This window comes from Chiloscyllium plagiosum, unplaced genomic scaffold, assembly GCF_037043375.1.
Source record: "Chiloscyllium plagiosum isolate Xiang-an unplaced genomic scaffold, Cpla_swu_hap1 HiC_scaffold_12, whole genome shotgun sequence".
NCBI lineage: Eukaryota > Metazoa > Chordata > Chondrichthyes > Orectolobiformes > Hemiscylliidae > Chiloscyllium > Chiloscyllium plagiosum.
The window spans coordinates 76,723,279-76,795,245 of record NW_028270150.1 but is presented as its reverse complement, the minus strand read 5'-3'; the positions used below and the strand labels follow the sequence as shown (position 1 = coordinate 76,795,245).

At 40.9% G+C, this 71,967-nt stretch overlaps 1 long non-coding RNA gene across 1 annotated transcript; it reads right to left on the bottom strand.

Annotated features, from left to right (window-relative positions):
* Window positions 1-21,549: 21,549 nt before the first annotated feature.
* On the bottom strand, window positions 21,550-27,980 carry LOC148148551 (uncharacterized). The gene is made up of 2 exons (XR_015758912.1): window positions 27,156-27,980; window positions 21,550-24,198 (listed from the first exon to the last, which is right to left on the bottom strand). It is a non-coding gene; the product is annotated as an uncharacterized LOC148148551 (long non-coding RNA).
* Window positions 27,981-71,967: the final 43,987 nt, after the last annotated feature.

The window sequence follows — 71,967 nt, the reverse complement described above, 5'->3', positions numbered from 1 at the left end:
TTTTCTCAGCAGTAGAGGTGATGTGCTCAATCCAACACATCAATAAGACAGGGGAAAAATCCACCCTTAGAAACTGTGGGTTGTGAGAAGATAAGCAGAGCAGATGTTTCAGTCCTGGTCTCACAGGACAAGTCAACAAACTGTTAAATGAAACTAATTGCAAATGACCTGGCCTTGTTCAGGCCTAATTTATTCTCCCTGCCATTAGGTAACAGTCCAGAGCCCGGACTTGCCATTATTTAAAAGATGTGTTGATGTCATCAAGCAAAATGCCTCAGCTCAAGGTGCCACTTAAACAACAATGCAGATGTTACTTCCAGATAGTATGCTGGTCAGCAAAAATAAGCTTTAAACACAGTCAATAACCATATAATGACAACATCAATCTAACCGTGGATTTTGACCTTCCCCACATGACATAGTTCAAGACTAGTGGTTTCAGATGTAGTTTGATCAAATATGCTTTTGTGACTCTCGGTTGCCATTGTGACAGAGAAGTTGATTTTACGTCACATACCAACAAGTATGTTCTGGCAGTAAGTGTGATCTGGTTTCCAATACACAATGTCCTTCACTCAATTACTGAATGGCTGAATGCTTGGGTTAACATGTCTGACTCAAGATCATGTGTAAACACAATTGCAGTAGAATTTTTTTCAGATCCCAGTAGGATGGAGTACTCATAAGCTGCAAAATAAGGAAGTAGTCATAAAATGGGAGGGGAAATATTCCTGTCCGATGTTACATTAATAACTGGTTTCGAACATGCAAATAGAAAATTGAGATAGATATTACAAGTGATCACACAACAGGATATGATTTTCACATTTGTCCTATAATGGATGGCTGGTATCACCATGCAATCAGTGCTAAATTTATGGTATACCAGCACATTATTCCAAGTAAGTTCTCTGTGGTAATGCAGAACTAAAGAGAATGTCTGGTACTGACTCTATTTTAACAATCAAAGGCAATACCACATTTATGGGGCTGCAACAAATTATGTACAGTGTTTATTCACTGACTCACATGAATTCAATGCAATCGATCACCAGTTTATTCCCCAGCAACCAGCACGATCAGTGCTATGTTGACAGATTCAAGTGCTTAGAGCTAAACCTCCAAGGTAGAAAATTCACATAACTGGCCCAATTTCCTGCTGGAACTTCAGTTTAAGATCAATGGAAACCTCGGAACAAAGGCACAAATCACCGCTTGTGCTTTTATATCCAGATTTTTTTTATAATCTTCCTTTAAAGCAATGTTGGAAGATCTCAATACCTGCTTCCTTTGATCTCCTTTTTATTGTTGTACACTTAGAAGAAAACAGGCTTGTTCTTGCAGGCATCTATATTGAATGTCCCAAATTGTGGAGAAAATGAAAGCACCCACACAAAAGGATAAGTATAATCCTATCAGACTGATTTCTGTAGTGTAATCAGAGTCCAAGATTTGTAATGAGAGTTATTGATCACTTTTGTACAGAAATTGATTCAGAATTGTGCACTAAATATAAAACATCTGATTCATCTTTGTGAAATTCATAGGAGTATAAAAGAATATTGAAGACTTAGAACTATACACTGCTGCCTGCTCAAAATTGTGATTATCCATACTGCTCCCTATGGTGTCTCCTGCTTCTGACACTTATTACCCATCCATTAGTCTGCAGCTATCATATTCATTGTCTCTATAAGACATTCTTTAGTTCCCCCATAACTTTTCTGTTTATCACTCAAACTCTCCATTCTTTGTAATATCAGCTTCCCCTACAGCTCTAGCATTGGCTCTATTTTCCAAATATAGAACTCTTGATTCATTGTCTTGTCCAAATATTATTCCACCTTTAACTTCTCTCCTTTTTCTTCAAACTCTTCAAGTGTGTTAATATGACTTGGCATTGCACCCGCATCTTCCATCAGTACTGCTTCGCAAATGGTTTCAGACCATTTTTCAATGGCTCAAAAACTGCCTTGATTCTGTATATTCTGACACCTTCATCTATAGCTGTTGCTTCGCCTTCTTTTTGACTTCCCTGCAGCCCTGAACATACTGTATATACCAGTGTAAAAGTCAAATTTTTTAGACTATTCTTTAAGTTTAAACTTATGGGTCAACTATGACATGGATACGACTGTTGAGGGGCTGAAATTCATGCTACAGTCCAAAATACTGTATCATTATCAGAAACCCAAATGATCTCTGAACGATTAAAGAAAAGAAACATAATGAATTACAGCAATACGATTGTACTCCATGAAGGTGCTACATGGGAACTGAGTTCAGCTGAGCTTCACACAAAGGGACATTGTCACCTGACTCTGACCTAATGTATCTTGAACTTTTGCAACTTAAATTGGTGTGAATTGGACATCAAAACACATATTAGCATGAAAAAGAAATGCATTTCCTTATTATAACATTTACATACAGGGTAACACTTTGACTTACAAATGTTGAGCTGTTATCTGTGAAGAACTAAGGTCAACTTTTACAAGAGATGTATGGCAAATTCCAGATATTTTGGCCAAAATAGAGGGTCGTCTTTTACATGAGGTCAACGTCTACTTGAGTATATACAGTAGTTATTCATTTCATCCCAATACACGACTCTTCCTATCCATCCTAAAGGTAATGCCTTACCCTCTATGTGTTTTTACTGTCCCCGTAGCAGTCATCCCTTGCAATTGATTTTTTCAACTATATTCACACAGCATATATATACATCTGGCATTAGTGCAAGCTTGCTCTGTGACTCTTCCTATTCAATATCTTATCAGTGCTGTCCACAAGTGTGGGGTCAATGGCTTTTACAGCATTGTATCTGCAGAATCTTCAAGGCCCACCGGTTTCTGTTCGACGCAACTAACTCTTTGACATCAAGTGTGAATCAATACAGCTTCCCACAGGTATTTTGAAACAATTTGGTTTGTCCATATCAAAAACATTCACATTAATTCCACTCCATCATTTCCAGGACAAAATAGTCTAATTGGCTTATCACCAGCTCCAAACAGAGAAACTCCAGTTCCATACCTCAAAACAGATTAGAGTGCAAATAGCAAGTCTTGCTTATTACTCATACCTGTTCTCATTGAATTCCAATGGACTGAAATCAGTGCATTGAGAGAGGTCAAAGTGCTTGTTGGTAAACTGCTCCATTTCTAAGAGAATCTTCCCTTTGCAAGCTCTTCTTTTCTTTATCCTCGATTGTACTTTTCACTTGTGCATCTTAGTCCAATGTATATTCTCCCTTCACTCTACTGTTGGTGACAGCCATTTCACATATCACACCCTGTTGTCTAGAATTTAAAACGTGGATATAGTACCTAGTGAAAGAATTAAAAATTTAATTCAACAGTAAAGTGTTGAGAAACCAATATGGCTCATTACTTGATAGTGGTGCCCTTCATTACTTAAAGTTGCTTTAATTTTGATAAAAAGCATGCATTTGACATGTTGTAATAAAACAAGATGTTTCTTATATTAAAAAATAAAGAAGAATCAGAATCAATTTTTAATTTGTGCATTCTCTTGAGGCACCTTGCCTCGTTACCAGTGCTAGATTAGTGCTGCTCATTGTTGTCATTAATAGGGGCACTTGAACTTGTGCAAATATTCATAAATGACACTAATTAGACTCATGGATTACATGCTACATAAGTTTAATTATTTTTGTAAATTATAAAGCTTTCATGCAACTTGCAGAAATTTGTCAATGGCAAGCAACTGACAGTGGAGTTTATTGAACAAGAAGGGCTGCATATCTCATCACACAGCAATTGCACCTGAAACCTTCCATTATTGACTGTGTACCATTTAAACATCAAAATGCAGTATTAAATATCATAAATGGAATGGTAAGTTAATTTAAAATTACATTTTAGCCATGATTAGTAAAAAGTCACGACTTCCACTTTCAAGTTATTCATCCACCAACTAACCTTCAACAATTTTGCAATTTCTCATACTGCATAGAGGAAAAACATTGAAAACAATTTGGCTTTTGCGCTACTTTTCCAATCACATCTCTGGATTCATATTTCTCTTTTGTGTCATAACCCAGGATCACAAGAGTGTACACAATTAATTTGAACTACTCATCTCAAATCTTGTACACAAAGCAGCAAAAAAAAATCACTGAAATATGTAAATCAAATGGATGCAGAAAACCTGGTGATAATAAACCTCTAACGGCAGAAAACCAAGCTCGCACCACCAGAAATTCCACTAAGGAGTGAGGAGGTGAATGAATCATTTCAGTCTAAGTATTTTCTGAAATAACTTGGGCACCATTTTATTTTCTCTACCAAGCTCAGCTCTAATGACTGCTATCCAGAACAAAAAAGACTTTCTCCAAGCTTCTTTAATAAACAAAATAACTTGTAGGACAAAGGGTGCAAATTCAGAAGATTCACTCAGTTTGCTCAATTTTTTGTTGACTATATTAAGTTGCAGCCAGTCACAAAATGATGGAAGATTTTCAGATTCAGATGGGAAACAACTAAGAACTCTAATATGTGAAACTTTATCAGATATTACAAATACTTTTATTAAAAAGGTGAGCTTTTAGCTGGTTTTGTTTAAGGCTTCTCTTTTAATCATAGAGAGAGTTGCTTTCAATTCTAATCTTCTTCAAAGCCACATATCTAGGTCTGAAAACTTCAAAAATTAACTTAAGTTCAGACCTGTTTCTCACCAATGATCAGCACAGACCTTGGGTTTTCCAACTGAGCCATTAAATCCATTCACTCTCTTAAAAGTCTTAATTAGATTATTTCTCCTAAAACTATTAGCTTTTTCTGTAATTGGCAAGTAATGCATTCTTGATCCAATAAGTTAGAAGGTTAAAAAGAATTATCATTATGCAATTAAACCACTAAGAGTCATAGAGTCATACAGAACAGAAATAGACCATTCGGTCCAACTCGTCCATGCCAACCAGATATCCTAAAATGATTTAGTTCCATTTGCCAGCATTTGGCCCATATCCCTCTAAATTCTTTCTATTCATATACCCATCCAAATGTCTTTTAAATGTTGTAATTGTACCGGCATCCACCACTTCCTCTGGCAGCTCATTCCATACAGACACCACCTTCTGAATGAAAACATTGCCCCTTAGGTCCCTTTTATATCTTACCCTTCTCACCTTAAACCTATGCCCTCTAATTTTCCCAGGGTAGCAGAGTCCTTGTCTATTCACCCTATCCATGCCACTCATGATTTTATAAACCTCTATGATGTCACTCCTCAGCCTCCGACACTCCAAGGAAAAAAAGCCCCAGTCTGTTCAACCTCTCCCTATAGCTCAAATCCTCCAATCCTAGCAACATCCTTATAAATCTTTTCTGAACCTTCAGTTTAATAAACTCTTTCCTATAGCAGGGAGAGGAGAATTGAAGGCAGTGTTCCAAAAGTGGTCTAATCAATATCCTGTACAGTTGCAACATGACATTCCAACTCTGATACTCAGTGCATTGACCAATGAAGTCGAGCATGCCAAAAGCCTTCTTCACTACCCTATCAACCAGCAACTCCACTTTCAAGGGACTATGCATGTGTAGTGGACCCTACCATTAACTGCAACAGTCATGCCTTGATTTGTCTTATCAAAATGCAACACCTCATATTTATCAATATTAATCTCCATCTATCACTCTTTGGCCCATCGGCCCATCTGATCAAGATCCTGTTGTACTCTGAGGTAACCTTCTTTACTGTCCACTGCACCTCCAATTTTGATGTCATCTGCAAACTTGATAACAATACTTCTCATATTCACATACAAATCATTTATATAAATGACGGAAAGCAGTGGACCCAGCACTGATCCTTGCAACGCACCACTGGTTACAGGCTTCCAGTCTGAAAAACAACCCTCTACCACACTCTGTCTCCTACCTTCAAGCCAAATTTGATTCCAAATGACTAGTTCTCCCTGTGTTCCATATGATCTCACCTTGCTAACCAGTCCATTATATGGAACCATATCGAATACCTTGCTGAAGTCCATACAGACAGTGTTTACCATTCTACACTCATCAATCATCTTCGTCACTTCTTCAAAAAGCTCAATCAAGTTAGTGAGACATGATTATCTAACTTCCACACTTCATTTAAACATTCACAATTTCACTCATATAATCACAACACTGGGAGAGGTTTTGAAACATTTAAGCTTTACTAAAATAGCAGCTGATGCCCCTGATGTAATTTTTTGCACAGTTTGTCTTTGCTGTTCCCTAGAGAAGTTGTGCATTGACTGAATTCCGATGGAGCCCACATTGGAAGATTGGCCAGACAATTGGAGTAAAGTAAGTTTATGTCTGGTCACCATCAGAAAAAGGGATTCCAATACTGACTGGAAGATGAGGGCCACTGTTTCCATTTCTATATGGATCAATTGGGCCAAATTGTCTATTTCTGTGTTGTGGAGAAAGTGAGGACTGCAGATGCTGGAGATCAGAGCTGAAAATGTGTTGCTGGAAAAGCGCAGCAGGTCAGGTAGCATCCAAGGAACAGGAGAATCGACGTTTCGGGCATAAGCCCTTCTTCAGGAATGAGGAAAGTGTGTCCAGCAGGCTAAGATAAAAGGTAGGGAGGAGGGACTTGAGGGAGGGGCGTTGGAAATGCGATAGGTGGAAGGAGGTCAAGGTGAGGGTGATAGGCCGGAGTGGGGTGGGGGCGGAGAGGTCAGGAAGAAGATTGCAGGTTAGGAAGGCGGTGCTGAGTTCGAGGGATTTGACTGAGACAAGGTGGGGGGAGGGGAAATGAGGAAACTGGAGAAATCTGAGTTCATCCCTTGTGGTTGGAGGGTTCCTATTTCTGTGTTGTAAATGGATCTTCCTTTACTTAGTTAGATAATGGCTAATTTATCCATTTTAGCTCTATATCTTTTAGTATCTTTGATAAAAATCTATTCCAACCTTAAATTCCAATTTACTTAGCATCCACAGATTTTTGAAAAAAGAGATTTCACTAGCCTTCATGTTTACAAAGTGTTTTTTTGTTTAATTCCTGAATGGTCTAATGTTCAACACAATGTTACAGTCCAGCAGTTACCTTCTATTGAAACCCATTGTTTCAAATAGTCTGGCTCGATCACCCCTCAAGAAGACAATACAGTCAGTCCTCAATTTTGAATTCCAGCTTCGTTAAAAAAAAGATGTTCTATTCGTCTTTTCTCCATTTACATGAATCACCTTCCAGCCACACAAATCAACTGACTATTCTTCATGTGCCTATAAGAAGTGTGAAGCAGACCTTTATAACTGTTGCTTGTAAGCAAGACAAGCCTAATGCCAGCCTTACTCGACATCCACATGTACTTTATGCAGAGATGACTGTCTGCTGATAGTGTGCACAATCCTCTTCCTGCCAAGCCAATGGAGCAGGAGTTTATGGTTTTGTAATTGAACTAAGTTACCTCAGCATAGTCTCAAAAAAATGAATTGTGCATATTCTTTTTTCCGCTTTACTGCTCCATTTGTTGCTTCTCTAACTTATTTTTCACTTTTAATTCAATTTTAATTTTACAGAATGGCCTTTCTTTAAAATAAAAGTTATCTGGGATACAAGTCTTAATAAATATTGGCACAGAGTAAAAGAACAAGGATGCCATGATTAACTACTAGAAAACATCAGTTCAGTCTGAACTGGAGTACTGTGTTCAATTTTGGGCACTACACTTGGGGAAGGATATGACGGCTTTGAAGAGGAAGCAGAGAAGATTGATCAGAATGGATTCAGGGATGAGGGAATGTTCTGCTCAGAAGAAGAGAGATTTAATAGGATAGAAACATATATAGGATAGTTGGAGAGAAACAGTTCCCACTGGTGGTAAGATCTGGAGGGCACCAATCTATGATGGTTGAAAAGAAAACCAACTTGAGATAAGGAAAGAAAAGCCTTTTTTTGCAGCAACTGGTTGTGTGACTGGAGAAGATGCAATCAAAACTTTCCAAAGAAAATTGAACAAACACCTGAACAACAAAAATTTGCAAGACCATGGACAAAAATTGCTGATTTTTTTCTTTCTTGATTAGAATCAATTGGGTTGCTGTTGCATTGAATTGCCACAGGCAAGCAGGCTTGAAAAGCCTCCACTTGAGTTGTAACTGTGCTAGGATTTGAGTGAAAGTGCACCATGGAGGCAGGGTTAAGATATGTCGCAATGGAAAACTCCACTGGAAATGAAGACACAGCTAGAGAATAGGTAGATGCACGGTCAAAATACATTCATCTCCTGATATATGTCATAGAAAGAAATTAAATGCAATTAAAAAACAGAAAATGCAAATAAAAAACAGAAAAAATAAACACTTCCTAAAAATATTTCTCAATCAGTAAAAATCACAAATGACCTTTGTATCTTTTGTTTTTAAATTATACTGGATTAAATTATATGGAAAGAAGCATTAATATTCAGCAAAAGACATTCCATGCAAAGCACATATAGAGTCCAAGAGAAACACTTCTGTTGATAACGATTCAGTATTCTGGTTTAAGACTCCATTACCACACACTTGTTCAGTCACTTCATATCCTAGATTAGCACTTCAATTGAGTACTACACCTTGAGAAATTGTACATCTATTAAACATTTAATATTGCTTGAATCAAGAATATCTTTGATAAAACATTCATTATGCATTGTGTCCTCTTGTGTCTACCATATATGCATACATTAGCAGAGGAACCCTTGGAGGAGAATAAAGGAGTCTGTGTTTCAACAGGTCTTGTAGTTCTGATTCCAAATGCAAATTGATCAATCCTGCTATTCCTTCCTAAGAACTTCACAATATCCTGTGTCAATCTAAAAGTATACAAAAAGATGTGCTCATTACTTATTGACTGAGAAATATTTTGGGCAACTCTTTTCTTTCTAACCTAGTTTTTACTTCAATTTTATTTCAGCAGAACATGTCAAAAAATGTTGCATTTTAATTATTTTGGCACATCAGTTTTGCCATTATTGCATTTACCAACAATGAAAGTGTTGGGAGAGACAGTGTCAAAACTTCCAATACTCAGGAATAAAGTACGAGAATAAAACTGGCATTTTCTTGCTCATCTTACTTAATCCCACCAATTGTTCACAACTACCATCAATGCTTCCTTTCATCCTTGCTTTCCCCAGACTCTGCACCATATCTGATGAATGCTGGACAATGTAGTAAATACTGCCTAGAAAAGGAGAAAAACAGGGAAGCAAGTAAACCTATTTGCTCAGAAAATGTATGCAAACTATCACCTCATATATGTGCAGGTTCTTCTGTCTTTTAACCTATAGACGCTGAAATTTGGAGGCGGGAGCATTGGCAAGAGGTTGAGAAAAAAGGCATCCTCCTCCCATATGCACAATTAGAGTGCATTATGTTCATGATTATAATGGTAGATGGAAGAGATCAGGGGAATTAGACTGTGAGACACAAATTGTGTGCTTATAAGTATTCTAGGAAACAAAGATCTTATATTTTTATATGACATGCCACAATCTCAGAACCACCCGAAGTGTTTCAAATTTATGAAGTACTTTGAAAATGTAGCCTATATTGCTACATAGAAAATATGGCAGAAATTTGTAAGAAAGTTCCACAAATGACATGATTTAGATAATCTGCTTTAGTGATAAAGATTGAGGGATATTGGCCCAGATTCTAGGGACATTGAGGTATCTTTAGAAAATCACTGTACAACCAAGTTCTTGTTTGCTCAACTAATGTCTCATCCAAAAGATGACAACTCTGACAGTGCAATACTCTCTTAGTATTGCACTGAAGTGTTTCACAACACTGTCAGTCTGAAGCAAGAGCGCTGTTGACTGAGCCATAGCTGACCACTCGACATAGACACTTCTCACAATACCCAATATCATTGCACCTAGAATATGGAAACATGATAACATGTGACACCTTCTCAAAGGAAAATGAACAACAATTGTTCTAATTGTGTATTTCTCCATGTCAGTTATCTGCTCTATTATTCATCTGAAAACTATTTTACCTTTCCAAGCCTGGTGAGATCATTAAAGTACACTTTGAAATATAGTTAGTCCCAGAGGCTTGGTATAACCTGCTTTCAATGGCCACCCTGCTGCACAAGGTGTCATCTTGCCTGTTGAACAACTATAAAGATCTGATCGTTTCACTATTTCTTTTTGAGATGAAACCTTTTCTTGCTTACCTTCTCTGCCTTCATCTAATTCCAGCCCAAAGCTAAAATGGCTGAGTTTTATCTCCAATCTGAATTGGCCTAGCAACTTTTTTAGTTCTGTCAAGCTACAATCCAAGTTCCATCTAAGATGTGTTACGTACTTGATTACTGTTGCCATGCACGAGATATCAGAATATTCTGTTACTCTGCTAATTGATGCATCGTGAGGTTTTACAGCTACACATGGCCAGCTCTCCATTAGTGCCTGATCCAGTTCAATACAGCCAGCCAAGCCTGATGTCAACAGCTAATTGACTGTCATCTCACCCAGAGACAATGCAAGAAGTGAGAGCAAGTACCGAAGGCAGGCAATTGTGGAGAAAAGACATTGCTGTTTGACGAATTGAAAAGTTTGTCTAATTCAGTTGCTAACTTGTAAGCAGTTTGAGGGAAAGAGATCTTTGGGTTAATATATTTATGAGATGCAATTTGACTCAGTATCTCAATGGAGACGTGAAGATTTGCGTTTAGGAGTGGTGTGAAATGGAAGGCCTTGGGAGACAGTGCATCCGGAGAGGCAGCAGGCTGAAAGTGGAAAATAGCAAGTCAGTAGCTATGGCATTGACTTAGTAAAGAATAATTGTTTGCTAGTAGAGAACTTGAGAACTGATGAAAGAGATATACTGTCAATGCTTTTCATCCTGTTTTGACAGGGTAGATGCAAGAATATAAATTTTTAAAGGCAACAATGATTTATACTGCAGGAGAAAAGGGTGCAGATTGACACCAAGTGGACTTTGGTTGAGGATTTGCCAAAAACAATGCACCAGGGAACAGTTGTCTCCTATGCTTTTTGTTCAACTAAAAATGTACAATGCGTGGGCACATTCAATTTGCCGTGGGTGTGGTGTCTAAGAATATATTTCACTTGGAGCAAACGTAAGTGAAGTATACCACATTGCAAGTCTGACTAGTAATCTCAATTAGCTTGCTAGTTCAGAATTCAGCATTGCTCAATTGACATGATTCTACAATTGAACAGCACTTATTGTTGATCACCATCAGCTGAGGTTTGCAAAACAGGCTGATTGAATACAGTCAGTGCACTTGTCTGTTGTGAACAGTTGAAAAGACATGCTGTCTGAGATAGAGACATACAGTCATAGAGACGTACATAATTGAAACAGACCCTTCAGTCCAACTCGTCCATGCCGATCAGATATCCTAACCTAATCTGGTTACATTTGTCATCACCCAACCTATATCCCTCTAAACCCTTCCTATTCATATACCCACCGGGTGCCTTTTAAATGTTGTAAATGTACTAGCCTGCACCACTTCCTCTGGCGGCTCATTCCATACACGCACCACCTGATGATCCACTAATTGTTGGGACATATTCCTTTCATAACCAGCAACCTCAGTGAATTTATAGTCAACATTACCTGTATTTTCAGAGGACAGATCTATTTTTGGCTTGATAACAGCATCTTACAAAGGGGAGAATACCACTTGCGTTGCCATTTCTTTTAATTTTCTTTCCTCTTTCATACCAAGAATAATGCTCCAAAATAATGACAAATATATGTTGTATATAGATTTTTTTGTTTCTTCTAGAGGCAAACGGCTGTGCAGCATCTTGATATTGGTAGATGCGAAAAAGATTTAAATCAGAAAGAAAAGAATTACAGGCAACATTGGCCAAGACTCATGGTTTGAGAGGGTTCCCCATTTCCTGGGACGACGACTACTGGAGAACTGATGCCAAACTAACCAAAAGGAATCCCGAGGATTATTTTTCTTTGACTAAATTAAATTGTGCTCTTGGTTTGGCACTTCTTCTAAACTGCACACTGTTCCTAACACACACAATTTATTCTGCTAATTTAAAATTTGTAGCAGGATGACCTTCCTTTGAATTTGTTCAGCATGAACTTCTATTGTTCTCCATTCTGATAAGGTTTTACAAGCTATAATTTTCAGCCAATACTTTCAAAAGTGTTATTGTCACGTTTAGCCAATGTTTTGGAGTGTTTTATTTTTGAGGAAATAACATGCTATGGATAAAGGGGAATACTGCACTTTGATTTCTAAGAGGCATTAGATAAAATGAGATGCAAACGGCTATTGTACAAAGAAAAGGTCAGTGTTGGGATTAACATGGATGGATGAAAAAACATTGTGCTAATAGGAAATGGGGCAGGCATAAATAAACATGTTTCAAATTTGCAAGATATGATAAGTGATGTGGCACAGGTCTCAGGGCCAGTGAGGCTATAACTTCTCCCTGTTTACATAAATGATTGTGTGAAGTTGGAAATTATGGTAAATTTGTCAATGACAAAGACAGGTAGGAGATCATATTGCAAAAAGGACATAGTGAGGCTACAAAAGGCTATAAATAGGCTAAAAGGATGGTCCGAGATCTGTCAGAGGGGGAATGGTATATCCGTTCTGGCAGGGAGAATAAAACAGAAACAAGTTATCTAAATGGTAAGAGATGCAGAGTTCTGAGGTGCAGAGCAATCTGAATGTTCTTGTACATGAATCTCAGCAGGCTCACTTGCAGGTAGAACAGCTAATAAGGAAAGCTAAGCAAATGTAAATTTATTGTAAATGTAATTGAATACAAAAGTGAGGAAGTTGCTGCATATGGTATTGATTGCCTTATTTAATAAAGAATGGAAGTGTAAATTGTGGGCAGTTCTGAGTAGGTTTACCAGATTAATTCCTGGAATGGGTATGAGGAGAGGACAAGTTGGCTTAAATTTGCTGGAAGAAAGTGAGGACAGCAGATGCTGGAGATCAGAGTCGAAGAGTCTGGTGCTGGAAAAACACAGCAGGTTAGGCAGCATCTGAGAAGGAGGAGAGTTGATGTTTCAAGCATAAGCTCTTCATCAAGAATGAGGGGGTGGCCAAAGGGGGCTGAGAGATAATTGGGAAGGGGGTGGGGCTGGATGGGGAAGCTAGCTGGAATGCAATAGGCAGTTTGGGTTGAAGATGTTAAGTTGGAGAGGAGGGCGGACTGGATAGTTGGGAAGATGGACAGGTTGAACAGTTCAAGAGGTCGGTGCTGAGTTGGAGGATTGGATCTGTGATAAAGGTGGGGCGAGGGGAAATGGGGAAACTGGTGAAATCCACATTGATCCCGTGTGGTTGGAGGATTCCAAGGCAGAGATGAGGCTATCTTCCTTCTGACATCGGGTGGCTAGAGTTTGGTGGTGAAGAAGACCCAGGACTTGCATGTTCTTTGTGGAATAGGAGGGGGTGTTAAAGTGTTTGGCCGCAGAGTGATGGGGTTGTTTAGTGTGTGTGTTCCAGAGAAGTTCTCTGAAATGTTCTGCAAGTTGGTGTCCTGTCTCCCCAATGTAGAGGAGACTACATCGAGAGCAACAGACACAGTAGATGACATATGTGGAAGTACAAATAAATGTCTGTCAGATGTGGAAGGATCCTTTGGGGCCTTGGACGGAGGTGAGAGGGAAGGTGTGGGCACAGGATTTGCACTTCTTGTGATGTCAGGGGAAGGTGGCGGGAGTGGTGGGTGGGTTGGTGGGGGGAGCATGGACCCCCCCACCATGGAGGGCATGGTCTCTCTGCAATGCAGATAGGGGTGGGGAGGGAAATATATCCCTGGGATGGGCTCTGTAAATGGCAGAAATGGTGGAGGATGATGCAATGTATACGGAGGTGGGCGGGGTGGAAGGTGAGGACTGGGGGAAGGGGGGCCTCCTCCACTACAAAATCCAAACCACCGGATGCCTGGAGGAAGGATATCTCATCTTCCGCCTTGGGACCCACCAACCACATGGCATCAATGTCAATTTCACCAGTTTCCCTCTTTCCCTTCACCCCCACCTTATCCCAGATCCAACCTTCCAACTCGGCACCGCCCTCTTGAACTGCCCTAGCTGTCCATCTTCCTTCCCACCTATCCGCTTCCACCCTCCTCTTCGACCTATCACCCTCACCCCCACTTTCATCCATCTATTGTATTCCCAGTTTCCTCCCCCTCAACCCACCTCCCTCCCATTTATCTCTCAGCCCCCTTTGGGCCACCCCCTCATTCCTGATGAAGAGCTTATGCTCAAAACATCCTCGGATGCTGCCTGACCAGCTGTGCTTTTGCAGCACCACACTCTTTGACTTTAATCAGCTGGAGCTTAAGAGCAAGAACTAACCTGATTGAAATCTACAAGCTTCTGAGGGGTCTTCTCAGGGTACATGTAGAAACGATGTTTCCTCTTGTTGGAGAATCGATAAAAGGGGAGGCCTTTGTTTAAAAATAAAGGATCGCCATTTCTGATAGATGAGATTTTTTTTCTGACAGACTGTTATGATCCACATTGATGGTAATACTTGAAAGTCAGATCCTAGAGTAAAATGTGGTCTGATAGATCATAAGTTTTATTTTTGCTGTTTGGTTATTTTGGTCTGTCACTGAATACTCTCTCAAGGCTGTCAAAGTTTATTCCAAAGTTTACAGAAGTTGATTGCACAAATCAAAATCCATCTATATTGACAATTTAAAAAGATCTTAAGTAAGAAAAAGAAGGATTCAATCCTTTCCCCAGCAATATCCTTTGCTTAATTGAGGATTGAGGATTGGCTGCCTGACAGAAGGCAGAGAGTTGGGATAAAAGGTTCTTTTTCGGAATGGCAGTTAGTAACAAGTGGTGTCCCGCAGGGATCAGTGTTGGGGCCGCAGCTGTTCACATTATATATTAATGGTCTGGATGAAGGGACTGGGGGCATTCTAGCGAAGTTTGCCGATGATACAAAGTTAGGTGGACAGGCAGATAGTACTGAGGAAGTGGAGAGGCTGCAGAAGGATCTAGACAGTTTGGAAGAGTAGTCCAGGAAATGGCTGATGGAATTCAATGTGAGCAAATGTGAGGTCTTGCACTTTGGAAAAAAGAATACAAGCATGGACTACTTTCTAAACGGTGAGAAAATTCGTAAAGCCAAAGTACAAAGGGATCTGGGAGTGCTAGTTGAGGATTCTCTAAAGGTAAACATGCAGGTTGAGTCCATGATTAAGAAAGCGAATGCAATGTTGTCAATTATCTCAAGAGGGTTGGAATATAAAAGCGCTGTTGTGCTACTGAGACTTTATAAAGCTCTGGTTAGGCCCCATTTGGAGTACTGTGTCCAGTTTTGGTCCCCACACCTCAGGAAGGACATACTGGCACTGGAGCGTGTCCAGCGGAGATTCACACGGATGATCCCTGGAATGGTAGGTCTAACATATGAGGAACGGCTGAGGATCCTGGGATCGTATTCATTGGAGTTTAGAAGATTAAGGGGAGATCTAATAGAAACTTACAAGATAATAAATGGCTTGGAGAGGGTGGACGCTAGGAAACTGTTTCCGTTAGGCGAGGAGACTAGGACCCGTGGAAACAGCCTTAGAATTAGAGGGGGTAAATTCAGAACAGAAATGCGGAGACATTTCTTCAGCCAGAGAGTGGTGGGCCTGTGGAATTCATTGCCGCGGAGTGCAGTGGAGGCTGGGACGCTAAATGCCTTCAAGGCAGAAATTGATAAATTCTTGATGTCACAAGGAATTAAGGGCTATGGGGAGAATACGGGTAAGTCGAGTTGAAATGCCCATCAGCCATGATTGAATGGCGGAGTGGACTCGATGGGCCGAATGGCCTTACTTCCGCTCCTATGTCTTATGGTCTTAATTCCAGTGAAATATCACTCCTATCTTAATTCTTTGGTTTCTTACCTAACTTACAAGGTCGCAAGCTTCTCTGTTCAGTAACTTTTTAATATGTTCACCAGACGCGGTTTGGACCGAAGGGTCTGTTTCCATGCTGTACATCTCTATGACTCTATGACTCCATGTGCTTTTGTCCTATATTGTACCTCCTCAGGATACCAAGATACCAGTTACTTCACTGACCTTTCCAAACTGAACTTGAAGAAGAGGCCTGTTTACTTAAAATTGTTTGAGCAATTGAGCAGTTTAAGACACCTTCCCAACTCTAAAAGCCTGGACTATTACAAATTAAACTGTCCTTCTTCTGATATGAAACAGTGCGTCTTGATTGAAAACTGATTGTAGCCCCTAATGACTTTCCACAAATCGAAAAGGTTAACTCAGTAAATTCTTATCAATTATCTCCCAAAGTAGCTTATTTGCTCATTTGGCTTGATTCTTATGCTTTCTTGGCAAGGATGTCTGTTCAAAATGTCTGCTAAAAGAAACGAGTTGCCATCAAACACTTGAAAAGTTAAATCTATTTCTCCTCCATATTCAAATCCAAGTTCTCAAATAATAACAATATACAAAAAAGAGTCATGAATCTTTGGAACTCTTCTTCAAAAGACAGTGGAAGCAGTTTTTCAATATTTTTAAGGCAGTAGTATATACATTCCTGATAAGCCAAGTTGTTGAAATGTGGAGCAAGCAGATCAACCATAGCCTTACTGAATGTGAAGCAGACACAAGGTGCCAAGTTACCTATGCTTGCTCCAATTTAATTTGTTCATATATTGGTATGACTGCTGAATTACTCGTGATAAATCAGTAAATGATCACATTCAAATAAAGGTGTGTGGCACGTTTCCCATCCAAAGTCTGTGTATTTGTCACAGGTGCCATTTTGCTAATTTAATACTCCTCAAAACACTCATGAAACAAATGGCATGGAGTCCCATTTCGCCCCAAACATGTTCTTTTTAAATTTGCTTGTCATTTGCTCCAAAGATAAAATCCATTTAAAACAAACATATTGAACCTGACATTAAAACAGAAGAAAGGAATGTCATGTGAGCCAATCTAACAAATCTTACTATGAATTCAAAATAATTTCTAAAATTTTATAATTTAGACATGTAAACAAAATTTAAGTTGCCTTAACAAATAACAATGTTTAATAAAATAATGGGATGAATATTAAACTTCAAAATAATACCTACATTGTAGGAAAGACCAGCTTTTATTAATTTTGAAGTTGAAGTCTAGGCTTATTATCTTCCTTAAAATTAATACATATTGAATTTATTCTTGTTTTGCTGCAAATTTCTACTTTATATTACACGCCAGTCAAAACAATAGTGTTCTGCAGCGCTCCCTTTAGTCAATGTAGCCTGTTATGTCATTCAAGCTGGTCAAGAAGGGTGATGTCCTGGATGAATCCTTCTTCCTGCAGCAGTCGACTCAGCATGGCGGTAGGAAGCAAAGTTTGTGTGAGGCACTGTACTGAAGTGTAAGCTCATTACTTTATGGTGGAGTGCCAAAAGCTGTAGCATTTCCCCTGCCAGGCTACTGTTAGTCTATTCACTACTGCAGAAGAGACTAGCTTTTGGATTTCTTTGGAAGATTGCCATATTACCTTGTCACGGCCACTCCACTGCCAGAGACTATGTACGTGCTGAACATTTGATTACCAGAAATTGGCTCGATGTGACCAGACATGATTGGTGAACTTCAAAAAAATCAATTTGTAAGTGGCTTATGCTGCATTCTTAAACAGTTTTTTTTTACAGGGATTGAAATAATTCATCTTAGTGAAGGATAGCATATGAAGAATATGATAGAATATCCAATGATCCAGCCTCCACTGCTTTCTGAGGAAGGGTTCAAAAGTCATACAATGAGTTGATAAGAAGACTGACTCATGTGTCCTGTAAAGTGTCTGTAATATTGAAACAGTGACTCTTAGTTCTAGGTTCACCCACAACAGGAGATATCCTTTCCACATCCAGTTTATCAAGGCCATTCAGGATCTGACATACTCTAAGACACCCTTCACTCTTCCAATTTCCAGCAGAAAGAAGTCCAGTCTGTTCAATTTTGTCACGAGATAACCTGCTCATTGCAGGAATCAATCTGCTAAATCTTCTGTCAACTAGCTGCCACATATTTATATGCTCCTGAAATAAGTAGACTAAAACTGCACAAGAGTATTCAAAACGTGGTCTCACCAAGGTCCTGTACAACTGAAGCTTAACAACATTAATTTTCAAATTAAGGGGTAGCACGGTAGCTCAGTGGTTAGCACTGCTGCCTCACAGCGCTAGGGACCCGGGTTTGATTCCAGCCTCAGGCGACTGTCTGTGTGGAGTTTGCACATTCTCCCTGTGCCTGCATGAGTTTGCTCTGGGTACTCCAGTTTCCTCCCACAGTCCAAAGATAAGGAGGTTAGGTGAATTGGCCAAGCTAAATTGTCCATAGTGTTCAGGGATGTGTAAGTTAGGTGCAAGGGAAATGTAGAATAATAGGAGAGTGGGTCTGTGGGTTACTCTTTGGAGGGTCAGTGTGGACATGCTGGGCCGAAGGGCCAGTTTCCACACTGTAGCGATTCTATTGATGATTTTATGATTCTATATAAAAGATACATTTTCAATTACTTACTGTACCTGAATACTAACTTTTCACAATTCTTACAATAAGACAGACCAGGCAAGGACTGTAGATTGTCTGCTAAAAAAAAAATTGAGAAACAATTGCCAATTTTCTATTTCCAGTTTTATTAATAAATTGAACTGAATTGAGGAATATGGGCCAAATGCTGGAAAATGGGATAGATCAGTTTAGGATATCTGGGCAGCATGGACAAGTTCGAGCGAAAGGTATGTTTTAGTACTTAATAACCCTATGACTCTATAACACTAGGATCTCTCTGTACCTTGGAGTTCTGCAGTCACTTTCCATTTTAATAATACTGCTTTTTAATTCTGCCTGCCAAAGTGAACAATTTCACTTTCCTCAAGCATACTCTACCTGCCAGATTTTAGACCATTCACTCAACCTGTTTCTGTGCATCTGCATCCTCTTCAACAACATACTTTGTTGTATCATTTGTAAATTTAGCTATCAGGCCACCACTCCCCTCAAACTAATACAGGTAGTTCTTCTGTAACGTGATGGTTGTGTTCTTGTGCAACCCAGTATTGTAGAAAAGTCACCCTTTAAAAACAGTGTTTAAAGTGTTGGCAAATCCAAAAGAATGTGCAGGTTAGGTGAATTGGCCATGCTAAATTGCCCGTAGTGTTAGGTGAAGGGGTAAATGTAGGGGAATGGGTCTGGGTGGGTTACGCTTCGGCGGGTCGGTGTGGACTTGTTGGGCCGAAGGGCCTGTTTCCACACTGTAAGTAATCTAATCTAATCTAATCTAATCTAATACAAGCACATTATAGACAACGCACATTTTAAAAGGTTTGCGCTGTAGAAACAATTGCCCCAAATCGTCAATTGTGTTACAACGAGTTCACGCATGTTACAGCGGAATGACCTGTCTAATTGTAAAGAGCTGAAGCCCCAGCATAAAAACCAGCATTACTCCATTTGTCATATACTGTCAGAGAAATACCCAATAATGCACACTCCATTTTCTGCCTTTCAGCCAATCTTCTATGCATGCTGTTCCCCTTTACATTGGTAATCTCCTAATTTGTTCAATAACCTTTGTGAACAATATACTCCTGTTTGTCCTGTCACTTTCTGGAAAAGTATATGCGTCCCATTGAGCAATCCTTGCCTCCTATTAACTGCTGGGTTTTGCAAGCTCTGAGAAACCTGGGCCAATTTAGAAGATGGAAAAAAATATTTGGGTGTGTGGTCATGAAATTTCAAACTGGTTGCCTAAAAGTGAATTGGTATCCTGCACCTTTCACTGCTTCCAGAAGAGCTTTGACAAGATGCCGCAGAGGACACTGCTAAGTAAGAGGGAAGCTGATGACATTAGGGGCAGAGGACTGGATAGAGGATTAGCTGACTCACAAAAGCCAAAGTATGGGGGCCGAGGGATATTTTTTGGATGGCAGCGATGACTAGTGGAGATCCACAAGGTGAGTGTTGGGACTGCAACTATTCACTTTATGATTAATTATCTGGACAAAGTAACTGAGGGCATTGTTGCTAAATTTGCAGATGACACAAAGATAGGGGAAGGGACACGTAGTGTTGAGGAAGCAAGGAGGCTGCAGGCTAGGAGAGTGGGCAAAGAAGTGCCAGATGGAATACAATGTGGGAAAATGTGATGTTATACACTTTGGTAGAAGAAATGGGAAAAAGACTTCAGAAATCAGAAGCACAAAGGGACTTAGGTGTCCTAGTTCAGGATCCTCAAAGTTACCCTGCAGGTTCAGTTGGCAGTTAGGAAGGCAAATGTAATGTTAGAATTCATTTCAAGAGGGTTACAATACATTAGCAGAGATATATTGCTGAGGCTGTATAAGGCTCTGCATTAGACCACATTTGGAATATTGTGAACGGTTTTGGGCCCTGTGTCTAAGGAAGGATGTGCTGGCATTTGAGGGGCATCTAAAGTAGGTTCACAATCATGATCTCATTGTCCCAGAGGGCTGTGAAGGCCAAGTCATTGAGTGAACTTAAAATATATAGATATGTTCTTGATTGGTAAGGGGATTAAGGGCTACAGGGAGAAGGTAGGAAGATGGGTTTTAGAAATATATCAGAATTGATCAAATGACTTGACTTGATGGGCTCAATGTTGCCCACACCAAGCAATGTCTGAGGAATAAAAAGGGAGTTCCCTCCATCCAAACGAAAAGCAGATGAGGACTTAATGTTTGATACCGTGCAGCTTGTTTTGAGATTTCCATTGCTGTCACGCTTATGCACAACAGTTCACAAGTGGCAGCATATAAAAAAAAAGCCTTTAATGAGTGTCTCATTTTATTGAAAAGTTGCTCTCACTTGAAACAGATTCACTATTTATTAAGGCTATTGGATCTTAAGAATTTGCACTATTTATATTGCAAGTTAGATTATGTAGGACGAGTGTTAATGGGGGAATCTCTGTTCACACACTGCTTTCTTTCTCAAAATCAAAACATAACCACATCAGCATATGCAAGCAATACACCGAGCAGCAATTTATCACATAAATGCTGTGTAAAAGGGGCAATCGTACATTCCTCGGTTTTAAATTTTTTACGGGGGATTTTACATGTACCAGGTGACAGACACAGAAAACCAGTTTAACAGATTCAACTTTGTGATACGATAGGAAAGTTCATGAAGGTGTGGAAAAAAAGGCAGTGGTGGTTACTGGATATCTTTGGGACTAGGGAGAAAGTTAGCAGAGAGGAAGGAGAAGTTTGGGATGAGTGGCTTTTTTTGCAGGACAAAAAAATATCCATTGCCTAAATTACAATGCAACACAACTTGGACAATAAAGTTAATGCAATATGTATAACACCTACAATCCAAATTAGGCTGTGGTTCCACAAAGGATCAGAGAGAGAGAGAGAGAAACAGGCAGACAGGCAGGCAGACAGACAGAGACAGAGACAGACAGATAGAGACACCGAACTTTAGTATGACCTCTGTTCTCCATTCATCACACATGTCCACCCTATTGTGAGAAACAAAAGCTCACTCACTTTAATAATTTCAGTCCGAGACAAATATCTGAATCCGCCATTTATTTATACACCTATAGGTGGGTGCCCTGTCTCATTACCCGGTAAGGTAATGACAAAATGCACACCAAATCCAACAAACTCTCGAAATTTATACAGTTTGAATCCCCATATTTTTCCTTATTCCATTGTTTGTTCCCTGCTTCGCTTATGTCACTCATTTCCTTAAGACTGATCCCACAACTTCTGTTTATCCTGTTTTGTCCGTGACAAACTCTTATCTCTGACTCCCATAAGGGTGTTTGACGTCAGTCTATTATAGGTTATTGATTAGGCATATCTTTTCTTCTATCAGCATCTATTTCCATCCAGAGGCCACTTTGACCTCTTTAATTAGGGTTTGTTCCTGTGTCTCTGTACAAGCGAGGAGAACAGATGTTTTCCTGTTTGCCCATATATCCACCATTGTTCTGTATTCATGTCTCATGCTCACATATCCTTTCTTTTTGCTGAATATGTATTTTCTCATTCCTATTCTGTATCAGAATTTATACTTGCAGAAATAACATTAATTCATTTATATCCCACAATTTCCCCTTTTTCTTTTCATTACTATCTGTTATCTTCTGCATTTTTGTCTCTTTTTTTTTTTAAACATTGTTCCCAAAATTCGCAAGCATCATTTCAGAGATTTCATCCATCTTAGTCTCACTCATTTCCTTATTATTTAGTTGATAAAGTTCCTCTGTCTGATTCCCCTCAGGGGCATTCGTTTCATCAAGGCTGTTTCAATCAGCCTCTGGGTGAGCCCTCGTATACAGGGTATGACACAACCACTGGCCACCAATACCCCGACTACTACTATCAGGGAAGTAAGGATAAAAACCACCACCCCCTTTCTCTGCTAAAATCATATCAAGGGCTATTCTATTTTCCCATGCTATCCTACTTGTCGCATCAAGCTGTTCTGATATTCCTTTAACCGCCTCTCTTGTATCATTTATAAATCGCTGTTGATTATAAAAAATGTAATTTATCCAGTCTACATTTTTATTAATTGTTGCCCACCAAAAGAGAGCTGACTCAAAGCCTGCTGCAATCTGGTTACGAGCCTTGAACTCAGGTACTCCCCTAGGGACTCCTACCGAATCAAGATAAATCCCGTCATCAAAAGAATTATCTAACAGTAATCTCTTACCCCTTCCCTTTTTCCCTACTATCTTTTCCTTCTCAAATGCCAGGGTAAATGGAATTGCCAATTGTACAATTGCGCATATCCCTCTCCAATCCGGAGGTAGGGTGGGTCTCAATATTTTTCCTCCACAGTACCACCACAGATCCGCTCGGGGAACCTTTAATGCTGAGTAGTTCCCTCCCTTCTCCGTTTCGGTAACATTCTTAATCTCTGTACATAATTTCAGCTCCCCCAAATCTCTCGACCGACTCGTACCTCGCTTGTGCACACATGACGTGTGATTTCCAACTGCGGCGGAAAATGTGGGGGGAACTTTTGCATCTTTCTCCTCCAAGGGAGGGAACATCAGAGATAGGGAGGTACAATTCCTATCATTCCATGCAGTCTCATCCTGATACAGGGCTATCATACATTTCATGCCCTTCCTGTCTCGCTTCCACCCAAGCGGAAAGGGAACCACCTGGGCCACTGACCTACCGGAGGCACATGCATAGCAATTGCTTTTGTTCAGACTTTTTACAGTATACTTTACCCATTCAACCCAGGCATTTGCATCCCCGTACCCAGTCTCTATCTCGATGGTCTGTTTCAAATCCTTTACCTCTATAATTTTTACTACTGTAGGATCATTGGGAGGGGTGAAAGGTTGTATCTCATTACCCAGTAATTCTACCCATTTTTCCCTGTCCTATGCTAATTCGAAAACAACAGCCCACAAACTCCTTCCTATTTGCTTTCATTTCAATCCCAAATGTTTCATTTAATTGTACCTCATAAGTGCCACCTCCCAAAACCGCTCCGTGCCATGTGGTTTTTCTTATCGTTAAATATATGGGGTTACACTTTTTATCGGTGCTGGTCGAAAGGGGGCCCGGTGTATTGTGACAAGACCATTATACCAGGTACCATCCCCGAGGCCATCCCCATAGGACTTAAGATGTATCTCTGAGTTGCGGTATTGTCTCTGATTAGCTACATTCCCACAATTTACTAAGCTACATATATCAGTGTCTATTACTTGTGGATTATCAGACTCAGGAACCATTAATAATACATATGAAAATGATATGTGACAAAATCCTAATACCAAGAGGGCTAGCATCATAACTCTAAGCATTCCCAGTATTCTGATCATTATGCTAGAACACAAAAAGGCTTAATATACAATCTTACAGAAATAATCCCGCGCTCGCGTCGCCACTGTATAGTCAATTACTCAAAGTCTCTTTAGTCTGAGTTTCAGCGGGTCTTGCGTTGATTCGGCTGTCCAGACTTCTTCCTCAACTGGAGGGTCCACTGGCCCTTTGATCCGAGTATAATGAGTCCAGCCTTTCTCCACCGTCCTTATTGCCGTTTCGGTAGTCAAAAGAGCCTGGTACGGCCCTTCCCAGTCCGGCTGCAGCTTAGTCTCTGTCCATGATTTTATTAAGACCCAATCTCCTGGCTGGATGGGATGAACAGCAAATTCAAGGGGCGGAGTCTGTGCCAATAGACCCTGTTTTCTGAGGAAAGATAAAGAGGAGGACAAGCCCAGTATATACTTCTTTAAAAACAAATCTTTAGTTTCGGGAATTGGCAATTCTCCCTGTGTTCCCAGATAAGGTAATTCAAATAAGATTTCATAGGGGGATAGTCCCAAATCTTTCCTCCGCCAAGGGACAAGCCCAAAAGACATCCTTTAAATCTATCACACTAAACCATTTGTGATCATGAGGGATCTTACTTAATAACATATAGGGGTTTGGCACTACTGGGTGCCTGACCTGCACTATCCGATTTAATGTTCTCAAATCCTGCACCAATCGATAAGTTCCATCAGATTTCCGTACTGGTAGAATTGGGGTATTATAAGGAGACATACATGGCTCCAACAAACCATCTCTAATCAGTCCCTTAATTACTGGCTGCAGTCCTCGTTTACCTTCTATGGAAATAGGATATTGTCGTTCACAGACAACGTCCCCTTTCCGTTTTAAATTTATTGTAAGGGGAGGGATCTGTAGTTTTCCACGATTCCCTTCTCTAGCCCATACAATAGGGTCTATCTCTCTCTCTGCATCCTCTGTCAATATTGCCAGTTGTACAACTAATTCTTTTTCCTGAATTTCAATCTCCAGTCCTATAAGGATAATTAGGTCTCTCCCCAGTAAATTACTTCCTATATCAGGGATATACAGCAGTTCCCCTGTGATCCTATCCTTAGAACCTTCTATCATCATAGGTTCAAATACTGGAACAGTAAATCCTTCCACTTTCACCCCCGAAACAGTAATTGACCGTGTAAACATTTCTACTTTCTTTGGTTTAAAATTCAACGATGACCGTGCTGCCCCGTATCTACTAGGGAGATTACCTCCTCCCTACACGGTCCCACCTTCAAGTTTATCAAGGGTTCCTGGTGGGCCTCCGAGGGCAGGAACCCCTGACACCCCTATTCTTCATCATAATTCATAAGCGGAATTGCCTTTTTCTTCCCTTTGTAGATCAGGATACTCCCGCTTAAAATGCCCTATCTTTCCACAATAATAGCATCCTTCCTGTAGCGACTTCCATCTCTGCCCCTGTCGCTCAAACCCTCTATCAAATGTTCCCCCTTGTCCTCTCCCTCTTTACAAACACTTTCTGTGCCTCTCTCAACAATTCATCTAATGGTTTTTCGCTCCATCCTTCTATCTTCTGTATCTTTCTCTGTATGTCTGGCCATGCTCTTGTCACAAAATGTACTTTCAAAAGACCCTGTGCCACTGGGTCCTCAGGGTTCATTCCAGAGTATTTCCGCATTGAGTCCCTTAATCTTTGCAAGAAAGCTGAGGGAGTCTCATCTTTCTCCTGTCTAATTTCAAAGGCTTTAATCAAATTCTGTGACTTCGGAACTGCCTCCCTTATTCCTTTTAGAATCAGGTCTTTCAATTCCCTCATTTCTTCTCTATGCTCTGGGTTTTGGTTTTCCCACTGGGGGTTTCTGAGGGGAAACTTCATCTCTCCCTGTCCAGCATCCCCATCTCCAATCGGGTGTTCCCTGTCCCATATTTTAATGGCAGTTCCTCGTACAAGTCCCCTTTCCTCCCCAGTAAATAATATATTCAAAATAGACATTAATTCAGCCCAGGTATACAGACTGGGCCCCAAAAATTGATCAATTTGTTCAGACAACCCCACCGGATCCTCAACCAGGACCTCCATTTCCTTTTTAAATGTTCTGACCTCCCCACTGGTGAGGGGGCACTTACAAACCCAATCTCTTTGTCCCCTATGGGCACCTCCCAAAGGGGATAAGTCGTTACGTTTTTCCCCTTTTTCTTTTTTTTTTAAAGAAATATTGCAATATTTCTAGCTCCCCATAACTTCAAACACCAATTCATCAATTACTGCTTGACTAACCTTCAAAGCCTGTTCCTAACTTATAAATATATTTATATATATTTACGTTCATTTATTCAGTATTTAATAGTCAAAATACAAAATGCATACAGTTCCCAATTTTGCAATTCACTGTAATTACCCAGTTTTAGTCCTTTAATTTAGATCCAGAATTAGTTTTCTTAAATAGTCCTGACCAATCATTGCTCAATTACAATACTATAGGTCGTAAAATAATCAGAACTTGCCTTAAAAGAATTTGTCTACTCAAGTTTTTTTTAAAAAAAAACTTCTAATGCATGAACAATGGCTGAATCCAAGGTCACAGATATTAACCATAGAATTTTGCTTTTACTACAATCTAATGTTGAACTGAAACTTCAACTGTCCTCCATAAATCGCTTTTATGTAAAGATAAAAGAGATTAGTTAGAAACTGATAGTAAGGCAGTCATGATCTGTAAAAAGAACAGGAGTTATCATTCCTTTTTTTTTTCATAATCACAATAGAATCCTTAACCTTAAAAGAAATCATGTTAAGTTTCCATAACAAAATCAGATTCAAAACAGTCCTGGAACACAAGCTCCAGGGAATAAAACACAAACATTCAATCACCAACAAACAAATGTTCACTCAAACCAAATCACAAAGGGTTAAACTTCCTACCAGCTGTACAGCTCTTTTCATTCTCTCTCTCTCTCTCTCACACTCTCTCTCTCTCTCTCTCTCTTTCGCACATTGACATATAAACTCAGATATTCACAAACCCAGTCTTCGTCCGATCTGTACTTTGGCCAGAAGACAGCGGGACGAAGAATGGAGTCCTTAGTCCATACAAAGCAACAATATTTAATCATCTTTCTCCCTTGTACAAGTATTATTTTGCCAATTTCCACAACATCCTGCCCAAAGGACTTTCCGGAGGAATGTTGTAAGGGACCCCGCCTCCATTTCCATTGCCTTTTCCTTACTTTGTTTCCCCGGAGGCTTTTTCCTAACCCAAAGCGCAAGCCATATTGAGTTCCTTCGTTAGTCCCTTATTAACTACTAAAACTCAATCCCGGCCACCAAGGCAATACTTAAAAGTCAATTTTCTTACCTTGGTCTGTGCACAGAGTTGCCTGGCCCCTTTTGTCACCGTATTTTCTATCGAGCTCCTATCACTGTCTGATTCAGATGTCTCTCTTATAGGATTCACATCAGTCACCCAAGGGAGCAGACCAAACCGGGACACGAGACCGCTCCTCAATGGGGAACGGGACGCGTCGTCCCAGTGTCCAAGGCCAGCCACTCCCCCCGGTGATGGAAGAAAATCCCGGACACGAGCCCCCAATTGTGAGAAACAAAAGCTCACTCACTTTAATAATTTCAGTCCGAGACAAATATCTGAATCCGCCATTTATTTATACACCTATAGGTGGGTGCCCTGTCTCATTACCCGGTAAGGTAATGACAAAATGCACACCAAATCCAACAAACTCTCGAAATTTATACAGTTTGAATCCCCATATTTTTCCTTATTCCATTGTTTGTTCCCTGCTTCGCTTACGTCACTCATTTCCTTAAGACTGATCCCACAACTTCTGTTTATCCTGTTTTGTCCGTGACAAACTCTTATCTCTGACTCCCATAAGGGTGTTTGACGTCAGTCTATTATAGGTTATTGATTAGGCATATCTTTTCTTCTATCAGCATCTATTTCCATCCAGAGGCCACTTTGACCTCTTTAATTAGGGTTTGTTCCTGTGTCTCTGTACAAGCGAGGAGAACAGATGTTTTCCTGTTTGCCCATATATCCACCATTGTTCTGTATTCATGTCTCATGCTCACATATCCTTTCTTTTTGCTGAATATGTATTTTCTCATTCCTATTCTGTATCAGAATTTATACTTGCAGAAATAACATTAATTCATTTATATCCCACACTATCCTGGTCATGCCTTGGTTGTGTGTTGCTGACTTTTCTCTTAGCAGAGTGCTCCCATTTTCTCCTTTTCACACTTAACATTTACACCTGTTTTACATACCCATCTTTTCCTTGGCTGATTAAGGAACAATGCTCCGAAAGCTAGTGCCTCCAAATAGACCTGTTGGACTATAACCTGGTGTTGTGTGATTTTTAACTTTGTCCACCAAGTCCAACACCAGCATCTCCAAATCATTGCCACCATATTGTTGCCTTTGTATTGTATCCAGCCACCCTCACCATGTGTTCCACTCTCCTTCTGTCTGTAGCTTTGAAGAAAAGAAGCATTTTCAAGCTCCTTTCTGTTCTGAAGAGTTACCTTTGGACTTGAAATGTCAACTCTGTTTCTCTCTCCACGGATGTTGTTAAGTTTCTCCAGCACTTTGTTTTCATTTCAGATTTCCAGCATCAGGAGGATTTCACTTTTATTATTGTTTCTCTGTAACTTCCTCTTCAGCCTCCTGGAGTGGAGCAAATAAGGAGGCAGGCTCTCCATGAGCTTAGGCAGTCAGTCTGGGGGAGTGAACCTCTCTTTTGACATCAGATTCTATGCATCAAGACAAATGAGCTTACTGATCCCCAGGTTATTTTCTATTTACTCATGAATGATCAGTTGTTCTAAATGGAGCACAAACATTAACCCCACTGTTATTTTAGGCCACAATAAATTTAAAACAGCAAACACTCAATGTATTATAATTTTTCCCATGTTCAGATGCAAGAAAATTATTTTCGACTGATGTTTTATCTATTACACCTAATTAGAATTCTGTGAAGCAGTTTTAAATCCAATTAGCGCCGTGGTGAGCACTTATAAAACTAAATGGTGCAAATCTACTCCCATTTCTCATTTTCAGTGTTTGGTGTTGATGAAACAGTGACAAAAAGCTGCATTAGCAATTTCTAGGAAGTTGGTGATTTCCACTATTAGTTAGAAAATCTATAAAAGTAAGTGATCGAATTGCATTTAAATTGTGCTTCAGAAATGGTCTTCTTGGTATTTAATATTACAGACCTTTGAGAAAAGCTAAATGGTTACAAGGGCGGAAAGATTTACATTTAAATAGTACTTCCTTCAAGTTCGGAATGCTTGAATGGGTACAGTTGCCGCGTAGTCACCATTGTATTACAGGAAATGTGCCATTCAATTTATGCACAAAGTCCTATAAACTGCAATGAGATAAATGACCAGGTAGCGTCTTTTCTTATTGTCAACTGCATGGTAAATATTAGCTTTGCTTGGGAAGAACTCCTATGCGCTTCTTCAAGATAGTAACTTGAGAGCTTTAACTTCCATTTGTGAAGGCAGCTGAAACTCTACACCTTGAATGAAAGAGTCCAGTACTTCCTCAATCAACCCGAAATACTGCCCCTCAGACACTGCAGTTTCCCTCCATTTTGGACTCGGCTGCCAGCCCGATGTTTTTTCAAATATTTGGAGCAGAACTTGAATGCACAGCCTGCTGCTCAGATGTGAAGAGAGTTACTACTGGGCAATATCCATCTGCACACTCTTTATGCCTGAGGTTGTGCATGTAGACAAAAGACAGGGTACTCAGGGTAAAAGTTGCTGTCATAGACATTCCACTAGAATCACATCTGATCTACACCCAGTAAGAAAGAAATTTAAGTTCCTAGCTCAGTTTGGTTGAGTTCACAAGCTCTAAGCAGCTATAAACAATGTCTGAAACATCAAATTTGACTGATAGGATGAGAAAATCTTGCCTTTAAGAAAGGATCCTGCACACTGCCTTGCTGCAGTTTCAGGCTGAGAAGCTCTAATCGGAGCCCTGAATGTGGTGGGGATACCCATAACCATCACTGTGACAGAGTCAGAACAGAAGGAAGAAGAGGAAATGATAAATTAACAATGATGTCTCAGAAGAGGCTACTTGAGGTGGCAGCAGATCAGCAAGGAGTCTCTAATTTGCAGCAAAGGCTTACACAGCCCACAACTAAGGCTGAGCATAGATACAATACAATGCATCCTTTGACCAGGGCCAACATAGAACAGATGATAGGCCTCCTGAACATGAGGTTCTGCTGCTTGGATTGATTAGGCAGCACAGTTGTAGTACAGTCTAGACAATGTGCTATATAATCCTAGCACACTCCACACTCTGAAGAATCTTCACATCACTCTCAAACTGTGTTAAACAGAACTGAACGCAATACCCTATAAAGCTCTGGTTGGTCCACACCTAAAAGACTAATTCACAACTTCATTGTTTATGTATCTCTTACTTATAATTAAACTTGTGATCTTTTCTGCTTTGCCAACTACTGTTTCAAAACAGCCAGACCGTCACACATCTAAACATGTAAAGCCCTCATTCCCTTATGTCTCTGCACATTCTTTTGAACTGTGGTATTTAGTATGTCTCCTTTTTCCTTAATCCTTTCTGCCAAAATGCATTACCTTGTTCTTCCCTGTATTAAATTCCACCTGCCGCAGTATTCTGAGGAAGGATCACCAGACTTGAAACGTTAACTCTGATTTCTCTCCACAGATACTGCCAGGCCTGCTGAGTTTTTCCAGCAATTTCCGTTTTTGTTCTACCATTCCATTTTGACAGCTGACCTGGGTTGTTACAGTTGAGTAGTACCATCCTCACTGCTTGCAATACCTCTATGTGACAGTAAAATTTCAAAATTTGTCAATTTGTTCCAATGTGTAAGTTACATAAATCACTGATCTTAGCACAGGCCTCTTGGGAAACATTGGAACATGGTGAAAAGCAATCTGTAAAGCAAGCATTATCCACAACCTGCTGTTTTATGTTCTTAAAGCGAATTTTTATTCAAGCTGATACTGACTACACTTAGTTTTGTTGGTTAGATTTTGAGAAACACACCTCTACCTATTTCTAAATGGGAATCAGTAAGAATAAAACATTTAAAAAACCACTCCGGCTCCAGATAAGAGAGGGGGACAGTAAAAATAATTCAAATCATTTCACCCTATTCTCTGTGATAAGTGTGCCACATTTGCCAGTCTTGTGTTACCTTCCCACTCACCCCCCCCCCCCCCACCCCCAACTAATCTCCACCCTCATATCCAGGTAGGACTGGAGGATTATGGCAAGCCCTTTTGGTATATCTAACCTCAGTTCTTACACATTGTGGGATGCAAGCCATCCAAACTAGGCAACTTATTCATTCTAAGTAGAGCCAATCTTTCCAGCATATCCCTCCTACTGATTTCACCCCATGCCTTGGCCACATCTACCCCCACTGATATTTGATCAACACCTCATCACTAGCCTCATTCTGTAACTCCAAGCACATATCACCTTCTTTGTCCCTGTAAGATCCAATCCTACCTCTCATATCCACTCACAATTTACTTGCCTGTTGAAGATTTCTGGGTTCCATTCTGCTAACCATCATTCTATTTGCATGTTGAGAATACAATGCTATTCTTTGACCTTCACTTGTCAAAATCCTTGAACTCCCTGCCTAATACCACAGAGTGTATTTAAACAACATGGACAGCCCAAATCCCAAGAGTGATTTAAAAAAAAAATATTTATTTGCCATTCTTATATTCCTCTTCATTTCTCCTCTCAACTACAAGCTTGGACTATTTTGTTTCTGCACATATTTAATTGTCTGTGTGCAGCATACAGGTGGTTTAAATAAGCTGCATTTATGCTTCCCGCATAGTGTGTCAGATTGAACTGCCACACAGTACGTGTTCCAGCCTGCACTGAGTGATAAGCTGTTTGACCAAATAAATTGCTTGTCCAAGACTCCACTTGTCCTGCGTTACTAAATGAAGCAGAAAATACAGGTCAGGCTTATATTAAAACAAAGACTGAAGTGCCAAAAGGATAGATATCTAGATTAGATTCCCTACAGTGTGGAAACAGGCCCTTCGGCCCAACAAGTCCACACATTGGTTGCAGTCCAAAGAGTAACCCACTTCCCTCTGACTAAAGCACCTAACACTATGGGCAATTTAGCACGGCCCATACCTAACCTGCACATCATTGGACTATGGGAGGAAACTGGAGCACCCGGAGGAAACAGACACTGGAAGAATGTGCAAGCTCCACACAGACAGTCACCCGAGGCTGGAATCGAACCTGGGGCCCTGATGCTGTTAGGTAGCAGTGCTAACCACTGAGTCACTGTGCCACCCGTTTTTTGAAATCTTTTCTGAACCCTCTCCAGTCTAATAATATCCTTCCTAGATTAGATTCCCAATATCTATTGTCTTGGAGGAAATATATTATCACTGGAGAAACAATTTAGATCCCATTCACAGATAATGTAAACGTTTATTTGTGCTAATTGGAGTAGACTTCTTCCAAGTTCAAAATCCAGATAAAAACAGGACAATAGATGAGAGATTGAAGTGGACTTCAAAACATTCTACCTTTGTCCTTCCTTCTTAGATGCTAAAAGACATTGAGTCAACATGCTCATTTAATTCTTTGATTTTAAAAGTTTTAACTATGATACAAAACTCTGTCAAGGCAGAATGCTATTATCCTCAGTTTTCTACTTCTCGACTGACAAGGTCAACTTTGATCAAAGGGAAAGAGTGGCATTGAGATCCCATCCTCCACAACTCCCAGGTTCAAGCATAATCAGCATAGAAATTATCAGTGCGCTGGTACTTGTAGAAATATATTATCAGTAAGGTTTTCAAATAAATGCAATATACTTCACTACATTCCTATTTCTATTCTACATCCTAAAATAAGTATGTTTGAATCAAAGCTAATGTAGGAATGTGGTAAATCTGCACAAATCAATTGCGTGTGCAACTTGCTGATCCAAATGTTGATATCTTCATAATCGAAGATCATGTTTGAAAGGGCTTATATTGGATTCCTTCCTGTCCTGTATTTTCACTGCACGAGGATATTGTGTTCCAATTTAACTCAATGAGCATTTGATCGCAGACTATAAATAGATTTCAGGAATGGCATTTTTTCTACTTCTCATTTTTGATAACTTTGTGAGCCTTGTTAAGCTTGGTGATCACCAAATACAATCCTCCAGATGAGAATGTGGATATCTTCTCCTACGTCTGACAACAGTTACCTCTGAGGATAAAAGATTAGGAAGTGAGTGATCATAAGATGCAAGTGCAGAAGTATGCCAATTGGTCCATCATGTGTGTTCTGTCATTCCATGCTAGAGCTAATATCCCTCAACCTTATTTTCCTGCTTTTATGCCATAGCCCTCAATTCCTTTCCTGGTTTAAAAATCTGTCTATCCCAACTTTCAAAATACTTGGCAACATATTCTTAATAGCCTTCTGCAGTAAAGAATTCCACAGATTCACTACCTCAGAGAAGAATTTCCTCATCTGCTGTGTCTTAAATAGGTGTCACTGAAGCTCAACGTGACAATCACACAGGAATTACATGCTACAATTATTGTGGATACAATAAATCCTTATAGTTCTGATTTGTAGTATTTTGGTATCTCCAGATTGTCTTGGAGCTAAACCCCAGGCACTGCCAATTCAGTTAATTTTTTTTTAAATTTTAAAATGTGATCAGCTGGCCTAAAAACAGGAGAAATGGCACCAATAACAGATCAGAGAAGAAAAGAGACAACCATATTAGATCAGAGACACAGGGATCGGAGGAGGTATTAGCAGGAAGCAGATGTAGACTTGATTGAAATATTGAGAGACCTCCAAAGTTGGGCCACAACACTCAGGGAAAGGGAAACAATGAAGATTAGCAATTATTGACGAGTCACCAAAAAGGACACAAGATTTCTGGTGGAGTTAGACAATACGTAGAGCAGGATACTGAAGACCAGAAAGGAAAGCAGTGTGGAAATTAAAATTTGAGCGAACAGTAAGTGAGGATGGGTTTTCATTGGTTATGGGGTGAGGTATGACGTGAAGTAAATAATATTAGCAGGCATACTTTATGGAAGGCTTGATATGAAGAGCTTATGCCCGAAATGTCGACTGTGCTGCTCCTTGGATGTTGCCTGATCTGCTATGCTTTTTGAGTGCCACACTTTTTGACTGATTCTCCAGCATCTGCAGTCCTCACTTTCCCCTTGATATCAAGTGAATAATGGCTCACAGAGGGAAATAAAAGGGTGCGTGGACACATATCACTTCCATTGGGTAGGCAGCTCCCAAGAATCTTGTTCAGATCAAATATAGTTCAAAAAGACTTTCAGGCACTATACTTTGATAAAATTTGCAATTTGCAAAAAATAAATCTGTGTTCATCTTTCTATTTCACTCTTGCTGCCTTCTGTAACATAGATACAATAACCAATCTTCTCGTTCCATATACCAGACTGCGCAACACAATAAGGTTGAAGATATCTGTCCATTGATCTATTTCAGAAAACATTATTGAGCAATCTCCATCTGCTCCTGTCAGCCATTGTAATAATGGCCAATTCATTGAGAAGGCTCATTTAGGAATTGATGGATTGTGCAGACTCCATCTTCTTCTGAGTGTTTGTTAAAGCGACTGTTTGAATACTTACAGGCTATAAAAAGAATACTTCAGCGTGACGAAAGTATGTGGGCAGTAAATCTATGAAGAGTTCCCTCCTGTTAATATATTTGCAAAAATGCGATAAGAAAACTAATTTTAAAAATGTATGTGACTAATATTCACAGAAAACACTTCACGTCCCTTGAATATTTATATCAAATGTCAACTTATAAGGTTCAAAAATTTTACATAATTGCGAATAAGAGCTGTGCATCATAATAACAGTAATTTTCCCAGTGGAAATGTTTAATGTCAATGTGATTTCCTTGCTATCCCTTCTGAAAATGGATACTTTCCTTGGTGATGGCTGCCAAATTGTTGTTAGGTATGCAATGACTCAGAGATAATGGGACAGCCCTTTAATGTGGGTAATTGAATGTGCATTTCCTAGCCAGTGGATTAACTAGTTTGAGAACTTGAGTTGTGTGTAATTTGCGTCCGCCTGTTAAAAGAAATGATGTGCAGGTGCCACTATTGGACTGGGGTGGACAAAGTCAGAAGTCACACAACCTCAAGTTATAGCCCAAAAGGTTTATTTGAAATCACAAGCTTTTGAAGGATAGCTCTTCAAATGACGATGGGGCAGAGCTCCAAAAGCTTGTGATTTCACATAAACCCAGACTATAACCTGGTGTCTATATCTGCAGTTCTCCCTTCCCCCAATCCTGAAGAAAGATTACACCCAAAACGTTGACTTTTCCACCTCCTGATGCTGCCTGGCTTGCTATGTTTTTCTAGCCTCCTGCTTGTCTACGTTGGATTCCAGCACTTGCAGTTTTTTGTCTCTAACTTTATTAAAAGAAAGTATATTCATTTACACTGGATAGGGGGAATAATTACAAAAACACGCTTACTGCAGATGATCAGAGTTAAATGGTAAGCTCAGAGATCTCCACTGTTCAGTGGTAGACACCATTCCAGCACAATAAATTACAAATGCATAGACTAGACTGACAATTGGTAGACAATATTCACAATAACACCTACAGCAAAAAGGGAAAGCACAGGCATCTCCCTACGGTTGTCAATTTCTTCATCAATTTCATTCAATTACACGATCAACAACTTGGTAGTCACAAGCGACCAGAAGCTAAGCTGAATCAACCACATTAGCATTGTGTGAACTAAAGCGGGAAAAGGCTGTATGTCCTGCATATCATTTCCTGACCACTCAAAACTTCTCTAATTGGTACATGCCTTAAGTCAAGAGTGTGAAAGAATTCTCATCACCGGACTGGATGTGAATAGCTGCAGTAGATCCAGGAAGTTCAGGTATTCTTCCACTGGACTCAATGTGCACCCTTTCTTTCATCTATGTAGTAGCCTGATCTGCAGCCCACCTCGCAGCCATTCACCAAGATTACATCAAAGCACCTTCCAACCATGTCATCATAAAAAACAAGAGCAGCAAAACAATGGGAACACCACCACCTTCAGGTTCCCCTTCAAGAAACACCAGCCTGACTTGGAAAAATATTATCATTCTTTCACTATTGTTCAATAACAAACTCAAAGTTACGGAACCAATACCATTGCAGGAACATAATTCTGATAAGAAATGAGCCCACCTCATCTTTCCATGGCTCTAGAAATTGGCAATAAATGTGCTGCCCACATCTAATGAACAAGTATTAAAAGAAGTCCATCAACACCAGCCAGTGTGACTTTTCATGTTATTATTTGCCTGGAATCTCATCACCACTTTTCAGCACTTTTCAGCAAATATCTTATTTTCTCGTCTGTTAGCATTAAGAATTTTAAATGACCACTCCATTTTCTTGCAGCAATAAGTCAATGAGTGTAGACAGATTGGGAAAATATACCCATTAACAGGCTCCCAGGACTGCAAGAACAGAGAATGATTGGAGCTCATACTGTTCTAATTGCTTGCAGAAACATGGCACAAGGGAAGCACTGCTTTGGATTAGACAGATATATCAGAACAGCATAAGTGGAGAAAACTATAGTAGCAATTCTGCAGTTGACTATTTCAAATAATTGTTTGGATTTCCCTGTCAGCTTAAAGCAGTTTTTTTTTAAAAATGCATCAAGTCTAATGGTGAATATTTATCCCATCTCTGCAAATACACTATTGGAATGCTAGCATGCAGTGATTTGTTTTTTAAAAAAGTAAAGTCTGGGCTAGGTTTGGAAACAATGCAAGAAAGCTTCAATAGTTGTTTGTTCACAAACAAAAATCTGGAAGAAAGGCTCTGCCAGACTGATTGACACATCTCCTGATGATAGAAGGAAAACTTTCCTTGACTCAAGAATGCAAACAACAGATGCTTTGTTCCTAATGCAGTCTTCTGTGAGGAAGGAAAGGTGGTGCTGATACATCTGCTGACTTACAATGGAAAGATTAATCAAGACCTTGAGAAATTCCAGCAACTAAAAGAGATGAAATGTTACTATTCGTCTGAGAATTTGAAAACACAGATGGGTGCCAAAAATGGTTTGGTTTTAAAGGTCTGGAGGCAAATGGAATCTTTAAAACAAGAGTTTGCCAATTGAAGTTTTCATCATGGTTGAAAAACTGGATTATTCCTGCGTCAGATGATCCCAGTGCATACACCTAGTAAGGCCTGCTATAAATGTGGTTTGTAAGATTTTGTCTGTTTTGGGACTGCATCCTTACTTTAAAGTATAATCAGTTGGCTTTGTGTGACTTGTTCTAAAGTCTATGGGCTGCAAGCCCGGGTGGTTTGATTGTTAGAGGTTATCAGAAGACCTAATATTTTGACTGGAAAGTAGGTACAACTTGTTTTAAAAGACAAAGACAACAGTCTGTGTGATGAGCAGTACCTAAAGTCTTTAAACATGTTGAGAACATTGAGCTGTAAATCTGTCCTTTACATCCAAGTAAACAACGATTGTTCTAAGGTCTTATTCCCATTTTCCAAGTTCCATCAGGTTTACTCTGGACAGCAATCATCCAAGGCAGTTCTAACAATGGGATATGACATTATATAACTATATTTCAAAAATACTGCAAAAGTCTTGTCAGTACAATGATTATAATCACATATAAACCAGTTTAAGTGGTTTGTCCAAGGATCAGGCTGAAGTAGGTGATCAGCTTACTCCATTCCAACTTCCAGTAAATGACCAGATACCTTCCCGAACCAGCCATGTTGTGAGGTAAGTGTTCTTATACCTTTCCAGGCAAACTGTATGTTAAAACTGTGACACTGTTCAGCCTTCAACAAATGATTAGTTTGACCATTGGCAAACATCACAAACACATCATCCATCATGGCAATTTGATTAATTGCTCATTTAAGACTAGTTTACTTCTTCTCGGAAGGAGACTTAGCTCTTGGTCTTAACTTTTCAATTTCAGCCTTAGTTTGCTCATGCTGTCACCATCTTTATGTCATCCAATCAACCGTAAGATATTTACACAACACCACTCTGTGCACTAATCATAAGTTTATCTGATAAATAGTTCATATTATCATATCCGACTAACTATGTTTTAAAACAAGTCTCCAGTCTTTTAGAGTTACTCTAACAGTTTAGCTCATTTGCTGAGTTTACAACACTTAATCTAAACATACATCCATGAGGTGGCATGGTGGCTCAGTGGTTAGCACTGCTGCCTCACAGCACCAGGGTCCCAGGTTTGATTCCAGCCTTGGGTGACTGTGTGGAGTTTGCATGTTCTCCCTGTGTCTGTGTGGGTTTTGTCTGGGTGCTTTGGTTTCCTCCCACAGTCCAAAGGATGTGCAGGTCAGGTGAATTGGCCATTAGTCAGAGGGAAATGGGTCTGGGTGGGTTACCCTTCAGAGGGTTGGTGTGGACTTGTTGGGCCGAAGCGCCTGTTTTCACACTGTAGGGAATCTAATCTAATCATACATTCCTTCAGCAAGATACAAACACATTAGGAAGTGACCTTGCTAATTATTAGGTCATTGCTAGGATCCATATATTTGTTCTTGTCATTTCAGTTCATTCTGTTTTGACTAAAGCAGCAAATGTTAAGGTAATATCTGCAGAGTTGTGGCATCAAACATAGCTAATCAGCATATCTAACTGCATACATCTAACCGTGAGATTCATGTTGCAACAGAGATTGGCTTTGAGATGGGAAGGATTTCTAAGGTATCCCTGGAAACTTTCAGATTGGTCTGTCAGGTACTGTGGCAAAAAGGCAGCAAGGTGTCATGGTTCACCCCAATAGCAAATTGAGCTTAAACTGAGTCTTTTTTAGATTAGATTAGATTACAGTGTGGAAACAGGCCCTTCGGCCCAACAAGTCCACACCGACCCGCCGAAGCGCAACCCACCCATACATTTACCCCTTACCTAACACTACGGGCAATTTAGCATGGCCAATTCACCTGACCTGCACATCTTTGGACTGTGGGAGGAAACCGGAGCATCCGGAGGAAACCCACACCGACACGGGGAGAACGTGCAAACTCCACACAGTCAGTCGCCTGAGGCGGGAATTGATCCCGGGTCTCTGGCGCTGTGAGGCAGCAGTGCTAACCACTGTGCCACCGTGCCGCCCACAAATTGATGAAGAGTTAAAATGTGGTTACACTAGAAGATGAATTTCCAGGGAAAAGCGATGAAATTCAAAGAGAGTTTGTTTTTATTTTCTCTACAAGAAGTGGGTGCCACTCACTATTTATTGTCCATCCCTAATTGTCCCCAAGGCTGTTCACAGTCACTGCTGTGGGTTGTCACAACCTATTTAGGTGGTGCACAGGAAATCAAGCTCTATTATTCACATTGCCAGCAGAAAAGTGAAAGATTTTAAAATAACTATAAAAAATTCCTCAATTTACCTGATTTTGAGACCCAGGTTGATGGAAAGCATGATCCAGGTTTGTAAACTAACAAGAATTATTATTTATTACAAACCATTATATAACGCTACAAATTGAAACTTGAAGCTCCTTTAAAAAAGCCACCTTACAGACACATAGACTGACAAATGGATAGAACAACATATGTTATAGGTGAAGGGACACTGGAAGCCAGTTGAATGATTCCTACTCATGGATTGGTGATACTTCATAAAAACCTAAAGAGCTGCAGATGCCGTAAATCAGAAATAAAAATCAAAATTGCTGGAAAGACTCAGCAGGTCTGGCAGCATCTGTAGAGAGAAATTAGAGTCAATTTTTCGGGTCAAGTGACTGTTCCTCAAAACCTGGTGATACTTATGTTGGTCAAAATGTGCCTGTTCAGTTGTTTTTTCTATTGTTGCTTCCATTGCTTTGCAAGAGGCAGAAGGCAGCTGGTTCACTCACAAAAGGAGAAAGTGAGGACCACAGATGCTTGTGATCAGAGTCAAAACGTGGGATGTTGGAAAAGCACAGTGGGTCATCATTCCTGATGAAGGGCTTATGCACGATACGGCGACTGTCCTGCTCCTCGAATGCTGCCTGACGGGCTGTGCTTTTCCAGCGCCACACTTTTCAACTCACTCATAAAGGTCTCAGTTAAAAATCACAACTTACAATAACTGCAGAAGGGAAGACAAACTTGTTTTCTTCAGGTCTTAAATGAAATTTGACGGCAGAGAACAGAGAAACAGCTCCTGTGCTGGAGGAGATCAAAATACTTTACTGTGTCTTGTTCCCAGCCCAAAGCAATTCAGTTACCAGAGAACCAGTCACATGATTGTTAGCTGGCAAAAAAAACTTAATGATCTCAGACTAAGCCCTACTCTCTGCAACTGGATCCTCAGTTTCCTGACCCACAGGCCACAATCAGTGAAGATTGGGGACAATATTTCCAACTTCACTAACACTCAACACTAGATCCACCCAGGGGTGTGTACTCAACCCCCTACTGTACTCACTGTATACCCATGACTGCATCGCCAAATACCAGATGAATGCCATTTACACGTTCACTGATGACACCACCATAGTCAGTCGAATCTCAGATGGAGATGAAACAGACTACAGACGGGAGGTGGAAGACCTGGAAAAGTGGTGCACTGAGAACAACCTAGCCCTCAATGCCAACAAAACCAAGGAACTCCTTCTTGACTTTTGGTGGGATGTTACACATTAACAGCACAGAGGTGGAATGAGTGGAGAGTGTCAAGCTCCTGGGAGTGGTTATCCACAACAAGCTTTCTTGGACTCTTCATGTGGACATACTGGTTACAAAGGCCCAACAACGTCTCTTCTTCCTGAGGCAGCTGAGGAAATTTGGCATGACGACGAACAACTTTGCCAACTTTTATACGTGCGCCATTGAGAACATTCTATCTGGCTGTATCACTACCTGGTATGGCAACTGTACTATTCAAGATCGGAGACGGTTAGAGAAAGTGGTGAACTCGGCCCGGACAATCACAAAGGCCAACCTCCCATTTATAGAATCCATCTATCAGGCCCGCTCTCACAGAAAGGCCACCAGCATTCTCAAAGATCCATCCCACCCAGGCGATGTTTTTCTACAACTTCTACCATCGGGGAGAAGGTACAGAAGCCTGAACACATGCACCAGCCGGTTTCAAAACAGTTTCTACCCTAATGCTGTTAAAATACTGAATGGACTCACAAACTCTTTATATTCATCTGTACCTGTATTTTTGTTTTTGCCGCTGTTTACCTATTATTTACATATCCATGTGATTTAACTCTGTGATCTGCCTGTATTGCTCGCAAGACAAAGTTTTTCACTGTGCCTCAGTAAACATGACAATAAATTCAATTCAATTCAATTCAATTCAATTCAATTTGTTGATAAAGTGCTCACTAGCCCATGGACTAATCAAGTTGCTGTTGCCACCCGGCTGCATTTGTACACAGAGTGTCATGGCTCCAGTTCATCTGCAATTACTGTTGGTTGAAACAGTTGCTTACACAATGCTTGCTGTGAGTGCCAGGTTACGTGCTTTTCAAAACTCGCAGCAATCCTTGAACACACTGGCTTTAAAACAGTCCTCTTTCCTTTTAGTCCACAATGTTAAAAAGCACAAAAAGTTTTTAAAAATACAGTCTTTACTGATGGAAGGCACAAGTTGGCCAGGCTCTGACAGCAGATTTTTTATTTCCCTTACAAGACATCAGCCCCAAAATTAAAAGCTTCCCAGTTCAGAATGGAATCTATTCTAATCGGTCCTCATCCTCTTCTTTCACTACTATAAAAATGTTTTCTTTCAGTTCCAATGAAGAGTCTAATTGGACTCAAATTGTTGCTTTTCATAGACCATGCAAAACCTGCTGCATTTCTATGTGCAATGAGGAGTTTGATAGGACAGTTTGCAGGCTGATGGCCATGTATGTATTTGTGCACGGGTTAGCTTGTTCTATGAATTCGTCAGGTGGAAAGTAGCCTATCTCAAATACAGCACAGGATACCATGTAATTCTTGGAGCCCATCCTTTCCAGCCTGGAATTTCTCTGGTCAACTCCATGATGGTACTTGCAGAGTTGAACTAAATGCTGCATCTGACAGCTGAGGTTTTAGCTTCCTTCACAGTGCAGGCATAAGCAACACATCATCTGACTGCTGCTGTGGAAGTTAAGACTGAAGGCACTTGTTGCCATGATAGCCCAGCTTGGTGCCTGTGAGCTCTGACTGTTGCCCTCATTAATGCTGATACCAGAACTCAAAAAGTACTAGCAGCAACACAAAGCAGTGATCCAACAGGTAACTAGGATCAATAAGTCATGCTCTGGGGAGTCTCAGTGATTGCAGGAAGCACAAACCTAATTTTCTCTCTCAGAAGGACAGCCTTCATGCTTTTACCACAATTACACAACAAGTGCTTTAGTCATTGCCTTCCAGCCAGTCAGTCCAAACTGCTGTTACCCTTTAAATTAGAGAGAGTACAGTCCAAAATCAGCACTCCTCAAGTTTATCCAGCAAGACCACCAATTGTCTCTCCAGTAGGAGTCAGCAGCTTTCCTCCAGTTATGTTGTAGCTGTTGATGTAGCCATGAACAGGACCTCTGAACCAGGCTCATGTACTAGAAAGACACCTACGTAGAAAATACACAATGGCAAATAGTTCAGCTTTGTCTGGGAATGTTGAAAGATAAATTTGTTACAGAATGATCTTTAGTGTTGTCTTTTACTTCAGGACTTTGACCATGGCGATGCTCTGCAGCAGATGAATGGGCAGGTCGGGAATTGTGGAGCAATGGGATGTACAGCATGTAAAAGGTCCTGGGTGTTTCCTTCCTTGTTGCAATTGCTCTCCTCATTCTGCTGTGCTTCCACCTCTTCCTGAAGGCCTAGTGACAACAGCCACACCCTCAGTGCTGTTGGTTTTGGGAAGGATGTGGCAGGCCACCATAAATTTTAAGAGACATTGCAATGAGCATTGGGAGATTCCTAGATTGGTTTAGTCAATGGACATGCTCTCTCAGAATGACACTGGTCAACATCCCTGCACTAAGAATCACCAGAAACATCACAAAACAATCCATGAGTGAGCAGGCAGCATAGGGAAATCACAGTCCATGTTAAAAATAAAAGTGGATAGTACTTTTCACCTAACAAGCCTTAAGCAACTAACCTCTTATTTGTTGAGATGGTGGGTATGTTTGATTTATGTAAGACAAACATATCATGGCCACTGCTGGCGTAACTTGAAGTGAACAATATGATTCACTGTATATGGTCACACAGCAATCGCATCTTCATGCTTGTGGGTGAGTTATATCACCTAAAGCAGTTGATAGCTCTCTGAATCACTGGCGTTTTACTAGCCTGGCAAGGCCATGTTGATTTGGTCTGGTAAAAGGATATGAAATCCATTCTCTGCACGTGTAGATCATCGGTCAGCTCCTTGATGCAATAATGTGTTTAAAACTTGAACCTATTGGCAATGTTGGCTGGAATGCAGAAATTGAGGGAGAGGCTAGTCTTCAATCTTGTTATGATATCCTCATCCCAAAATTGTGGACCTTGTTGGAGGGGGAGTCTCATTTCAATGAACATTTCCATGCTGAAATGCATCCATCTTAGACATTGCTTCTGGCGGAGGTGGAGGGAGGAGAAATGCCTGAACATCCTCAGTGAATGCAGCCTTCTATTGAGAAGCATCCTCTCCCTTCTGCACACAGCTTCACCTCTGTTTTCTCTCATTCTTGTCTCTGTCATGCAACCCAAAGGGACTGTAATTACAATGCCCATTACTGAAAGCAGGCTCTGCAGATGGGCTACTCAGCTCCTCTGCTGCCTGGAAAAGTTGAGCTCCTCTCCTTTGTGAATCCCAAAGCTTCAAGGCTCCTCCAAGCACACTTCATACAGGGTCATTATAGCATTAAAGGAGACCATTTGGCCATCAACTCCACGTTGTTTCTCTATAGACCAACCAAATCTATCCCATTTCCCTGATCTATCCCATTAGGCTTGAAAGACTATATCCCAGACTATGCATCCAACTTCCTTTTGATATTATTGATCATTTCTGTTTATACCAAACTGAGAGTTCCATGGCATTATCATTTGCTTCACCATGTACTTGTAGAACAGAACCTTAAATTGGTGTCTGTTAGTACTTTCACTCAGTTAATTTCCACATCACCTAAAGGTTTGACTGCTTTGTGCATTTCTATCAACCCTCCAATCAATCTTCTTTGTTCCAAAGGGAATAACCTAACCTTGTAGTTTAGATCCATCAATCCTGGAATATCCCTGATAAATCTTATCTGCATACTCTCAGGATCTTTCTTCATCCCGGAGGTGTGGTGACTAGATCCAGGGACAATATTCTACAGAGCCCCAATTGACGCTTCATCGAGATTCAGCATCATAGCTCTGCTTTTGCACTCAATACTTCCAGTTATGAAATCCAATATCCCGTAAGTTTGGATAAACACTCCTTTGATGCATTCTGTCACCAAAAATCTCTGAACACCCTGGTCCCTCTTGCCTTGCACACTTTTTATGACTGTGCCACTAAGTTTATATTGAGACTCCCTATCCCTTAAATGCCTCACTGTACACTTCTCTGTGCTAAAACGTATCTGCCACTTGACTGCTCATTGTACTGATCTGAACATGACAAGCTGCAATCAATTGGTGTGATCTTCACCAGTTGCCAATCCAAGTTTGAACTTTAAATCCACATAAATCATGCTGAAGAGGGGGGTCCATTGTGAAACTGAATGAATGCTTAGCTAATATTGATTGAAAACAGGTACTAAGAGGCATCTAAGGTTGCATGCAAAAGCACTTCTGGATATAAAGAAAGAACAAGTATTTGAGGTCCAAAACCAAGCTCAGTACCAATCAACATTAGGTCGCATTTGCTGTCATGATCAATATTAGCCCCACATGATGCAATAATATTGCACCACATAGAAGCATCTAAATGAAATATTTGGACTTTTTAGCTTCCACAGCATTCACATTACTGACGTGACAGAACTAAATCTCGTGGCTGAAGTATCTGCAAGTGAAATGGAATTAATCTGTGAGATTGCAATGGCTCACAATTTTAACTGTGGAATCAGGGGAATCACTTTGGACACGTATGAACAAGTACCATAAATCATAAGGTTTTGGCATCCAAGAATACTGACTACAGCAGACATGATGGATGCAACATGTCACATACAATTGGATTAAGATTCGAATGAACAGTCCCATTGAATACTTTCTAATTTGACAGATGCAAATTTTTTCAAGCGAGATAAACGATCAAGGATGAGGATCATCTTGACAAGACTAAAAACAGTGATTAATGAAAACTAGTGTTCTGTTATCATAAAAATCACCAAGTATTGATTACCTAATATTATCTTAAAATGATGTTACATTTAAATAGTATTAAGTATGAAAGACATTTAATGGACCTGTATAATAATATTGAATTTAGTTCTGCATCTGATTGAATCTTATAATTTAATTCAAAATATTAACCTTTAGTTTCTCATGGACTTTGACCTGTATCAGATTGGCTTCACTGAGTGGTTAGCTCCCTGCCATATCAACTGTCACTGACAGCAATATCCATGTTATTGATTGCATCTGGATTGCTCTGCTCAGTCAGCTGCTGCTGGAGTGCAATTTCCAAGGGGCAATTGAACTGCTATATTGTGTTTCCAAGATGAGGAATGTTGTGAAAGTACACAAAGGATGTTAACGGTCTCAATAAAGGACCATCTAGAGGTAGTACCCAAATCCAAAAATGGCCAGCAAGTTCACACCTCCTTCACCCTCTTCAGTCATTTTCATGAGAGTGGGGGAGTGGGCCTGGAACTCACCTATTCCTATTAAGGAGGCAATGAAGAGCATTGAGAGCTTACTTGCTGTAAGTTTTTCTTTTAACATTCATGGAGGTCACTTGATTTTAGCAGCTGTCAAATCTTACATCAGCCACGTAAAAGCATAATACATGGATTGAATGTGGAAGGAGTTTAAAGGCAAGAAAAATGTTCATGTCTCATTGATAGCTCAGCACATTCTATGTTCATTAAAATGTGAATCATGAAATTGAACAGAAGATACCTGATAAGTGACGTGTTTACCAGATTATTGACATTGCCACTTAGCAGATGTCAAGAAATCAACATTGCAAATGGGGAGACTTTTTCAGAAAAGTTAGAAGTTTATCTCATGGATTAAAAGCTGGAGTGCATTCCACACTATAAATAGTTGTTGGATTTTATATTCTTCACGCAGTCACTAAATTAGATTTGTGCCACTTGTAATAGGCCAAATCTCTTTTTGTAATGTTGAAAGAGTAGCCTAGTGCAATCTCATAAGAGAAATGAGAAAAATTTGTTCGCATTCAAACATCTATTGAGATACCAACATTGAAGTCTATTTGTTTACTTGGGATGTTTTAAAAAAACTTTTGGTAACAAATCCAATTGCATAATCATTTTACAAGTCATTGGCTTTCGTTATGCAGCTGGTGCAAAGGGACTGTTTATTTATTTGGGTTGTGTTAAGAGCTAATTAATGGCTTTCAATTGTTTCATATATTTTCTAATTAATCTGTTCAGAGATCGTAGACCAGTTGCAATTTTATTCAGAAGTGGGTAATGAGTGAATGAGATGAAAGTGAAGTAGTTGATCAGGTGTTGCGGTTCTGTTCGCCGAGCTGGAAGTTTTTGTTGCAAACGTTTCGTCCCCTGGCTAGGCGACATCATCAGTGCTTGGGAGCCTCCTGCGAAGCGCTTCTTTGATGTTTCCTCCGGTGTTTATAGTGGTCTGTCCCTGCTGCTTCCGGTTATCAGTTTCAGCTGTCCGCTATAGTGGTTGGTATATTGGGTCCAGGTCGATGTGTTTGTTGATGGAGTTTGTGGATGAATGCCATGCCTCTAGAAATTCTCTACTTCAGTAAGGCATTCAACAAGGTTCCCCATGGAAGACTGATTAGCTAGTGTAGATCTCAAGGAATACAGGGAGAACTAGCCATTTGGATACAGAACTGGCTCAAAGGTAGAAGACAGAGGGTGGTGGTGGAGGGTTGTTTTTCAGACTGGAGGCCTATGACCAGTGGAGTGCCACAAGGATCGGTGCTGGGTCCTCTACCTTTTGTCATTTACGTAAATGATTTGGATGCGAGCATAAGAGGAAGTTTGCAGATGACACCAAATTTGGAGGTGTAGTGGACAGCGAAGAGGGTTACCTCAGGTTACAACAGGATCTTGACCAGATGGACCAATGGGCTGAGAAGTGGCCGATGGAGTTTAATTAAGATAAATGCGAGGTGCTGCATTTTGGGAAAGCAAATCTTCGCAGGACTTATATACTTAGTAGTAAGGTCCTAGAGAGTGTTGCTGAACAAAGAGACCTTGGAGTGCAGGTTCATAGCTCCTTGAAAGTGGAGTCGCAGATAGATAGAATAGTGAAGAAGGCATTTGGTATGCTTTCCTTTTATTGGTCAGAGTATTGAGTACAGGAGTTAGGAGGTCATGTTGTGGCTGTACAGGACATTGGTTAGGCCACTGTTGGAATATTGCATGCAATTCTGGTCTCCTTCCTGTCGAAAAGATGTTGTGATATTTGAAAGGGTTCAGAAAAGATTTACAAGGATGTTGCCAGGGTTGGAGGATTTGAGCTATAGGGAGAGGTTGAACAGGCTGGGGCTGTTTTCCCTGGAGCGTTGGAGGCTGAGGCGTGACCTTATAGAAGTTTACAAAATTATGAGGGGCATGGATAGGGAAATAGGCAAAGACTTTTCCCTGGGGTTGGGGAGTCCAGAACTAGAGGGCATAGGTTTAGGGTGAGAGGGAAAAGATATAAAAGGGACCTACGGGGTAACTTTTTCAAACAGAGGGTGGTACATGTATGGAATGAGCTGCCAGAGGAAGTGGTGGAGGCTGGTACAATTGCAACATTTAAGAGGCATTTGAATGGGTAAATAAATAGGAAGAGTTTGGAAGGATATGGGCCGGGTGCTGGCAGGTGAGTCTAGATTGGTTTGGGATATCTGCTCGGCATGGATGGATTGGACTGAAGGGTCTGTTAAAGTGGTCAGAATGTCAAACTGTCTACAGATGAGTAGCTGATTGCATTGGAAGCACTGCTAGACTTTTGCTGGGAAAACAAGTGGGCTTTTCAGCTTGCCTCAACTTCTGCCTTCAGAGTTCCATTGGAGGCCTGAGGCCTGCATCCAGGCCACTTGAAAATCTTGGGAATTCCTGTCTCTTGGCAAACTCAATTTATAGACAGGAACAAGGTTGGAGGTTCATCCCAACTCCAAACTTTTAACTCCAACATGAAAATTCACCTCAGGTGTTTGGTCTCCATATTTTTATGTATGAATATGTAGATGACCAAGGTCATGGGACTCTTAATGCTGCATCCAGATGCCACCACACTGGTGCACCTACATCTGAGGATCACTTCCCCCTTTGCTTTCATGGCACACTCCACATGTCTTGGAAAAGACTGCAGATCATTTAAGATGGGCTGAATTTTACATTCTTTTGGCCAAGTGCAAATACCATTGAGTTTCTTGCCACGCTACCAAACAAGTTTTCCCACTGTATCTTACCAACCCTGTCACATTAACTCGCTAATCCGGTGACTTTCTCATCCAATTTTAGCCCCTATTGTACCAGATGCCAGTTCCAGAGCTCATCCTGTTGGAATATCCTGGAATCGACTGGCATTCTGGTGTGCATCTGGTCGAGCACCAGTCAGGACCTAACCTGCACCATTTGCAATGAGCGTACAGACAAGGGGTAATTGGTGCCCCATATTTTAGCAAGGATCTGGAGGTTCTGCAGCACCAAGTGGTGCACATGCATAACATCCTCATTCCCCAGTGTCAGCAGCAGACACCATACCACACCATGCCAACCTGGTCCAAGCTTTCCACTGAGCTCAGTGCTGTCACAGTCGTCAGGACATCACTGCAGGAAAAAAGTCAATGACCTCTCCCGCTCCACTCACTATCTCTGCTGCTGGCCAAACCTTACACAAAAGTTCATTCCCTACCACTCTTACTGTTGCCCGAAATATTTTCTCCCCCTCCTCTCATCCAACACAACCCCCGACACCACTCACCCTGCATGCCCTCTGTACTGTCCACTCACTCGCTTGGGATGCCTCTCTATCTGCACTAGGAGCTGTGACACCCACTTTCATCTTTCACTCAGTCATGGGATGTGGGTGCTGCTGTTGGAGCAGGGTTTATTGCCCATTCCTAGTTGACCTTGAGAAGGTAGTGGTGACCTATCAAGCTTCTCAAATGTAGCTGGAGCTGCCCTCATCCAGTGAAGTGGGGAGAATTCCATCTTTCTGGTTTGTGTATTGTAAAAGATGGGCAGCCATCTCCTTTAACACCTTTCATTCTGCCTGCCTTTCTGACCAGCCTTTCATTTCAATTAAAATGCAATAAGGCAGAAAGAGTCAAGGCGTGTAATGGGCTGCACAACATTTAGCTCCTCACCACTACATGAAGATCAACCCACCCTGAGCAGCTGACTGACCCTGTCCAAACCCCTGCAATGGAGGTTGCTGCTGATTTACTGTGTCAGGAACTGTTGACAACCATGACAAGCTTCCTGGCTTTATGTCTGTGCTAAATGGTAAGACAAGGCCAAAATAATATCAGCCTAGAATCTCGAGTTGAGGAGGAAAAGTATAAAAGGGTCAGGCTTGGAACGTGAAGCAGTGATGCTGTGGGCATCCAGCTAAGCTCAGAGTGAATGCTATGGCAGTGAGTGAATAAGCCGGAGATGTACCATGGTTCAGTCCGTGCGCTGAGTGCATGTCTCTGAGAATATGGCGTCTTTGCTGTGGCATGACGGGAGTTGCCATTGTGGCCTGAAGCACAGAAGCATCCTGTATGTAGATTGGATTCTTAGAGGCTGACACATGTCAGATGCCAATGTCTGCGGATGTAGGGTGTATGTGGCCGGTGTTCATGGACCCTGTCCTGAGATGTTGATGCTTAGCATCCACATGGAGGTTCTTTGAGCCAAGTGGCAAGCTGAAAGATACCCACTTTGATTTCCATTTTTAGAAATTTCAATGTCTCGCTTCTTATGTCCATTTGGCAAATAACTTGATAATATTAATGAGGCATTCAGTGTTAATATGACATTCCACAAGCAAAAACTTTGTTGGCAATGTATGGCCATCCAGAAGGAAACTTGCTCATAAACAATGCAACAAATTGCTTAATGTTGAGATAGGCTTTGCCATAATTCTCATGGACATCTATCAGAAAAGTCACCGTCACTCATACCTTTCAGTTTGCCACTCAGTCCAAAGGACCTCCATAGAGATGCCAAGCGACAACATATCATGTTGTTCAGAGTCCTAGTAAGATTCTGCCCACTGCCTTTATGAATTACTCCAAAATCTTGCTGAAATTGTTGTTTTTTATTGTTCCCAATATTTTACATTCACGATTTCCATGTACTCATGTCTCTTGGAGCTGTAACCCATTATTGAATTGTTTTACATGGACAAGTCAGCGGTTTTTTTTATTTAGATCTTCAGGTAGTACCAGTCCTAACCCAATCACAACAGACTTAGATCTTTAGACTATTTATTTTCATTGAATTTACCAATGAAAGAGGCAGAGTTTAAAAATTAAAACAAAAACTAATATTTAACCAACATAGCTAAGATGATCAAATCAAACTCTGACAGTTCAGTTAAAAGTCTTCAAATATGCAACATGCATTTTTACAAAGGAAATTTATTTTTGTTTAACGAGAGTGTGATGAAATAATGTGCACATTCAATTATTTAAATATAATTGCTATCTCAATCACAATACATATTTAGGTGGTCATTCATGCTGAATTGCGTTCCTTAGATCGATCAGCAACAACAATTTGATGGTTCAGGAGTTTTAAGCAATTATTTTTCTGGGAAATTACTTGTTAGAATGTTTTGCACTCAAGCAGAGGAGTTGCAGAGACTGTTCTGCAAAGGTGTGCCCTAAGCGCTAATGTGAAAAAAAAATTGAGTAATCACATCTCATCAAGTTGAACAACTATTTGACAGCTATTAAAGATCATAAACTTTTTATTTGTTCATTCGAAGAGCCAGGTCATCCCACCAACTGAGAGCAGTCCTTTTGAAAGATCAATTCAGAATAATGGCACAAGACACAGATTTTCCTCAATAACTGCAATGCAGTTAGAACATCAATGGTAAATGCTTGTATCCCATCTTATGATTCTTCTGTTTTTCTCACTTTTCAGGATGATTTTTGACTTAGAAGACCACAGCAACTCTGGTCTGTAAATGCACAATACAGGTTGAGGGTAAGACTGTCCTGGGTTTTGTGTAATTGTTTGCAATTGAAATAGCAATGAGAACTTAAATTGATTTAGATTAGGAGCAACTCAAGAGCTTTCTGTAACAAAAACAGAAGATACTCTGTATGCTAATTAAACAGAACTCAGTGACTACTACATTCATTCTTATATTCTCGAGATCTGTGAATTTGCCAATGCATGCCAAAAAAACTTACCAATTGTTCAGAATCCAAAGGCAAAACTCCCCTATCTGTGATCACTTTCATTTATATAGTTATCTTGCTCTCGCTTTCCAATCTGTTCTGGTATGCAGCTCTTCCCCTCCACCCTCCATGAGCAAGACCATAGGTGCTGAAGAGGATAAACTGGTTGAGATGATCTGCCAAATGGAGGTAGAGAAGGAGGTGGATGTAACATTGGAGTGGGGCTGGGAGGGGTGGGGGAGGGGGGAGGTTGGGAAGAGTGATTGGGAGGGTGGCATATCTGGAACACTCTCCCCCTCCCACAACCAGTAACCACCCACAATGTCCCCCAACAATGCCTGGCCCTGCTAAGCTGAACTTCTCACCTTTATCACTAAGTTACAATACACTAAATTTGTTTTTAATATTTTACTCCATTAACATTAATCTTTACTTCAGGTGGTTTAGAGTTTATTATTTTAATTCACAAAATAATCTTGGGATGCTGCACTTTTCCAGCAACACATTTTCTCATTCCTGAAGAAGGGCTTATGCCCGAAACATCAATTCTCCTGTTTCTTGGATGCTGCCTGACCTGCTGCGCTTTTCCAGCAACACATTTTCAGCAGCATCCAGGAACCTAACCCCATTTGTACCACAAGTTATTGAGCTCCACACTCATGAATTCACCATTTGCAGGGGCTTTCGGGAATGGAACCCTCAGATACGAAGGGTTGACTGTAGATATTTGATGTAAATTATAGTTTACTACACCATACATATTTAATCAAGGCACACTGTATACAAGACTTTCTTATAACTTTGAGAAGGTTGTCAGTATCAACTCTCACCTTCAATTTTCAACTTTTGGTGAGATAAAATATCTGATTCACCAGAAACTATACAAGTAGATATCAATGAACATCTCCCATGTGAGAATTTAAATGAGGTAGTTATGTCTGTAGTTCAGCTTCATCTAAAGTACTGTGGCCAATTCAGGAGCAGGACTCTTTAGGAAAGGCGTTAGAGAGGGTAGAAAAGAAATTTATTAGAATGGTACAAGGGACTTCAGTTACATTAATAGATCAGGTTAAGAATTTCAGTGAGGTGTTTGAAATCATAGTCGGTTTATGATTTGGAGATGCCGGTGTTGGACTGGGGTGTACAAAGTTAAAAATCGCACAACACCAGGTTACAGTCCAACAGGTTTAATTGGAAGCACTAGCTTTCAGAGCGCTGCCTGATGAAGGAGCGGTGTTCCGAAAGATAGTGCTTCCAATTAAACCTGTTGTACTATAACCTGGTGTCGTGTGATCTTTAACTATAGTCGGTTTAGATAGAGTAAATAAGGAAAAACTGTTTCCAGTTAAAGGTTTATTAACCAGGTGTGTTTGTTTGTAATGTGGTTTGCAAAAGCAACATGAGGAAAAACATTTCACACAGATAGAATTTGAAGTATGCTGTCGAACACAACAGAGAAAATAGATTCAACAGTAGCCTCCAAAACAGAATTGACTAAATATTTTAAAAAGCATAGACTTCAGGGATATGATTGAAGAAATAAGGAGTGGATCTAACTGAATTGCTGTTCAAGAAGTGGGTGCAAACTTGATAAGCCAAAGTACTTCTATATGTGTTGTGCTATTCCATTCTATCACTGTGTTCTCCCAGCTTGAATGTTGCAAATCCCAATCAAAGGAAGCTATTCCTGGTGAAGTCTATTCTATAAAACAACTGCTTCTTATCTGATATTAATGCTTCAATCTTACTCAGACAACATACAGGTGCTGAAAAAGCAGCATTGCTATGGTAAAAGGGTTAATTGAGAGACTAACACTCAGACAATGGGCAGGGGTTTTGCTATGACTGCAAGAAGCAGGAGCTGTCTCTTTCCATATCAGAAACCTGCAATTGATGGGAAACTGGCTGAAGTTAAAATCTTTGTAGGGATGAATGCTTAATTTGGAGATGGTTTTCTGTCCAATTATAATTGGCATGGGCAGAATAGGCATATATCAGAAACTAAAGGCAGGCATCAGTGTTGAGCTGTCAAGCCAATAAAATAATCAGCTTGTGAGACCTTGAGGCTTTTTTTTGACAGAAGTGTTGGAACAGCCTGAAAAGGTGGTGTCGGGTTCCCCCAGAAATTCGGTTTTTGTTTAGCTTTCAGTAGTTGGTGGGGTTTTTGCAGCTAATTGTTGAAGCTACTACAGAGGAACTTCGATTATTCAAACGAGATGGGCGGGCACTATTTCGTTCAGATAATTGATTATTCAGTTAATCATTTCAATGACTTACCTCTGGAGCTCAAAGATTTCTGTTAAGTCCGCTCCCCCGCTACCCATTCAGGAGACTAGGCTGCAGCACACTACGTGCGAGCTCCCGCGCCCCCCCATGTGCCCCTGTCCAACACCAACCCCTCCCCTCCAACCCCATCCAACACTGCTCCCAATCCGCACTCACCCCCGCTCTCTGCCTGACCTCAACCCTGTCCAACACCGTCCCACTCTCACCCCCACCCCCACCCCCGGACTGGACACCAAAAGGACTGCTGCAGCCGTCTTTTGTGGGGTGAGTCTGCAAATAGCACACGTGCACACACACGCGCGCACACACACACACATATACACATGCAACTTTTTACTGTAACGTTTTGACAGGTTTCACCTTTGCCTCGTACAAGACAATGTTGGAGAAATTATCTGGGGAAAGGGGGTTTATGGTACACGCCTGTGTAGAACTCAGGGAAAGTGTGAGGGCAGAGAGAGAGGGCAGGAGGTCAGTCATTTGGAGACGGGTGCCTGGACTCCTGTCGATGTCCAGGATTGTTGTCGGCAGCATTTCACTAAGTCGAGTTCATTTTTAGTGACTGTAAACAAAAGACGCGATCAGTGTTGGAAACACGCTTTTGATGTAATGCTCCTATTGACACCTCGAGATCTCCTTCGGATAATCCGATATTCGGATATTTGATATTCGGATAATCAAGGTTCCTCTGTACACCTTTCTCTGTCACAGATAAAAGCTTGGGTTCTCTTCCTGCTGTCAGAATTGCTTGAGGCACAATCTGTTTTACTGAATTTGCCTTTGTCAAAGGTGTATTTATGGGATTACTATATTAGAACATTTGTTTAATAGTTAAATAACTTAGAATTCTAAGTATGTAAGTTAGCTCGCTGAGCTTGAAGATTTGTTTTCAGATATTTTGTCACCATACTATAATTCTGTTAAGTTTTCCAATAGAGTTAAAGTTAGACCAATTCTTCTTTCTTTTGTTTGTATTTTAACTGTAGAGTAAGAACAAAGGACATTTTGCTTAAAGTTGAATAATGTAACCAATTGAATTACATTTGGAAACAGCACCTTACACTTGTCTTTAAATGGAAATAAAAGTTAGAGTCTAGACTACCTCCTTGATATAACTGAAGAGAGTTTGATTTGGTCCATAACAAAGGGGCAACTATGGAGTACTGCTCTACCAGTCCAGGTGCAGGATCAAGGTTCGTCCTGAGCCTGTGATACCCAGTCAATTGTTAATCTGTCCATGCTCCGATTAGAAGGCCTGTGTTATGTGAGTAATGCACTGGTGTGCAGCCATCTGCAGGTGCTGAACATCACATGGCACATCACTCAGACGTCTCTGAGGGTTCTGCGTGGATAAAGGACCATCTGTCCAGAGAATCTCAGTCTCCTTTGGCACTCGTTCTGAGGCATGTTCAGGTAGCTTCACTTTGGTTGTCAAGCTTGCACTCAATAGTGGTTCTGTCTCGTTTGTACCCTTTGTCCCTCTCCTCCTGCCCCCTGATCCCAGCACACTGCTCCTGCTTCCAGCCTTGTGAAAATCAGTGTTGCCAACGCCAGAGCACGAACATCTAGCTGTATGACACTGCCATCGCTTTTTCAAGCTACCCACCTCTGTCGCAGTTCCAAACATCTGACCAAAAAAATGAGTTCCCCCAATCACTTCAATGTGTTACCAAGTAAACATAGGCATTTACTTTAATTATTTCTTTTGTTTCAAAGGTAGTCAAAAAGGAAAGAATCCAGTTCCATATTTTCATGATGGAGAACAAAACAACTCATTTTGAGGGCCAAGAAAATGTAAGTTGTTATTCCAATAGACCTCTGAACTTTGCCAAAATAAAATAAAAATCCACAGCTAGAATCTAGTGGAAACGCATTTTAGAAATCTTACACTCGAGTACAACAAGGGACCAGTTTAGAAAGAGTTCAAAATCATGAATCTCTGAAACACTTACATTTTGTTATGTTTATGTTGGCAGGGAAGAAATTGGTTTTCCAAACTCATACCACACGCTAGTGAATGCAAACAAATCACTGGAAAAATTATCCAAATCAAACTTAAGTAAGCATCTGATACAGAGGCAAGCTGAAGCCATTCCCAAAGGCGATCACTGTAAAAGGATTTCACAACAACATTTTTTCAAGATTCCAATTGTCAAGTGTACTAAGATAATGATGTCTCAATAGGGCATTTAGGATTATGATTTCCAGCATCAGAACAAATTGCTGAATTATAACAAACCTATAAATATAAGGTTCAGACTAAGCAGATACAAACATCTTAATGAATGCAGACAAAACTGAAGTGGATCATCTGTACTTTCGTACAAATCACTTGCACAATGCCATTTTGTTTACAGAGTGCAGAATAACCAGGTTGTAATTATCTTTGAATAACATAAAATATTAAGCAATAGGACATTAACCAATATAAACATTCATCTTTGTTATATTATCATTTGAGATCAATGACCTTGTAAAGGAATACTACTTTGTTTCTTCATTCGAACCTTCATCTGTTTCGCACTCCTCCTAAGGGTGGCATGGTGACTCAGTGGTTAGCACTGCTGCCTCACAGCACCAGGGACCTGGGTTCGATTCCAGCCTCGGGCAAGTGTCTGTGTGGAGTTTGCACATTCTCCCTGTGTCTGCGTGGGTTTCCTCCCACTTTCCAAAAGATGTACAGGCCAGATGAATTGGCCATGCTAAATTGCCCATAGTATAAGGTGCATTAGTCAGGGGGAAATGAGTCTGAGTGGGTTACTCTTCAGAGAGTCATTGTGGACTTGTTGGGCTGAAGGGCCTGTTTCCACACTGTATTAGTTCCTCACTAATTTTCAAATGACCACGGTCTACCAAGGTTCTCTAACAGAATAAATATAGAGTGCAGAGAGCAAATGTACGCAGAGAGCAAATGTAAGCAGAGTTGCTACTAACAATATCAGTGCTACTGCAGGTATTTGCATGGCTTTAGTATAATTGATCTCCTTTGCACACAGAAGTCATCTCAGTTTACTGCACAACATCCAATCATACAATATGACTCAACAGTCCGGACTGTGAAACCCATCAAAGTATGAAATGGATATGACAGGCTTAATTTTGACCTTTTCCATCAGATTAGCTGCCTATTTTATGCTAAATCTGACATTTATTGTCAACTGACTTCTGGTCAGTATCCGGCCAGTAGGTTAGCATACCATTGCTGATGTATCCCTCATGTTTTTCTCTGATGTTCTGAAAGACAGACTAATATGCCTTTTACTGAGGGGGAGCTAACTGTAAGCCATTTACTCCGATAAATAAACAACGACAAACAAGGAAGCAAATTTCAATCTGTACTGGAATTTTAAAAATGATTTGGTCAACAGTGCCATTCACAACCTTAAGATGTCAAAGAACTCTACATACAATTAAGTACCATTAGAGGTAGATTCACCATTAGAGCATAGGAGAGATGGCATCTAAGTTTTGCACAGTCAGTTCTCACGACCAATTTAAGAATGACTAGACAATCCAATGTTTTGTGTTGGTTGAGACAGAAATCATGTGCAGCCATTCTGAACAATATAATAGAATCTTAATAATTGTCAATTTCTCATAACACGGGATGTAACAAGGTCCAGTTGTGGTGCAGCCCTCAGAAAAGAACACAGGAGTGCAAAACTGAGCGAGATGAAGAAAGCATCCAAAGGCTGTAATACAAAAGCAAAGGGTTGCACTGCGCTCAGCTGTTAGCACTGCTGCCTCACAGCACCAGGAACCCAGGATCAATTCCAGCCTCAGGCAACCATCTGTGTGCAGTTTGAACATTTTCCACGTACCTGCGTGGATTTCCTCCAGGTGCTTGGGTTTCCTCCAGATGCTCTGGTTTCCTCACAGAATCCAAAAATGTGCAGATTAGGTGGAATGGCCATGCTAAGTTGTACATCGTGTCCCAGGGATGTGCAGGCTGGGTGGGTTAGCCTGGGGAAATGCAGGGTTACAGGGATATGGTAGGGGTGTGGGTCTGGGTGGGATGATATTTGGAGGGTCGGTGTGAACTTGATGGGCCAAATGGCCTGCTTCCACACAGTAGGGATGATTCAAAATACTATCTGAAGCAAGGTCATTGACCTGAAACATTAACTCTTTCTGTCCACAAATGCTGCCTGATCTGCTCAATGTTTGTGCTATATCCTATTTTATTTCAAGCAAAGGCACTGTTTATAATTAGCTAATTTTTTTGTAAATTTGATCAAATATAAGTTTTGAAACTTTGTGACATTTAAATGTTCTTCTAATTTCTTTTTTATTTTAATTTTAAATTTTTAATTTTATATTTATGATTTTAATTTCACGATACTTCTTTAAATAGATCATCTGTGTTTTATGTCAGGCAGGAATGACAGAAGAGAAATTAATAATAGCAGATTTTGTTTTGCTTGTGTTTTGGGGATACAGAAATATTACATGCTTGCATCTGTCTCTCTTTTCATTTCTATGTTTGTGTGGCCATCATTTTATTTCACGTTTTCTAAAGCTAGTTAGTAATTTTCTCAAATTGTGGCTTTCTGGTAATTACTTTATTGCGTATTAGTTCACTGGATTGGAAAAGCAACATCTGTTTCTAAGCCATGCTTCCAATATGATAATACTGTCAGATATACTTCCCCACATTATCAAGGATTCAAATGGCCACGGTCTACCAAGACTCTCCAACAGAATAAATATAGGGTGCAGAGAGCAAATGTACGGAGAGAGCAAATGGATCTGCAACTCCACAGAAAAAGAATATTAACATTTCCTTATCATAAAAGCTGAACTATTTTATTTAGTTCACGTATTTTCAGCTTTTTGTTGTCCAACATCTCCCCAGGAGGTGGCATAACAATATAGTGCAGTAAGAGGCAGCCCAGGAGCAGCACACAAATGAGGTGGCTCTAGTTACTGGGGGAACAGAAGTGAATGGAATTTAAGCTCTGGCAAACTTCTTTCAAGAAAGACTGCAAGCAAGCATCAGAGTTCCTGGTTACATCAGCATGTGGGAAAACCTTCCCCTGGCAGTAATCAAGTATGCTTGTGTGGATTTTTTCATGTAAAATCCAGAAGCTGCAATCAAACCTGCTATTGATCTGGCCACCAGCGGATGTGTGGGTGGTATTATTTATGTCCTTTCACATTGAACGTTTCAAATTAAAGGGTTGGAATAAAAGTCAAGTTGCTGTAGTCCCCAGAGGATTGCTCTGTCATTAGAGAGACATGACTGGTGGGGAGTTTAACCTTCAGGTCACCACATCTCAGGCAAGGGATGGGTTGCGAAGGTGGTGGGACCTTCATGGTAACCTCAGTCAGTGTGGGAAATGAACTGTACTGTTAGTGTCAGTCTGCATGACGAACCAGCCTACCAACTGAGTTAACTGGCTCGGTGAAACGGTTAGAATAGGGATAGGCTCTTAGTGCCTATTTGTGCACAGCATGAACTTCTGTTTTGAGATGGAATCCTATTACGTGGACTCAAAGGCTTCAAATTCATGTAACATATCAATTGTGATAATCCAGAAACAAAGATTCTATTTACTGGAAGTTCACCAGATTAGTTGGGCTGGTGGAGCTATTTTGCATGATTACAGTTTTTGAAAATGAGACTCTCTTTGGTTGTGGGCAACTGAGGATACAGGCAGGTATTAACTGCAAGAATTTACTTATTTATGCTACATTTGAAATTTTCACAAAAGTACGTTTTATGGAGAGAAGAATTTCTTCTTTAAGTAAAGCAATAGGAAGGCATCCAGGTGAACTGTCAGTCTGTGCACATAGAAGTGGCCAAATCTATCAATGCCAACAGTGTTCTTCAGTGTTGCAATCATGTTCTGAAGCCGTAGAGTCATAGAGATGTACAGCACGGAAACAGGTCCTTCGGTCCAACTCGTCCATGCCGACCAGATATCCTAAATTAATCTAGTCCCATTTGCCAGCATTTGACCCATATCCCTGTAAACCCTTCCTATCCATGTACCCATCCAGATGCATTTTAAATGTTGTAATTGTACCAGCCTCCACCATTCCCTCTGGCAACTCATTCCATACACACATCAACCTCTACATGAAAATGTTGCCCCTTAGGTCATTTTAAACTTTCCCCTTTCACCCTAAACCTATGCCCTCTAATTCTGGACTTCCTCACCTGAGGGAAAAGACCATGTCTATTTACCCTATTCATGTACCTCATGATTTTATAAACCTCTATAAGGTCACCCCCTCAGCCTCCAATGCTCCAGGGAAAACAGCCCCAGCCGATTCAGCCACTCCCAAGAAATCTAAAATCCTCCAACCCTGGCATCATCCTTGTAAATCTTTTCTGAACCCTTCCACAATTCACAACATCCTTCTGATAGGAGGGAAACCAGAATGCACACAATATTCTAAAAGTGGCCTAACCCATGTCCTGTACAGCCGCAACATAACCTCCCAACTCCTGTACTCAATACTCTGACCAATAAAGGAAAGCATACCAAAAGCCTTCTTCACTATCCTATCTACCTGAGACTCTACTTTTTAGGAAAGCTGAACCTGCACTCCAAGGTCTCTTTGTTCAGCAACATTCCCTCGGATCTTATCATTAAGTGTATAAGTCCTGCTAAGCTTTGCTTTCCCAAAGTGCAGCACCTCACATTTATCTGAATTAAACTCCATTTGCCACTTCTCAGCCCATTGGCCCATCTGATCAAGATCATGTTGTACTCTGAGGTAGCCTTCTTTGCTATCCACTACACCTCCAATTTTGGTGTCATCTGCAAACTTACTAACTATACCTCTTCTATACATCCAAATCATTTATATAAACGACGAGAAGTAGTAGACTCAGCACTGATCCTTGTGGCACTCCACTGGTCACAGGCCTCCAGTCTGAAAAACAACCATCCACCACCACCCTCTGTCTTCTACCTTTGAGCCAGTTCTGTATCCAAATGGCTAGTTCTCAGTGTATTCCTTGAGATCTAACCTTGCTAACCGGTCTCCCATGAGAAATCTTGTCGAACGCCTTACTGAAGTCCATACAGATCATATCCAATGCCCTGCCTTCATCAATCCTCTTCATTACTTCTTCAAAAAACTTAATCAAGTCTGTGAAACATGATTTTTCATCCACAAAGCCATGCTGACTATCCCTAATCAGTAATTTCCCTTCCCACGCATCTCATCCATGTCCCACATGTCCACCCTCAAACCCCACCCCTTCAACCATAACAAGGACAGAACCCCCCCGGTCCTCACCTTCCTCCCTACCAACCTCCGCATAAACCACATCATCGGCCGACATTTCCACAATCTCCAAATGGACCCCACCACCATGGATATATTTCCCTCCCCTTCCCTTTCCAATGTCCGCAAAGACAGTTCCCTCCGTGACGACATGGTAAGGTCCAGGTCCCCCAACAACCCACCCTCCCATCCTGGCACCTTCCCCTGCCACCGCAGGAATTGCAAAACCTGCGCCCACACCTCCTCCCTTGCCTCCATCCAGGGCCCCAAAGGAGCCTTCTACATCCATCAAAGTTTCACCTGCACATCCACCAATATCATTTATTGTATCCGTTGCTCCCGATGTGATCTCCTTTACATTGGGGAAACCGGACGCCTTCTCGCACAGTGCTTTAGGGAACATCTCCTGGACACCCGCACCAATCAACACCACCGCCCCATGGCCAACATTTCAACTCCCCCTCCCATTCTGCTGAGGACATGCAGGTCCTGGGCCTCCTTCACCGCCACTCCCTCACCACCCGACACCTGGAAGAAGAATGCCTCATCTTCCGCCTCAGAACATTTCAACCCCAGGGCATCAATGTGGACTTCATCAGTTTCACACTCCCCCTCCCCCCACCTTACCCCAGTTCCAACCTGCCAGATTAGCACCATCCTCATGACCTATCCTACCTGTCAATCTTCCTTCCCACCTATCCGCTCCACCCTCCTCTCTGACCTATCACCTTCATCCACACCTCCATCCACCTATTGTACTATTGACTACCTTCTCCAGCCCCACCCCCTCCCATTTATCTCTCCACCCCGGAGGCTCCCTGCCTCATTCCTGATGAAAGGCTTTTGCCCAAAAAGTCAATTTTCCTGCCCCTTGGATGCTGCCTGATCTGCAGTGCTTTTCCAGCACCACTCTAATCATATCCCTAATCAGTCCTTGCCTTAGTACATGTACATGTACATCCTGTCCCTCAGGATTCCATCCAACAACTTGGTCAGGCTCACTGGTCTATAGTTCCCTGGCTTGTCCAAACCAACTTTCTTAAACAGTGGCACCACGTTAGCCAACCTCCAGTCTTCCAGCACCTCACCTGTGACTATTGATGATACAAATATCTTAGCAAGAGGCCCAGCAATCACTTTTCTAGCTTCCCACAGAGTTCTAGGGTACACCTGATCGGTCCTGGGGATTTATCCACCTTTATGCATTTCAAGACATCCAGCATTTCCTCTTCTGTAATATGGACATTTTTCAAGATGTCACCATCTATTTCCCTACATTCTATATCTTCCACATCCTTTTCCACAGTAAACACTGATGCAAAATATTCGTTTAGTATCTCCCCCATCTCCAGCAGCTCCACACATAGGCTGCCTTGCTGATCTTTAAAGGGCCCTATTCTCTCCCTAGTTACTCTTTTGTCCTTCATGTATTTATAGAATCCCTTTGAATTCTCATTAACCCGATTTGCCAAAGCTCTCTCATGTTCCCTTTTTGCCCTCCTGATTTGCCTCTTAAGTATACTCCTACTGCCTTTATACTCTAAGGATTCACTCAAAGTCTGCAGTCTATATCTGACGTATGCTTCCTTCTTTTTCTTAACCAAAACCTGAATTTCTCTCATCATCCAGCATTCCCTATACCTACTAGACTTGCCTTTCACCCTAACAAGAATATACTGTCTCTGGATTCTCGTTATCTCATTTGTGAAAGCTTCCCATTTTCTAGCCGTCCCTTTACCTGTGAATATCTGTCCCCAGTCAGCTTGTGAAAGTTCTTGCCTTATGCCATCAAAATTGGTCATCCTCCAATTTAGAACGTAAATTTTTAGACCTGGTCTATCCTTCTCCATCACTATTTTAAAATTAATAGAATTATGGTCACTGGCCCCAAAGTGTTCCCCCGTTGACACCTCAGTCACCTGCCCTGCCTTATTTCCCCAGAGTACAAGTTTTGCACCTTCTCTTGTAGGTACGTGCATACTGAATCAGAATTTTTTTTGTACACACTTAACAAATTATTCTCTATCTAAACCCTTGACACTAAGGCAGCCCCAGTCTATGTTTGGAAAGTTAAAATCCCTTACCATTACCACCCTATTATTCTTATAGATAACAGATCTCCTTACAAATTTGTTTCTCAATTTCCTGCTGACTATTGGGTCTATAATACAATCCCAATAAGGTGATCATCCCTTTCTTAGTTCTCAGTTCCACCCAAATAGCTTCCCTGGATTTAAACCAAGGATATCTTCCTGAAGTACAGTATTAATGCTATCCCTTATCAACAATGCCACTCCCCCTCCTCTCTTGCCTCCCTTTCTTTCTTTCCGATCGTATTTGTGTCCCAGAACATCAAGCTGCCAATCCTGTCCATTCCTGAGCCACATCTCAGTAATTGCTATAATCTCCCAGTCCCATGTTCCTAACCATGCCCTGAGTTCATCTGCCTGCCCTGTTAGGTCTCTTGCAGTGAAATGAATGCAGTTTAATTTATCAATCTGATCTTGTTCTCTGCTTTGTTCCTATCTGCCCTGACTGTTTGACTAACTCCTTTCCCAACTGTACCAGTCTCAACTGATTTCTTTCCTCACTATTTCCCTGTGTCCACCACCCCTCCCGTGACCACCTTACTAATTTAAATCTTCCTGAGTAGCTCTAGAAAATCTCCCTGTCAGTATATTAATCCCCTTCCAATTCAGATGCAATCTGTCCTTCTTATACAAGTCACTTCTACCTCAGAAGAGATTCCAATGATCCAAAAACGTGAATCCTTCTCCCATACACCAGCTCCTCAGCCATGCATTCATCTGCTCTCTCCTCCTATTCCTATCCTCGCTAGCTCGTAGCACTGGGAGTAATCCAGATATTACTATCCTTGGGGACCTTCTTTTTAAATTCCTGCCTAACTTTCTACATTGTCCCTCCATAATCTTCTTTTTCCCTTCCAATGTCATTAGTTCTAACATGTACAATACCTTCCTGCTGGTCCCTCTTCTACTTGAGAACATTCTGCACCCTCTCTGAGATATCCTTGATTCTGGCACCAGGGAGGCAATACACCATTCTGATTTCTCACTGCCAACTGCAGAAATGTCTGTCTGTGCCTCTAACTAGAGAGTCCCCTAACATATTCGATTGATTGGATCCTGACGTACCCCTCATTAGAGTCAGTCTCAATACCAGAAACTTGGCTTTTCAAGACTCCCATGAGAGTCTATCACCCCCTACATTTTCCAAAACAGCATACTTGTTTGAAATGGGGATAGCCACAGAAGACTCCTGCACTACCTGCCTCCCTGTCCTACCTGCCTATATCTATAAGAGATGTACAACACAGAAATATACCCTTCAGTCCAACTCGTCCATGCCAACCAGATATCCTAAATTAATCTAGTCTCATTTGCCAGCGCTTAGACAATAGACAACAGACAATACGTGGAGGAGTAGGCCATTCTGCCCTTCGAGCCTGCACCACCATTCAATATGATCATGGCTGATCATCCTTAATCAGTAACCTGTTCTTGTCTTATCTCCATAACACTTGATTCCACTATCCTTGAGAGCTCTATCCAACTCTTTCTTAAATGAACCCAGCGACTGGGCCTCCACTGCCCTCTGGGGCAGAGCATTCCACACAGCCACCACTCTCTGGGTGAAGAGGTTTCTCCTCATCTCTGTCCTAAGTGGACTACCCCGTATTTTTAAGCTGTGTCCTCTGGTTCGGCACTCACCCATCAGCGAAAACATGTTTCCTGCCTCCAGACTGTCCAATCCTTTAATAATCTTACATGTCTCAATCAGATCCCCTCTCAGTCTTCTAAACTCAAGGGTGTACAAGCCCAGTCGCTCCAGTCTTTCAGTGTAAAGTAATCCCGCCATTCCAGGAATTGACCTCGTGAACCTACGTTGCACTCCCTCAATAGCCAAAATGTCTTTCCTCAAATTTGGAGACCAGAACTGCACACAGTACTCCAGGTGTGGTCTCACCAGGGCCCTGTACAGCTGCAGAAGAACCTCTTTGCTTCTATAATCAAACCCTCTTATTATGAAGGCCAGCATGCTATTAGCCTTCTTCACTACCATCTGTATCTGCATGCTTATCTTCATTGACTGGTGTACAAGAACACCCAGATCTCTTTGTACTGCCCCTTTACCTAAATTGATTCCATTTAGGTAGTAATCTGTCTTCCTGTTCTTGCCACCAAAGTGGATAACTATACATTTATCCACATTTATCTGCCGTGCATCTGACCACTCACCTAACCTGTCCAAGTCACCCTGTAATCTCCTATCATCCTCCTCACATTTCACCCTGCCATCCAGCTTAGTATCGTCAGCAAATTTGCTAATGTTAATACTAATACCATCTTCTATATCATTAACATATATTATAAAAAGCTGCGGTCCCAGCACTGATCCCTGCGGTACCCCACTGGTCACTGCCTATCATTCCGAAATTGAGTTGTTTACCACTACTCTTTGTTTCCTGTCAGCCAACCAACTTTCAATCCAAGTTAATACTTTGCCCCCAATACCATGCGCCCTAATTTTGCTCACTAACCTCCTATGTGGGACTTTATCATAAGCTTTCTGAAAGTCCAGGTACACTACATCTACTAGATCTCTCTCGTCCATCTTCAGAGTTACATCCTCAAAAAATTCCAGAAGATTAGTCAAGCATGCTTTCCCCTTCATAAATCCATGCTGACTCTGACCTATCCTGTTACTACTATCCAGATGTGTCATAATTTCATCCTTTATAATAGACTCCAGCATCTTTCCCACCATTGAGGTCAGACTAACAGGTCTATAATTTCCTGCTTTCTCTCTCCCACCTTTCTTAAAAAGTGGTACAAAATTAGCCACCCTCGCAGGAACTGATCTCAAATCTATCGAACTCTGGAAAATAATCACCAACGCATCCACGATTTCTCGAGCCACCTCCTTCAGTACCCTGGGATGTTGATCATCAGGCCCTGGGGACTTATCAACCTTCAGACCCAACAGTCTCTCCAACACCAATTCCTGGCAAATATAAATTCCCTTCAGTTCAGGTCCTTCAGCCACTGTTACCTCAGGGAGATTGCTTGTGTCTTCCCCAGTGAACACAGATCTGAAGTACCAATTCAATTCTTCTGCCATTTCTTTAATATATTCCCCTGTTTCTGTCTTCAAGGGCCCAATTTTAGTCTTAACTATTTTTTTGCCTTTCACATACCTAAAAAAGCTTTTACTATCCTCCTTAATATTCTTGGCCAGTTTACCTTCGTACCTCATTTTTCCTCTGCGTACTTCCTTCTTAGTAATCCTCTGTTGTTCTTTAAAAGCTTCCCAGTCCTCCGTTTTCCCACTTATCTCTGCTATGTTATACTTTTTCTCTTTTAACTTTATATGTTTCTTAACTTCCCTTGTCAGCCACGGCCACCCTTGCCCCCTCCTAGGATCTTTCTTCCTTTTTGGAATGAACTGATCCTGCATCTTCTGCATTATACCCAGAAATATCTGCCATTGTTCATCCACTGTCATCCCTGCTAAGGTATTGCACCATTGAACTTTGGCTAGCTCGTCCCTCTTAGCCCCATAGTTCCCTTTATTCAACTGAAATATTGTCACTTCCGATTGTACCCTCTCCCTCAATAAATGGAAAATTGAAGCTTATTGTATTATGGTCACTACTTCCCAATGGCTCCTTCACTTTGAGGTCCCTGATCAATTCTGGTTCGTTGCACATACCAGATCCAGAATTGCCTTCTCCCTGGTAGGCTCCAGCACCAGCTGTTCTAAGAATCCATCTCGGAGGCACTCCACAAAGTCTCTTTCTTGAGGTCCAATACCATCCTGATTCTCCCAGTCTACCTGCATGTTAAAATCCCCCATAACAACTGTAGTAACATCTTTGCGACAGGCCAATTTCAGCTCCTGATTCAACTTACATCCGACATCCAGACTACTGTTTGGGGGTGTGTAGATAACTCCCAAGAGGGTCTTTTTACCCTTAGAATTTCTCAGCTCTATCCATACTGACTCTACATCCCCTGATTTTAGGTCCCCCCGCGCAAGGGACTGAATATCATCCCTTACTCACATGGCCACCCCACCCCCTCTGCCCGTCAGTCTGTCCTTACGATAACACGTGTAGCCCTGAATATTCATTCCCCAGGCCCTATCCACTTGAAGCCACGTCTCAGTTATCCCCACAATATCGTATCTGCCAATTTCCAAAAGAGCCTCAAGCTCATCCATCTTATTTCTAATGCTTCGTGCATTCATATATAGTATTTTTAATTTGTTACTGCCCTCACCCTTCCCATCAACTCCTATTTCACTCAACCATACAGCATGGTCCCTTTTTGAGTTTTCTGCCTCATTGATACAGTTGTCTTTCTTGACTTCCCTTGTTCTAACTTTCCCTTCAATTTCCTTCTTAAACATCCAGTTTGTCCCCTCCCCCCTGCTACTTAGTTTAAACATAGCTGTGTTGCAGTAGCAAACCTGCCTGCCAGAATGCTGGTCCCCAACCTATTAAGGTGCAAACCGTTTCTCTTGTATAATTTATGCTTACCACAAAACATACCCCAGTGATCCAAGAATTTAAATCCTTGCTTCCTGCACCAGTTCCCCAGCCACATGTTCAAGTCCATTATCTCCTTGTTTCTGGCCTCACCAGCCCGAGGAACTGGAAGCAAACCGGAGATAACCACCCTGGATGTCCTGCTTTTCAGTCTTCTTCCTAGTTCTCCAAAGTCCCGCTGTAGTATGTTCCTCCTCTTCTTCCCGACATCATTTGTGCTGACATGTACCACCACCTCTGGCTCTTGACACATATCCCTCCATACCCTTCCTATCCATGTAACCATCCAGATGCCTTTTAAATGTTGGAATTATACCCGTCTCCATCACCTTCTCTGGCAGCTCATTTCCATACATGCACCACCTTCTGTGTGAAAAAGTTGCCTCTTAGGTCTCTTTTAAATCTTTCCACTCTCACTTTAACTCATCTCTTGGTCAATCTTTGATGTATCTGTTAATTCTGCACCAAATCTCATTCCTTCATTCCCGGTACTTAGTGCCAATTGTCGCAGAACTCAAACTTAATTTTGCGTCACTTGGAACCAGCTACTCTCTTTACTGTTGCTTCCTTTATCTCATTACCTGTCTACCATCTTTGAAACACCACTAACACTTCTATACTCGGATCAAAATATTCAAAACTTTCATACTCCAACACATATTTCATGTTGGCCAAGCCCACAGCCATGAGTGAATAACTATTTGTGCATTCTACCTGCATGAAGAACAGATGATGGACATGTTGGGTTGAAGCAATCTACAAGAGGACTTACATGTTGTTAAGCAGCAGAAGGTGGCTGTGGTTTTAATGTGTCTTTTTCTCCTTTACTCTTAAAATATCATCTTTACAAATGATATAAAAAATGGTTGCTGCTGCTTCCAGACTCTAGTCATCTGGTTATACTTGGCCATCCCACTTGATACTAACCCTTGAACCATTTGGGTTTTAGAAAAACTCCAATCATTTCCTTGGGAAGCAGAATATAAAAAGAAAAAGGACAGCACCACACCACATCTCAAGCTTATAGTTGCAGACAATAACTCTAAGTAGTCTGTAAGTAGACGGGGACTCACCCAAGACAAGTGTGCAGGAGCGAGCTTCAGGTCAATAAAATGGTGTGGGAATCAATTTAAACTCTTTCAGATGCTTGCCATTCTGGAACTCAAATCTTTACCTTTCACCAGGAGATAGTGAGGACTGCAGATCCTGTTGAGTCAGAGTCAATAAAATGTGGCGCTGAAAAGCACAGCAGGTCAGGCAGCATCCAAGGAGGAGGAGAGTCAATGTTTTGGCAGGACTCTTCGTTAGGACATTCAAGTTTCACTAGTCCATGAGTCCAATTATTGTGTGGCCTACTTACTTGCAGCAGTAACTTTACTTGCCTCATTTTCAATTTACTAGCCATTCTTCCTTGACTGTATTCAAGTAAATCTTTTTCACCCACACGTTCTACTCCTCAGAGACTTCACACTACTGCATCTTTGCTGCTCTGTTGAAAGTTGTTCCTTTTGTTACTGCACCCTTACTATTTGGAACAGAGTCTCAAAATCACTTCTTCCTGGTTTTGCTGTCAACCCCTTACCCTTCTCCTGTTTCATTCTCAACATCACCTTCTCCCTGGTAAATTTCTCAGATATTCTAATGTTGGCAGTTGCATTAAAACTCCATTGTGCAACTATTTTTCTAAGGATTTTAAGGACTACAGGATTCTCAACTATTGAAAACATCTTTCTTCATTTACTGCGTTGAATTATTCCATTTAAATGACAGGAAGTATGCAGAACATGCAGAGACTGAAATAGTTAATATAAGTATAGCTTTTGCTCTCTGGTTTGCAGCATGTTCTCTCTCAAAGAGCTTTGCACTGCTCAATTAACAATTACTAAAATCAGATATAGTTCTGAATCATCACTTGTGAATAGATTGAGCTGACTCAGTTCCATGGCTGAAAGGTGTTCTTAATGGAAATGATTTAATAAAGGAAATGTTTTAATCTCAGAGAGCATTCTCTACCTTCCCAATGCAAACACAGAAGGGACAAAAATAACGGAAATTGGAAAAAGAAATTGGAATAGGATTTGTTCATTATACAACCAACAGCACTGAAAATGAAATCATATTCAGATTGCCACATTTGAAGTTTTGCTGACATTCATTACTGATAACTACAAGAGGTTGTAAGTAAAATGTAAATATTTTATCGTGGTAAATAAAAAAGGCAGTGAAGCTGTCGTGACAAAATATTTCCATCGCAGAGTTGAACAGATATAGAGGATAATATTTTGAGCTAGTTAGCTCGGATGGTCATATATGACTGTACTGCTTGTGATTTATATATATTTTGTCTGATTTATGTATATTTTGATAACAATTGTTTTTGAATTTGGGCTTTTGAATTTGGATGCGTGCCGTGTGGGTTTTGTGTGTCTCTAAAGGGGTTTAATGATTTACTTTCAAGTATTTCTTGAGCCATGGTGATGATTTTCATACATTAAAAAAATCTGAGAGGAAGGTTTGGAAGCTGAGAATTTGTTTGCATTGAGAAAGCTCATGGGTGAACATGGGAAACAGTGTTGTGCTTTCAGATAGAAAACTTTGGAATTTTGGGGTTCGGCAAAAAAAAACCCTTGGGTTGGGAAAAAGGTTAACCTTTATTTGGGCATCCTTGGCTCAAACTGGATGTGTACAACTCCTGAGAAAGGGATAAGGAAGTTTAAAATTGTTAAAACTAGGATTAGCTGAGTGTCAGGAGTTTTGTTTCAAAATTCCAGACAATGAATACTTTTAGTTAAAAATCTAGAGGAGTTATACGAACCTGAAAATATCTAAGCTGAACTATATGATGAATCATGAAAGAGGCAGGAAATTGAAGCCATAGCTAAGCTAAAAATTATGTGGGATAGAGAAGAGTGATCGCTGGTGTTTGAGTATTCCAACAGGATATTTGTGTCAAGGGTTTTGAAATCTTTACAAGTGTGTTATATATGAAAGTTTGGCTCTTTCTGAATTATCATTTCTATTGTGTAATAAACATTTATATCATTGTTTGAACCAAATGTGCAGTACTTAGTCTTTATGCTTCAGAGAGACCACCAAAATAAAACATGATCTATCAAGCCAGATTCCAGCCTGGTATCTGACACGTCCAGTCATAACAACAGAGATCATTATGTAGTTCAGAATAATGCCAACAGTGCAGGTCCAGTTCTGGTATTGACCTACATCCTTACCCCATTTTGAAGGCAATGGCAAACATCACAACAAAACTATTGTATGAAGGGTTAGACTCTGGGCAGGTTTATACTGAGTAGGAGATTAAATGCCACCCAAGATGCTGAAGCTGTAAAGACTTATATGGAAGAACAGCTCAAATTCCCAATCACAATAGACCTACCATCTAGATCTCACTCAGTCTTAGAATCTGAATCATAGAATCCCTATAGTGCAAGAAGAGGCATTTGGCCCATTGATTCTGCACTGACCTTGCAAACAGTAACCCAACCTGACCCCAACTCTATCTCCATTTACTGTGGCTACTCCACCTAGCCTGCACATTTTCAGACTGTGGGAGGAAACCAGTGCACCCAGAAGAAACTAATGCAGACATGGGAAGAACATGCCAACTCCACACATCCATCTTACTGAACGCTGTTCTCTTGCATCATGACACACAGGAACATGTCCTGCAGAAACTCTAAATTGCTTAGGAATGCACACTCTAGTCATCGAGTTATAGAGTCTTACAGGACGGAGACAAGCCCTTTGGCCCATACTGGTCCATGCTGATCAAAATGCCTATCCACGCTAACCCCATTTCCCTGCACTTGGCCCATATTCTTCTAAGTCGTGAGTGTGGTGCTGGAAAAGCACAGCAGGTCAGGCAGCATCCAAAGAGCAGAAGAATTGACGTTTCAGGCGTAAGCACTTCATCAGGAATGAGGCTTGTGGGCCAAGGGGGCTGAGAGATAAATGGGAGGGGAGTGGGGTTTGGGGGGGAGAAAGGTCTCTGAAAGTGTGATAGGTAAATGAAGGTGGAGGTGATGATGATAGTTTAGAGATTGGGCAGCACAGTGGTACAGTGGTTAGCACTGCTGCCTCACAGCACCAGAAACCCGGGTTCAATTCCCGCCTTGGGCAACTGTCTGTGTGGAGTCTGCACATTCTCCCAGTGTCTGCGTGAGTTTCCTCCGGGTACTCCGGTTTCCTCCCACAATCCAAAGATGTGCAGGTCAGGTGAATTGGCCGTGCTAAATTGCCCATAGTATTAGGTGAAGGGGTAAATGTAGGGGAAGGGTCTGGGTGGGTTGCTCTTCGGAGGGTCGGTGTGGACTTGTTGGGCCAAAGGGCCTGTTTCCACACTGTAAGTAATCTAATCTAAAAATATGGTGGAGCAGATAAGTGGAAGGAAGAGGGACAGGTAGGCCAGGTCAAGAGGACAGTGCTGAGTCGAAAGGTTGAAACTAGGATAAGGTGTGGGGAGGGG